The sequence below is a fragment of the Mus musculus genome, chromosome 2, assembly GCF_000001635.26.
Source record: "Mus musculus strain C57BL/6J chromosome 2, GRCm38.p6 C57BL/6J".
Classification (NCBI taxonomy): Eukaryota; Metazoa; Chordata; class Mammalia; order Rodentia; family Muridae; genus Mus; species Mus musculus.
The window spans coordinates 177,877,728-177,949,816 of record NC_000068.7 but is presented as its reverse complement, the minus strand read 5'-3'; the positions used below and the strand labels follow the sequence as shown (position 1 = coordinate 177,949,816).

The following is a 72,089-nucleotide window of genomic DNA, read 5'->3' as shown; positions in this document are numbered from 1 at the left end:
ATGAAACTTAAATGTCACTATGCAGTGTGTATATACAGGAATTGCCTTTGGTGTGTAGTAGGACAACATTGGAAAAGCAATGGTTTGATTTCTAGAATTCCTGACCCTTCTGTATTCAGTTTTGTGTGACTAGTTTTATAAATACTTTAGAAGTTAGTAGTAAAGAGCTGATCAGGATCATCCTTCAGAAATATTTGATTAGATTCCTTTTATCTTTCTGTTAACTATTGTCAAAATGCCATGATTCACAGAACTTCAATTCTTGGTTACAAAAAAAGCTTCTGACATGCAGAAGTTTCTCAGGTGTTGATGGTGCTGGGTGGGTGGATAGGACAGATTGGAACATAATGCATATGGCAGGAAGCAGACATTAAATTATCATTCAGCATTGTTTTGTATACTTCGGTGGGGCTGGTTTAACATGAAATTACTAAGGGTCATGAACAGCTATTGAGCCATAGTCCAACTTTCTCATCATCAACAATTTCGATGAGAGCTCTAGAGCATGGGGCCTCTCTGAAGACAGATCAGTAGTATCTGGAGGGTCAGATTTATAACAGTTTCAGGGTCACTTTGTGTTATTTTTATCGGAGTCAGGAAATATGATTTTATTTTATTTCTATACACATACTAGCACAGGTAACATTGGTCAAGTTCACATTGTTCCTGGTGTAGTTGCCTTAGTTATTGAAGAAAAGTTGAAAATTGGCCCCATGGAAATGGGCAGCGGAAGCTTTCCCTGATATTGTGTTGCAGTTCTGTGGGCTACTGTGAGAATTATGTCTAGGATAACAGATAGTGGTCTTGGTCTTTAGACAGATTGCTTGTTCTTCGGGAGTACTGGCTATGGTTGAGAAGGGTGTGTCTGCCCATACTTGGGGGCTAAGACACAGACATGTGGCAAGAAAGGAAGGGGAGATGGAAAAGGTCTTTTGTATCTGCAGGTAGCATGGACAGGTGAGAGGAAACTGCAGTCCTAAGGGCACTCTTGCATATTGGGTCTCAGGGAACAAAAAATGGGTGAAGGTCTAGCAGCATTCTACATGGTTCCATGTATTAACATCTTAATACTAAGGCATCAGGTTCCCAGAGATCATTTATTTACTTAAGTTTTTGTTGTCCAACTGTGAAAGACTGGATAAAAAGTACTATGTGGGTGGGCAGGGCAGTCAGCGAATACTCATTTTGAAGTACACCTTTACACTGTTGTCTGTATCATATTTTTTTATGTACAAACGTATCGAATCTTTTAGGATTTAGTCACCTATGATGATGTGCAGGTGAACTTCACTCGGGATGAGTGGGCTTTGCTGGATCCTTCTCAGAAGAGTCTCTACAAAGGTGTGATGCTAGAGACCTATAGGAATCTCACAGCTATAGGTAATATTATGATTTTTCAATTTACTTTATAATATGTATACACAACTGTTTCTTTGTTATTGTTATTTGTTTTTATAATTTCAATTGAGAATGAGGAAGAATATGATGAATAAATCACTCATGGTTTTAAAGTTCAATGGAGTTAATAACTTAAATACTGTTTAATTGCCAATAATGTAACATACTTTCTCTGGTACTGGGTTTAGGTTACATTTGGGAAGAACATACAATTGAAGACCATTTTCAAACTTCTAGAAGTCATGGAAGGTAATTTTCCTCTGCAAGCTGATGAGAAAATGCCTATGAAGAAAGTTTAACTCGTGGTACAAGTAGTAAAGAAAACCAATAGGGTACAATAAGCACTGCTTTCAGTTATGGATGTTTATTGAATTTCATAAAATCATATATGTCTATGGCAGATATGTAATTATTGTTTGCAAGACTTTCCATTAGTTCAAAAACAGAGAAATAATGGCTTAACACATATGTTACTGTTTAAATCAAGCCTAGTAGAGCCATGCTGTACAAGGGCGAGTCTCTTCAGTCTCATATCGCTTAGCTATTGCAAAAGGAACACACAGTGATTAGGTGACAAGTATATGTCTAAAACCTAGTAATAAGCAAATAATCCATAGTATATCTGAGCTCAATGATATACTTGTAATAACATTGCTAAATTTAGTGAGATGGACAGTTCATAAGATTCAAGAATGGTTTTGTGGTAAAGCCTTAACTCTGTACCACATCTCTGTGGTGAAAAAAAGTCAGCTGTGTGAATATAAAATGGAACTTATTCACTTGTTATTCTCTATTGATATGAATAGCAAAGGTTAGGATGGATACAAGCCTTGTGAGCATTGGGGTATTGAAAGAAGCCACATACCTTTCACTTTTCCAGAACAATTTGTGGATATGCAGTATAACATATTTTGAGCAACATACTAAATGTGCTATATAAGTTTATAAAAAAATTTGTTTCCGAACATTGCTGGGGACATTTACCAACTCTAAATGCTGAAAATAGTAATGAGAATTAAGGCAGTAGAAATTCTTTCTTCTTTTGCATTTGTTCATATTCCAAATGTAGTATTACTCTCATGATAACAAAATTTGTGAATGCAATCATTGTGCAAACACTGTGAGTTCTTCCTGTTTTTTTTCAAATATGTGAGTAACCTTTTATAGAAAAAGTATGTTATAAATGTGAGCCAGATAATCAGTACTGTTCCCATTTCATATATCCTCAAAGATGTAAAACAATTCATAATTTAGTAGAACTCCTTTGAATATAAACAAAGTAATATTACGTTAACATTAGATTGCTCTGTTCAATGAAACCAAAATTTAAAACAATTCATACAGATAAAAAGACTCATCAGTATAATCAGTGTAAGAAAGATTTCACGTGTGCAAATTTTATTTGCAGGCATGAAAGAAGTTGTTCTGCAGAGCAACCCTCTGAGTTTATTCAATGTGGTAAAGCCTTTGCATATGAGAGTGGTAGACAAAGGCATCAAATTAAACATAATGGAGAGAAACACCATGACTGTAACCAATGTGGTAAGGACTTTAGAACATGGAATGTCCTGCAAATACATAAGCGAACACATACAGGAGAGAAACCCTATGACTGTAAACAATGTGGTAAAGCCTTTGCAAGAAGCTGTCATCTCCGAATACATAATCGAACACATGCAGGAGAGAAACAGTATGAATGTAACCAATGTGGTAAAGCTTTTAAAAGAAGGAGTGACCTCCAAATACATAAGCGAACACATACAGGAGAGAAACCCTATGAATGTAACCAATGTGGAAAAGCCTTTGTAAGCAGTGGTGACCTCCAAAAACATAAACGAACACATACAGGAGAGAAACCCTATGAATGTAAACAATGTGGTAAAGCCTTTTCACAAAGCAGTCATCTCCGAATACATAAGCGAACACATACAGGAGAGAAACCCTATGAATGGAACCAATGTGGAAAAGCCTTTGCAAGAAGTGGTGACCTCCAAAAACATAAGCGAACACATACAGGAGAGAAACCCTATGAATGTAAACAATGTGGTAAAGCCTTTGCACATAGCAGTCATCTCCACATACATGAGCGAAGACATACAGGAGACAAACCCTATGAATGTAAACAATGTGGTAAAGCCTTTGCAGTATTCTATACTCTCCAAATGCATAAGCGAACACATACAGGAGACAAACCCTATGAATGTAAACAATGTGGTAAAGCCTTTACAGTAATCTATACTCTCCAAATGCATAAGCAAACACATACAGGAGAGAAACCCTATGAATGTAAACAATGTGGTAAAGCCTTTTCACAAAGCAGACATCTCCGAATACATAAGCGAACACATACAGGAGAGAAACCCTATGAATGTAACCAATGTGGTAAAGCCTTTGCAAGAAGTGGTGACCAACAAGAACATAAGCGAACACATACAGGAGAGAAACCCTATGAATGTAACCAATGTGGTAAAGCTTTTATAAGAAGGAGAGTCCTCCAAATACATAAGCGAACACATACAGGAGAGAAATCATATGAATGTAAACAATGTGGTAAAGCCTTTGCAGGAAGCAGTCATCTCCGAATACATAAGCGAACACATACAGGAGAGAAACCCTATGAATGTAACCAATGTGGTAAAGCTTTTATAACAAGGAGAGTCCTCCAAATACATAAGCGAACACATACCGGAGAGAAATCATATGAATGTAAACAATGTGGTAAAGCCTTCGCAAGCAGTAGTGACCTCCAAAAACATAAACGGACACATTCCGGAGAGAAACCCTATGAATGTAAACAATGTGGTAAAGCTTTTGCACAAAGCAGTCATCTCCGAATACATAAGCAAACACATACAGGAGAGAGACCCTATGAATGTAACTAGTATGGTAAAGCCTTTGCAGGAAGCAGTGGTCTCCAATGCCATAAAAGATAAATACAGGAGAGACACCATATGAATGTAACCAAGGTGGTAAACCCTTTGAAGGAAGCAGTGGTCTTGAATATTATAATCGAAAACACACAGCTGAAAAACCCAGGAATGTAACCAATGTGGTAAAGCCTTTGCAGGAAGGAGTGACCTTTAAAGAGAAAAGACCATACAGGAGAGAAATCTATGAAGGTATCTAATGTTATAAAGCCTTTGCAGCAAGCATTGATCTCCAAGTACATAAATGAACATATACCAGAGAGGAACCTTTTAAATGTAACCAATGTGGTAAAGCTTTTTCGAAAAACAATAGTCTTTACACACATAAAAGCACATATAGTTGAGAGAAATGCTTTGATTTTAACCAATGTGGTTAAACTTTTTCAAAAAGCAGTAATCAACAAAATCATGAAAGAGCACGTATAGGAGAGAGATTTTTGAATGTTAGCAATGGTGCTTTTATAGCTTTTTCACAAAGCAGTGGCCTCCAAATATATAAAGGAACACATACAGGAGAGAAACCCTATGAATATTGGCAATGTTTTAAAGCACTTCTACATCACAATCATCTTCAAATCTGTAAGGAACATGAGGTTTTGAGAAATCCTCTGAATAACACCAATTAGGGAAAGCAATTGTACAAAAGAGTCATCCCCAACACAAAAGTATACACACTAGATAGAAACCCTATGAATATAGGCAATGTGGTAAACATTTTATAAGTCACAGTAGTCTGTAAGAAAAGGAGACACAGTTGAGAAAAACACTATGAAATGAACAAGTGAACAGAGCCTTGTGCATTAAAATCTTCAAATACATAAAAGAAGACATAGAGGTGAGAAATCCGATGTCTACAAGCCATGTGGTATTGCTTTCACTTGTCAGTCATATTCAAAGACACAAAAGAAAACAAAATGTAACAAAAGGCTGAGTGTGTTTAATATGGTGAAACTTTTTGAATATTTTAGAGTCTTCACAATGAAACCATTCATACTGCAAATAAATTTAGGAATATAATATGGTGAAACCTTTTCAGATTTCCCAAATCTTCATCATTATGAATGAGAAACCCATAAATACATTCAATATGGGGAAGCCTTTAAACATTTCTAATTCTTTATCATCATGAAAATAATCATACAAAGGAGATCAAGGGGATACAAGGCATGATTCTTAATGTCTTGCTTGAGTTACAGTCCTGACATCCTTTGGTGAAAAATATCAATGCGGAAATTGTGAGCTGGATTAAACCCTTTCCTCCCCAACTGCTTCTTGGTCATGATGTTTATGCAGGAATAGAAACCCTGACTAAGACAAATTGGTATCAGGAGTGGGGTATTCCTGTGACAACCTGACCATGGTTTGGGAGGACTGTGGAAGGACTTTGGAACTTTGGGCTAGAAGATTCATTCTGTGTTAAGAATGCTGTGGGATGTTGTGTAGGAGCTTGGAAGATAATGTTGAGAACCGTGCAGAAGATGGAGGCCTGGCTTGTGAAATTTCAGAGGGAAAATTAAAGCCTCTTTTGAGGGCCATTGTTACTTTGTGAAGATTCTGTGGTTCTGGTTAACTGGGGCTGAAGAATCAGCTGTGATTAACAAGATAATAGAATTTCTAGAGTGAAAACTTTGCATTACTGGGACTGTTGATGCTGGTTAGCTGGAGCTAAGAAATTAGCAGTGATTAAGAAGAAACCAGCATCATTGAAGTGACATCATCTGTGAAGTGTTTTCTGAGAGCACAGAGGAAGTGTTCTAGAGATAATCAAGGTGGTACCTTGTGCTGTGGCTGGACTTGGTAGTGTGTAAGTCTTATCCTCGTGGTACTGGTTTTGAAGGCATGAAGGGATAATTCAGAGCAGCTAAGGCCCAGCACTTTGAGAGGCCATGGAAGGCCACTGGTTAAGGTGCAGACTCAGGTGAAATTGATGGCCCAGTACTGAAGAGATCATGCAGTGTTTTGGAGTTGACAGCTCCATGATTGACCACGAAGAACTGCAGCAGCAGCAAAGTACATGCATCTGGAGCCTAGAGGACAAGTTGTGTGCTACAAAGGACAGGGTTGGAAAAGTGACCCAAGCCCTTGGATCTTTTGGAGTTGTCCAAAAGATCGTGAGTTGGATCCCAGACATTGGACAGTTGGAGTTTAATTTTTACTTTTGATTGTGACTGTGCCCTGATATTTTTCCCTCTTGAAGGAAACAAGTATTTTAGTGGATTCCATAGTAAAGAGACTTTTAATTGTAAAAGGCTTTGGATTTTAAAGGATATTGGATATTTTAAAAGCATTGAACTTTTAATATGTAAAGTCTGTGGGGCTTTCAAAGTTGTGTATATCTTGGGCATGAATAAGAAACTAAGAGTTGAGCATTACTAGTGATGTGTTTGCGTGTCAAGTTGACAAGGTGTCAATTATACTGGCTAATTTTGTGTCAACTTGACACAAGCTGAAGTTATCACAGAGAAAGGAGCTTCAGTTGAGAAATGCCTCCATGAGATCCAGATGTAAGACATTTTCTCAATTAGTGATCAAGGGGAAAGGCCCCTTGTGGGTGGGACCATCTCTCTGCACTGGTAGTCTTGGGTTCTCTAAGACAGCAGTCTGAGCAAGCCAGGTGAAGCAAGCTAGTAAAGAAACATCCTTCTGTGGCCTCTGCATCAGCTCCTGCTTCTTGACCTGCTTGAGTTCCAGTCCCGACTTCCTTGGTGATGAACAGTAAGCAGTATGAAAGTGTAAGCCAAATAAACCCTTTCCTCCCCAACTTGCTTCTTGGTCATGATGTTTGTGTAGGAATAGAAACCATGAATAAGACAAGGGGTATAAGGTATGGATTGTAAAAAAAAGATTAGACAATAAAGAAATGAAGAAATAAAATTAATTTTTTTTTAAAAGGAGGATCAGACAGAAACATTCCTTCCAAATTATAGCTTTATTTTCACACCAATCAGGATTTAGGGATAGGGGCTTATGTAGTTTACAGTGTCAACTGTTATATAATATGACTGTTATAGCTTAACTAATCATATGGATTTGTTCTTTGGTGGTAAAGTACAGTCTTATGTTTTGAGGGGCACAGTGAAAAGCAGAAAACATTGTTAGAGACAGTCATTATGTTTTAAAAAGAAAATATGAGTAAAGTGAGGTTGGATCTCCACAATACCTAATCCTTGGAAACGAACTTAGTTTCACCATATGATTAAATTCAGGATAATAACAAAAAGGCAATACTTAGGGCCTGGTGTTTGGATTTGATTTGTTTTTCTGCTAATTCCCAATTGTGTATTGATTCTTATGCTACTCCTGTTAAATTCTTCCCAAATTTCATGATAATCCTGTACTGGGACACTGAGATTCCCTGCCCCAAGCTGATTGTAAATGGGTAACAAAAGTGCCAGCAGCCAATGGCTAGGCAGGCAACAAAGGCAGGACTTTTGGATTCATGGCAAGGGAAACAAAGAGGATCTCCATGCCAGTAAAGGATTTGGATGCCAGCTTCAGAGCTGGGAAAGACACAATACCAGCCACATAAAAGCTAGGAAAGAGTGACCCCAGTGTTCCCTCCTCTGATTGGTTCTGGAGAAGCAAAGATGGGCTCTAGATTTAGGAAATTAGGTGTATCACAGGGGAACCAATAGCAATGTGGATGTTTGGTAGTGTCCCAGCCAATGAGCTGATTTGGCATATTACATAATGCTGTTTGTCTTTCATTTCAGACTCCAAAGTACTTGTATGCTGAGCTAAGAACTTAAACAGGTGGCATCCTATAGTAGAGCAGAGTAACCAACTGAGTCTACAGAAGACATCACACCTACAGGATGGAATGCAATATTAAAAACTATTTGGGGATTCTCAAATGAAAAACAAATGCTAAGATGTGAAATTAAGGGATGAGGAAAATTGGTTTCTTAGTGGATTCGCTTGTTTTGCTGAGCCATTTGAATCCTCACTAGCTGTGCAGGTTCACAACTAAAACAAAAGTTGAGCTAAAATGGTATGCACAATTCTTGGATTTGTGGAATGAGCTGGGACTCAGAAAAATGTCCCAAGCTGATCCAGACATCCTTGTTGGTCTGGATTTTCCATGAGCCCTCTTCCACCATGAGCCCTTCTAAAAGATTTCTGTCTGCCTCAGATAGTTTAAGCTTGGAGGTGCAGTACAAAGAGACAGGCTGCTCAGAAAGCAACAACAGAGGTAGATGGTAGAGGCTGCCCAGAGCTATAATCAGAAAAAAAGAATAGAGAGAAATCGATGAGATTTGTTTTAACTTCTTTTAAGGAAAAATGAGCAGGTGGTGATTGTGTAAGAGTGTTTGAGGCAATCTCTGTGAAGGGCCCTAATGTCTGCAGAGGATTCTCCACATGGCTGGCACCCTAGCACACCCAGGTCCTTGAGATCACTGGTAAGTGGAATGCAATATAAGTTCCAAAAAATACAGAGGGTCTTGTAATAGTAGGAACAGGGACAAAGGACAGCAGCGTGACCAGCGACTGAGGTTAACTTCTGGTTGGAGCCACCCTCTCCCACCCCCATGCAATCTTTGGCCAGATCTCAGCAGAGGGCCCAAAGGTCCCCAGAGGACTCTTCATGCTGAAGGCCCCCTAGCACACCCTGGTCCTTGAGATCACTGGTGAGTGGAATGCAACATCACTTCCAAAAAATCCAGAGGGTCTTGTGCTAGCAGCAACAAGGTCAAAGGACAAAGGCAGGCCCAAGCACATCCAGAATCTTGGGATCACTGAGAACTGGTTATGCAGGAGAGTAAGTGGGCAGCAGAAGCAACAAAGCTTCTTGAACAAGGTCCCTACAGGCCTTCATCCTCAGCCAGAAGACAGACCTAACACCCAGAACCCTAGACACTTTCCCTGGGAGAGGGGAGTCGGCCTCCAGGGAGGGCTCTGACCCCAGGAATCAGGAGGTGGATCTGAACTCCAGACTTCTGTGCACCTTCTCTGTTGGCACTTTCTCTTTATGTTACCTAGGTCACATCATATTTAGTGGATAGGATTATAGACAATTAAGACTGTAGTAAGATTAAGGGAGAGTTTCCCTTAGAATTTAAGACATATTTCAAACAACCAGAATGGAGATTTTTTAAATTATGTTTATTCTTTAATTATACTCCAGTCATTATCACCCCCCCCCATTCCAACCACTAACAGTTTCTCATCCCATATCCCGACCCCTCTGTACATCTCCATGAGGGTGTCCTCACACCCACAACCATTCAACAACATCCTGCCAGGCCTCCCCAATCCCTGGGACTTCAAGTCTCTCAAGGATTAGGTGTGTCTTCCCTCCCTGAGTCCAGGCCAGGCAGTCCTCCTCTGTATATGTTGGGGACCTTGGACCAACAAGTGTATGCTGCCTGGTTGCTGGCTCAGAGTCTGAGAGATCTCCAAGGTCAAGGTTTCTTGAGACTGTTGGTCTTCTTGTTGGGTTGTAAGACTCCCGGGAGCCTTAGCTTACTGGGGACCTGTGAGTGAACCATGTGGGGCTGGAATCAATGGAAAAAGCAAGAGGAATTTATTGTTCCACTAAACTGGGGTCATCCCAGACCCTAAGGAGAGGTGGTGACCCGCGTGCCTGTTCGGCGAGCTTTTATATGGTTGTCAGGGGCAAAATAGAGCATCAACCTGGCAGTGATGGCATACATCTTACATTTAAAAGCTCATAGTGGATTGCCCAGACCCCTTAATGAGGGCAATGCTGCAGCAGGTTTGCATATCAGGCAGAGTATAGGCATTACACAGGAATAGTTCAGCCAAACACTCTCATTCTTTACATCATTAAAAAGCAATAGGTTGAGACAACAATTTGGTATTTCTTGAGAATGTGCATGTCAAATTGTAAAGACTTTCATCAGTGTCCTCAATTTCTTCCTGTATCACACAAAGGTGTTAATCCTCTAGGAGTTAATCCTCTAGGACTGGTACCTACTCAGTTATGGCAAATAGACGTTACTTATATATCTGAATTTTAAAAATGTTAAACAATGTACATATGTGCTACATCCAATCCAGTAGTGAGAAGCGCGACAGGCCCCGAAAACCTGTGTGCTGTCCTGAGGCGAGAAGTTCACGGAAACTTAGTCTCCTGGAATCTTGCAATCATGTATAAAGAATGCTCCAATGTCCTTGCTTTAGTTGGTAAACGGATCTTGGGCTTTCCCTTAATGTTGCTTTATTATAAGTCCTCCTAAGGGGGCTGGAGAGATGGCTCAGTGGTTAAGAGCATTGACTGCTGTTCTGAAGGTCCTGAGTTCAAAGCCCAGCAACCACATTGTGGCTCACAACCACCCATTATGACATCTGATGCCCTCTTCTGGTGTATCTGAAGACAGCTATAGTGGACTTAAACATAATAAATAAACAAATCTTTAAATCACATAATTATAAAAAAAATAAGTGCTCCTAAGTATTGATTTTTTTTTTTTTTTTTTTTTTTTTTTTTTTTTTTTTTTTTTTTTTTTTTACATAGAGCTAAGTTAGATTCTAGGCAGTCATTGATCCGACCCTGGGCATGGATAGCTAAGTCACTGCCCTATGTAGGAATTTACCATTATCTAGGAAGAGGGAAGTTAGTGACCTAAGGAGGAACCAGAGTAGATACTTAGAACTATAGATAGCTGAGTTACACCCATATACAAGTGTTTACAATGGCCTAGGGGGAACAGGAACCCAGACCCCTTAATGAGGGCAATGCCACAGCAGGTTTGCATATCAGGCAGAGTATAGGCATTACACAGGAATAGTTCCGCCACACACTCTCATTCTTTTTGTTTGTTTGTTTGTTTTTCATTTTTAAAATTCTATTTTTTATTTATTTGTTTGTTTATTGTATGTAAGTACACTGTAGCTGTCTTCAGACACTCCAGAAGAGGGCATCAGATCTCAGTACAGATGGTTGTGAGCCACCATGTGGATGCTGGGATTTGAACTCAGGACCTTCGGAAGACCAGTCAGTGCTCTTTTTTTTAAATATTTTTAATTAGGTATTTTCCTCATTTACATTTCCAATGCTATCCCAAAAGTCCCCCATTCCCTCCCCCTACTCCACTACCGACCCACTCCCACTTTTTGGCCATGGCGTTCCCCTGTACTGGGGCATATAAAATTTGCATGACCAATGGCTCTCTTTCCAGTGATGGCCGACTAGGCCATCTTTTGATACATATGCATCTAGAGACAAGAGCTCCGGGGTACTGGTTCATTCATATTGTTGTCCCACCTATAGGGTTGCAGTTCCCTTTAGCTCCTTGGGTGCTTTCTCTAGCTGCTCCATTGGGGGCCCTGTGATCCATCCAATAGCTGACTGTGAGCATCCACTTTTGTGTTTGCTAGGCCCTGGCATAGTCAAATGCACTAAAAGAAACACTCTCATTCTATACATCATTAAAATACTAATAGGTTGAGACAACAATTTGGTATTTCTAGAAAATGTGCATGTCAATTTATAAAAACTTGTCTTCAGTGTCCTCAATTTCTTCCTGTACTACATAATGGTGTTAATCCTTGAGAACACATACCTAATCAAGTATGGCAAATAGATGTTACTTATGTATCTGAATTTTAAAAAATGTTAAACAATGTACATATGACTATTGATATCTTCTCATGCTTTCTATTTGCAACTGCTTTAACAGGATAAGCAACTAAATAAGGAACTAGTCATTGCCTACATTGTTTTTCTATTCTTGATGTTCAAAATGACAGGAAGACATAAAGTTACTGGCCATTACAGTCAGGCATTTGTGATGTTTTGTTAACAATTTAATACTTGTCATATTACTGGGATTCCTTATTATTCTCAAAGACTAGGTATTGTGGAGCACACCCATGGAACTTTAAAACAATTCTCAATTTAGCACAATCTTCAATCATCTGGTAGGAAAGTCTCAAGGAGGCATCATCTGAATCAGGTTAGCCTTTCACAATAGCTGTGGGATACTGTCATAGTTATATTAATTAAGATGAAGAGACTTAGCACGGTTAAGTTGCTCCATTTCCTAAGCAGGGACCCTGGTTGTAAAAGAATGGAGAAAGTGAACTGTGCACTAGCAAAAATGCTCTGAGACTCCTGCTCTTGACTGTCGATAGGTGTGCACTCTTGTTGCAGGCTCTTGACACTGCAACATTTTACCACCATGAACCATACTACGGAACTATGAGCTAAAATGACCCTTTCTTTCCCATTTGCTTTTCCTAGGGTATTTTATTGTAAGAATAGCATTGTACCAATACATTTAAACATTTTGTTTCTCTTTTGAGGATTTTTAAAAATGAAACATAAAGTATATATGGCATGAAAGGCATTGTCCAAAGAATGCCAAGTGCACACATCTCACTAGTCTATCTCTTGATGGACAGCCTCCCTCAGTCTCACTCTCTGTCAGGCATCATTCATTTCTCCAGTCAGGAAACAGTAGATTCCTACTATGCTATCCCTGGCTTGACCTACAGCTGTATATTACCTCCAATCTGAAACTAACTCAGAAGGAGGTTATGGGACTCACAGTGTTCCCAATGGGGTTGTATAAGCAAGAACCAGTTCATGAGGGAGAGATGACTCCCTGGTAGCACTGCCTGCAAGCAGTATAGCAAACTTCAGGGATTCAGCTCCTTCAAGGCATCACCCATGTTGGGTTGCTTTGTTAATGACTCAGCTAGCTGACTATGCCAACCATAATTGGAAAAGCCCAATAATAATTTCTCTCCCATTCACTGGGCTTGAAATCACTTCAGAGACAAAGTTTTGGTTGTTTTGGGGAGTTTGAGAGAAGCAAAAAAAAAAAAAAAAAAAAAAAAAAAAAGGATCAAAGCCACCCAGAATGAAATGACTCCAAATGTTGGCCCAGCTAAGGTAGAAAATCATGGGCCAAGATAAACCTTTCCTTCCCATAATCCTAAAATATTTTTGTTGGGTATTTATTTGCAGCAACAAGAAAACCCACTGATGCTCCAAAACAATACTTGGGTGGAGCCATCTCCTATCTCTCAACATGCTCTATCTGGAAGGAAAGGAAGTTCCTTCACATCTCCCCAGGATACATTTAACAACAAACACCCCATTAAGAACTTGCTGTAATCATTGTCCAGGGTCAGTGCCTTGGGTAGTTGACACATGAGAAGCTCCTGTGACATCTTGTGAACTGTCACTGCCATGGAGCCAGGAACCCACCTCAGTGTTGGGACATCATTGCTGGTGCTAATGTACAGACTTCAAGAATGTGCCTGTCTAAGATGAAAAGTGGATGGAGGAAGGACAAGGGCAAAAGTGACAGAGTTTGTTCAAAGAAAAACAAAGCAGGGGCTTCTCAAAAAGCTAGCTTGCCATTCCCCCATCACCCTCAACTCTCCCATTCCCTGAGAATCCCACAAGTCAGGAAGGTTTCGGTGGCCCTCTTGTGGCGACCTCAAATATTGCTCAATGTTTTTTGGTTGCATCATGCAAGTGGTACCAGCTAGAAACAAGGTGTGAAATAAAACTATTTTAAAGGTTTCTGTGTTTTCAAATAATTCATTTACCTTAATAATAAGAAAATCTACCAGTGATTTTATTTGTTTGAAATACCCCTGTGTTCGGACATATTGCAGGTCATCACCATACTTAATTTCAAATTATGCTACAAAACTGAAGTAATAAAAGTCAGAATGGTACTGACACATAACCAGACACAGATTGAACAACTGGAATAGAAGATCCAGATATAACTGCATAAGGTCACATTATCTCTGACAAAGACACACACACACACACACACAAACACACAAACATACACACACACATCCATACATGAACCCCACTCACATGCTCACACACACAAATAAAAGCACATGCTTATGCACTTGTCACATGCAGAAACATACACACATGCATCTCCCATTCTCGGTCACAAGCTCACACCCACATATGCACACATACTTCCACATAAACATGCTAACACACAAATGCACACCACATACCTGACCCTCACTTGCACACATGCTCCCTTCCACACACATACAAACACATACACACAAGAAACTCTTTCCCCCACATGCTCACACAAACACAAATGCAACCCCAAAACAACTTTACAGACAGACATTCAGACATGCACTGCCCCATATTCTCATACACACATTCACACATGTAACCCAAGCACATTTGCTCACACTCACATGCACAAACCCCCACGAACACTGGATGACACACATACATGCATACATGTACACACACACACACACACGCATATGCATGTGCAAACCCTGTGCTCACACATACATATGCACCTTACATACATGCTCAAACACAAACAGGACCACATACATCTCCACACACATGCAAAAACATCCCCACAGTCATACACATTCCTACATGCATCCCTACATCTGACAATCAATATTCAGGAAAAAGAAGCGAATCTTTTCATCCTGCACAGAACTTAATTCCAATTGGATCAAGGACATCAACACAGGACTTTGTACTCCAAGGCTGCACCAGAAACATCAAGGAGTCTGCATCAACATAGAAGTACAAGAGAGGAATTTCTAAACAGGACCCTGGTGCTGCCGAGGATGAGAGCAATTAGTGACAAAGGGGACCATATGCAGCTGTACACTGAAGTGTCAGGTGAGTGAAGAGCAGAGGCTCACAAGACAGGGGAGGCCTCTCTGCCAGATGCTCATCTGAAAGAGAATCATAGATAGAATGTACAAAGAACTAAAAAGAAAGTCTAACCATTAAGAACCTTTAAAAATAAATGAAAAAACGGGCCCTGAGTGGTTAAAGAGATGACTCAAATAGTACTTTGGGGACAAAATTTTGTTGACTATATATGCCTGCATTGATTTTTGGGCTCTCTTTTTACTAGGCTATCTTCTCCTGGTTTGTAGAAATGCTATTGCTAATTTTCTATCCAGGGTGTCTTTGAGGCGGGTCCACACAGGAGAGCACGTGGGTTACAGAAGGAACAGAGATTCTTGGACAGGATCCCTTCAGTCCTTCTTCCTCAGCCAGGAGGTGGAGCTGATCCTCAGTCCTCTGTGCACCTTTCCTGACAGAGGAGAGTTGGCCTATAGGGAGTGCTCTGACCCAGGAACTCAGGAGAGAGCTGGTCTCCCAGGAGTACTGACAGAGGCTAACAGACACACAGAAGGAACAAGCTCCAGCCAGAGACAGCTAGAACATCTAACACCAGAGATTACCAGATGGCAAAAGGCAAACATAAGAATCTTACCAACAGAAACCAAAAACACTTGGCATCACCAGAAACCTGTAATCCCACCACAGCAAACCCTGGATAACCCAAAAAAACATATCTCGTGATGCTGGTAAAGGATTTTAAGAAGGACATTAATAATTCCCTTAAAGAAAAACAGGACAACACAGTTAAACCGCTAGAAGTACTTAAATAGGAAACACAAAAATCCCTTAAGGAAATATAGGAAAATGCAAATAAACAGGAGAAGGAATTGAACAAAATCATCCAAGACCTAAAAATGGAAGTAGAAACAATAAAGAAAACCCAAAGGGAGACAGCTCTGGAGATAGAAATCATAGGAAAGAAATCATGAGTCATAGATTTGAGCATCACCAACAGAAAACAAGTGATGGAAGCGAGAATCTCAGGTGTAGAAGATTCCTTAGAAAACATGGATACAAAAATAAAAGGATGTGTAAAATGCAAAAAGATCCTAACCCAAAACATCCAGGAAATCCAGGACACAATTAAAAAACCAAACCTAAGGATAATAGGTATAGATGCGAATGAAGATTTTCAACTTAATGGGCCAGTAAACATCTTCAACAAAATTATAGAAGAAAACATCCCTAACCTAAAGAAAGAGATGCCCATGAACATACAAGAAGCCTACAGAACTCATAATACACTGGACCGGAAAAGAAATTCCTCCCTACACGTAATAATCAGAACAAATGCACTAAATAGAGATAGAATATTAAAAGCAGTAAGGGAAAAGTGTCAAGTAACATAAAGACAGACCTATTAGAATTACACCAGAGTTCTCAGCAGAGACTATGAAAGCAACAAGATCCTGGACAGATGTTATACAGACCATAAGAGAAAACATGTGCCAGCCCAGGCCACTATACCCAGCAAAACTCTCAATTACCATAGATGGAGAAATCAAAGTATTCCATGACAAAACCAAATTCACACAATATCTCTCCACAAATTCAGCCCTTCAAAGGATAATAAAGAGAAAACTCCAACACAAGGACAGAAACTACACCCTAGAAAAAGCAAGAAAGTAGTCCTTCAACAAACCTAAAAGAACATAGCCACAAGGACAGAATACCAATTCTAACAACAAAAATAACAGGAAAAAACAATTACTTTTCTTTAATATCTCTTAATACCTAACAGACAGGTTACATAAACTGGACCCAACGTATTGCTGCATACAGGAAACCCACCTCCAGGACAAAGACAGACACTACCTTAGAGTAAAAGGCTACAAAAAAATTTTCCAAGCAAATGGTCCCAAGAAACAAGCTGGGACCATTTGAATAAAATTGACTTTTAACTTATAGTTCTCAAAAATGATAAGGAGGGACACTTCTAACTCATCAAAGGTAAAATTTACCAACATGAACACTCAAGTATGAACATCTATGCTCCAAATGCAGGAGCATCCACATTCATTAAAGAAACTTTGCTAAAACTCAAAGCACACATCACACCTCACACAATAATAGTGGGGGACTTTAATACCCGACTCTCATCAATGAACAGATCCTGGAAATGGAAACTAAACAGAGAAACAGTGAAACTATCAGAAGTTATGAACCAATTTTAACAATTGTCTGTAGAACATTTCATCCTAAAACAAAAGGATTTATCTTCTTCTCAGCACCTCATGGTACCTTCTCCAAAACTGACCATAAACTGATCAAAACTGACTGGCCTGGTCACAAAACAGGCCTCAACAGAACAAAAATATTGAAATAATTCCATGCATCCTATCAGAACACCACAGATGAAGGCTGATCTTCAGTAACAACATAAATAATAGAAAGCCAACATTCATGTGGAACCTAAACAACACTCTACTCAATAACTTGGTCAAGGAAGAATTAAAGAAATTAAAGACGTTTTAGAGTTTAATGAAAATGAAGCCACAACATACCCAAACTTATGAGGCACAATGAAAGCAGTCCTAAGAGGAAATCTCACAGCTCTGAGTGCCAACAAAAAGAAACTAGAGAGAGCACACCCTAGCAGCTTGACTGCACATCTAAAAGCTCTAGAACAAAATGAAACAAATTCACCAAAGAGGAGTAGATGGCAGGAAATAATTAAACTCAGGGCTGAAATCAACCAAGTGGAAATGAAGAGAACTATACAAAGAATCAACCAAACCAGGAGCTGGTTCTTTGAGGAAATCATCAATATAGATAAACCCTTAGTCAGAATCCAAGAACATCAACATGATCATCCCTCATGATCAAGTAGACTTCATACCAGAGATGCAGGGATGGTTTAATATATGGAAATTCATCAACAAAATACACTATATAAACAAACTCAAAGACAAAAACCACATGATCATCTCATTAGATGCTGAGAAAGCAATTGACAAAATCCAACATCCATTCATGATAAAAGTCTTGGAAAGATCAAGAATTCAAGGCCCATACCTAAAGATAATAAAAGCAATATACAGCAAACCAGTAGCCAACATCAAACTAAATGGAGAGAAACTTGAAGCAATCTCACTGAAATCAGGGACTAGACAATGCTGCCCACTCTCTCCCTATCTATTCAAAATAGTACGTGAAATCCTAGCTAGAGCAATTAGGCAACAAAAGGAGATTAAGGGGATTCATACTGGAAAGGAGGAAGTCACTTGATCTTTGACAAAGGAGCAAAAACCATCCAGTGGAAAAAGGAAAGCATTTTCAACAAATGGTGCTACCTCAAGTGGTGGGTAGAATGTAGAAGAATGCAAACTTATCCATTCTCATCTCCTTGTACAAAACTCAGGTGTAAGTGGATCAAGGAACTCCACATAACACCAGAGACACTGACACTTATAGAAAGGAACATGTGCAAGAGCCTCAAAGATATGGGCATAGGGGAAAAATTCCTGAACAGATCAGCAATGGCTTGTGCTGTGAGATCGCAAATCAACAAATGGGACCTCATAAAATTGCAAAGCTTCTGTAAGGCAAAGGACACTGTCAATAAGACAGAAAGGCTAACAACAGATTGAGAAAAGATATTTACCAATATTAAATCAGATAGGGGAATAATATCCAGTATATGTAAAGAACTCATGAAGGTGGACTCCAGAAAACTAAATAACCCTATTAAAAATGGGGCACAAAGCTAAACAAAGAATTCTCAACTGAGGAATACAGAATATCTGATAAGCACCTGAAAAGGTGTTCAACATCCTTAATCATCAGGGAAATGCAAATCAAAACAATCCTGAGATTCCACCTCACACCGGTCAGAATGGCTAAGATCAAAAATTCAGGAGATAGCATATGCTGGTGAGGGTGTTGAGAAAGAGGAACACTCCTCCATTGCTGGTGGGCTATCAAGCATTTACAACCACTCTGGAAATCAGTTTGGTGGTTCCCCATAAAAGTGGACATAGTACTACCAGAAGATCCAATAATACTACTCCTGGGCATATACCCAGAAGATGTTCCAATTTGTAATAAGGACACAAACTCCACTATGTTCATAGCAGTCTTATTTATAGTAACCAGAGCTGGAAAGAACCTAGATGTTCCTCAACAGTGAAATGGATACAGAAAATGTGGTGCATTTACACAACTGAGTACTACTCAGCTATTAAAAACAGTGACTTTATGAAATTCTTAGGCAAATGGATGGATCTGGAGGATATCATCCTGAGTGAGGTAACCCAATCACAAAAGAACACACAGGATATGCACTCAATGATAAGTGGATATTAGCCCAGAATCTCAGAGTACCTAAGATACTATTTGCAAAACACTTAAAACTCAAGAAGAAGGAAGACCAAAGTGTGGATACTTCAATTGTTCTTAGAAGGGAGAACAAAATAACCGTGGAAGGATTTACAGACAAAGTTTGGAGCAGAGACTGAAGGATCCTGTCAGCAAACTCTTGTTGGCATCTACAGCAGTGTCTGATTTTGGTGGTTGTTTATGGGATGGATCCCTAGATTGGGCAGTCTTGGATGGTCATCCTTTCAGCCTCTGCTCCAAACTTTGTCTCTGTAAATACTTCCATTCAGGAGAACACAAGATGTCTTAGTCAGGGTTTTAATGCTATGAACAGACAACATGACCAAGGAAGTCTTATAAAAAAACAAACAAACAAACAAACAAAAAAACAACATTTAATTGGGGCTATCTTATGGGTTAAGAGATTCAGTCCATTATCATCAAGGTGGGAGCATGGTGGCATCCAGGCAGTCATGGTGCAGGCAGAGCTGAGAGTTCTATGTCTTCATCCAACAGCTGCTAGTGGAAGACTGCCTTCCAGGCACATAGCTTGAGAGTATTAAGCCCACACCCAACGTGACACACGTACTCCAAACAGGTCATACCTATTTTAACAAGGCCACACCTCCAAATGGTGCCACTCTGTGGTCCAAGAATATACAGACCCTTACAATATTGCTTTAAAGAATGTCTTCCCTGTTAATATTAATGATTCCATTATGGCTACAAGACCAGGAGGCAAAGGGGTGGCTAATGTCTCAGTAAAATGGTAAATGCTGCAAACTTCAGGACAGCCCTTAGGGCTGTGGAAAAGACCTTTAAAGTCTTAGGTTCCAAATATGTAATTCCTCAAAAAACAATGATGCAAATTGAATTATGAGGGGCTTCACAAATCTAAAGGAAAGAAAGTAGGTGTGCTGTGAGCCAACTTATCAGACAGATACTAAGGAAGGATATAGAAGATAATGAGACTTAGAGAGTGGTGATCACAAGAGATTTAACCAAGATAAGTTTTTGTTGTTATAGCTGTTTTTTATATTTACAAAGCCAAACAGATTCCTGAGTTCAATATCAGCCTGGAACAGATCAAGGTTAAGTCCAGGTGTTTTGGAAATGGAATTTCAGAACTGGGTTGCACTCAACTAGTTTAGTATCTGTGCTTAACAGAGAGGCATGAAGACCTCTAAATTCTTCTGCAATATTAAAAGAAAATGTGTACTTGCTTTCTGCTAAGAATCAGGTGTGTGCTCAGGGATGCACATTCTTAAGATAATCAAACGGAAACTTGGAGTAAATGACTGGATTGGTATGTAAAATAAAAGACTGGACTCTGATCTCCAAGAGATGACCTACTAAGAGAATTTTTTTTAGAATAGCAAAAGAGAATTTCTTGTAGAAGATTCTCATGGAGAGCTGCCTGAAGATCTCCAGAGAGGCAGATCAGACAAAATGAGCACAGAACAGAATGAACGCAGGGTAGAAGACTGTTTCCAGCAGAGCATAGGTTGTTACCCTGTAGTGATGATTCAACTGCCTTCCCTTTATTTTTGATGCTCCCAGATACCCCTTCTCTCAGAACACTCCTTCTAGCCCAGGATTGGAACTTGGCAACAGAGGAATATTTTTATGCCACTAAGTTTTTAATCTATATCAGGACTTATAGGAAAGGTCTCATTTATGTTAACATAAATGTTCCTTAGTATCTGTCTGATAAGTTGGCTCACAGCACACCTACTTTCTTTCCTTTAGATTTGTGAAGCCCCTCATAGTTCAATTTGCATCATTGTTTTTTGAGGAATTACATATTTGGAACCTAAGATTTTAAAGGTCTTTTCCAATGCCAATAGTAGCTTATACCCAACTATTTTGATTTATGGTTCTTATGGAAGTGTAATTAAAGACCATGTTGATCAGCTGTGTGAGACCTAGGAAAAGTAATGGGTTTGAACAGTGCTCTTAACCACTGAATGATCCCTGCGTGCCAAGTAACCCACTTTCAATAAAATAAAATAAAATAAAATAAAATACTGAACACGAGATATTAGATCTTCAAGGACCAGCTTTGAGGAAAGCTACAAATGGTTAATGGAGCTTGCTGAAAAGAAGCTATGTTTGCTGCAAGTGACAGAGCTGGAGAAGTGGGAGTACCTAAAACCTTGTGGTTAAGGCAATTTCACCATAATCCCAAGATGCTGAACTGGAAGTTATAAGTTTTGTTGTTTTCACTGTTAAATTTTGGTCTCATTTGGTCAGTTCATTTTTTCCTATGTTCTGATTATTTCTGCTAAGGATTGTTTCTTTTGTGACATTGGATTTATGAAAGATAACAATCTCTCTTAAGCATATGGTACAGTGTGGACAGAAAAAAGTAGTTTTGGCTTTTGAAAAAACATGTGACAGTTAAATGAGAATGGCTCCCATAGACTTATATGTTTCAATACTTATTTTTTAGTTGGTGGGACTGTTTTCAAAGAAGCATAGGTGTGGCCTTTTGGAAAGATGTGTCATATGGGTGCATATTCAGGTTTTAATATCTTCTGACCATGCTCACTTTGCTAGCTACCTCTTGTCTCAGGTTCAAAATATGAGCTCTCAGCTCTACTGGATGTCATGTGTTTACGCTGCCACTAGTGACTCTAATGCTTTGGAACTCTAAGCCCAAAATGATCCCTTCAATTATAATTTCTTTTTTCTGTGGTGTGTTTTATGATATCAATAGAAATAAATATACAAAAGAGTGCATGGAAAATCAGAACAGAGAAAACAATCACTTCTAACTTCAGAAAACAGGGAGGAACACTATTCCAACTATCTCTAGGGCACTATGATCTGTTCCATGCCGTTGAAATTATCAGTGATTCCAAGATTGGCAATTATATATTTCTCTTAAAAAGCAACCATTTTAAGGACATTCTCCTTTACTTATAACCCAACCAATACCAAATAACGTCTCAACTCCATCTTGTGTTGAAGATTCATGTAAAGAATTGAGGTCCAAAAGCATAGGATTACATACATACTACTCCTTCTTTTTCTAACAGTTTCTTATTTTTTATTGAATATTTTCTTTATTTACATTTCAAATGTTATCCCCTCTCTCAGTTCTCTCCTCCCAATTCACTATTCCCTACCTCTACCCCTGATTCTTTGAGGGTGTTCCGCCAACCACTCACTCCTGCCTCCCTGCCCTGGCACTCACTTACACTGGGGCATTATACTACTCTTTATTACACATACAATAAATGTTGTAAATTATGGTATATTTAGTGAATCAAGTTGGGATGACATTCTAAATAAGGCACTCTCTCAAGAACAACAACAACGATAAACATCACAATTATATTTTTAAGGGCCTGTAAAGAACTATTTTTTATTTTCTGTTCCAAATTAATCCTAAAGATAAAGTTTGATTAATTCTATATTGTTAATAATGGTGTTTTCTCTAATCATGTCCCAAGTTAAAGGCCAACTTGTCATTTTGACTTGTTTTTCCTCTATAATCTTGAGATTTACACAGTATAAATTGCTTCGACTGTTCATGGTATGTTTTTAAAACTTCAGATTTTAATTGTATTACTAACTGCAAAGCAATTCCATTTTGTGATAATTAGTATGCATCTTACCCTTGAATTTGACTTCAAAAAGTTTCTCTCTTTGTACTCTGGTCTGAATATCTCTCCTAATTCAGAGGAGAATGCAAGATTGACCTGGAAATAAAATACATTTTTACTTCACATCATTTTGGTCATTTCTTCCTGGTTCTTGACAGTGTAAACATATCTACCCTTTTAAAAACTAGGCTTTTTTGAAATGGGTTATATTATGGAAGTGACTATGGAGACCAGTGTGGCTGGAAATTCAGGAATATGAATTTGCCTCCAAACTTCTGGGATTGATAGCACATACTACCATGCTTGGCAATATTCATTTTGAACATGATTGTAAGGTACTGATTCTAAACACCTGAAATGATTGTAAGAATTATTGTATTGTCCCAATTCTTCAGTGCTTTCATTATCTAATTATTCATTTTGTTTTTCTTTTCCTCTCTATCTTCTCTCTTACCTCTACTCTCTTTATTCTCCTTCTTCCTTTCCTCCCCCCTCTCCCTCCCTCTCCCTCCCTCCCGCTCTCTCTCTCTCTTTCTCTCCCTCTCTCTCTCTCAAAGAATTTTATTTGTATGGTTATTCTGCCTCTGTATTTTGGTTCTCGATCCATGCCTTATACACACGAAGACAAGGAAAGCGAGCAAAGCCACCGTGTCTGTTATGTGCTTCCTGCTCTGTTCTGAAGCTTGCTCATAACCTTCACGTGGAACATACATGCAGTGGACCTGAACCCAGTCGGAAGCCACAGAACAAAATCTTGTTTCCTAAAATCGCTCTTTAATTTCTTTAATTGCTAATATCCTGGCCAACTGTCCACTTGTGGGACAAATTGTTAACTCCAATGTAAGTTGATTGATGGGCTATGCAAGCTATTCAGCTTGATTCTAGGAGGAAGAAGAAGTGCCTCCTGAGTGCAGTGCTTTGACATCAGGCAAGTTCTAAATTTGCACAGCAGTGAACAAAGGGCACTGCCCACAAAGGGGAGAAGCAGGCAGGTAAACAGCATTGATCTGGAATCTTAGCTCCTCCCAAGGAATTGGCGGGAGGAAAGACAGGTCGGCTATTGGAGGAGACAGACTAGCTACTGTAGAACAAAGCTGCAGATCTACAAAAGGATTGGACCAGGCTGGAACCACTAAGCTGTGTCCCTTCAATACACTCTAACCCTAAGGGTGGTGCTCATGTCATTCAAGACTCAGTAGCCAATCAGAAACTCCACACGGAGCTGCCAGTCAGAAGAGGAGGAGGCTCTTCCGGGTACTAAGCCCTTGAGTTCCTCTCTTTAACTCAGGTGACCTGAGTGTTTCTATGTGTTGCTTTCTTAGGAGTCTTTAGTGAGTGCTGCGAGGGTAACTCAGGCAAGATCAGAACTTCAGACATGGTAAGTACAAAATCATCTCCCATAAAGCCTGGGGAGCAAGCTTCTTAGCAAAGAATGACTGTGTGGTAGGTCTTTTCCAGCGCATGGATGGTAAGCGTCAGCCAGGCATAGGGGGCCATCTGTGTGCTGCTTTGTGGACCTAGTCTCTCCTTGGACCCGGCTGTAGCCTATGAATAAATTTATTAACTGGCAGCATCTGGACAAAACCTTTGTGGCAGGGGTTTGTGTGTGGAAATATACTTGGCAGGATGAGAACCAGAGGAACAGCTTACTGTGTACACTGTCAGGTAAACCAGTGCAGACAAGAGCTAGGTCACAGACCAAAGGAAAAGGGAGTGTGCTGCAGGGGTCACTGTTATGGAGAAGGACCTGATTCAGGCAGTGAGAATGATTTTGTAATTTCATAGACTGTATCCATTTATGGATATAATTTAGTAAACCTAGATTGAAGAGTGTTTTATTTGGGCAGGTTAGCTTGAGCCAGTGGGTAATGAATTCCCATTTTAGGATCTGTATTATGTAGATTTGTGCAATCCTTGTTGACATATTTAATTGAGCTCCCAAATGTAAAACACATGCCATTAGCTGTCTCTGTGTGTGTCAGATTATAGATCTCAGTAGTTAACAAAGCACTTAGGGGCAAGGTCAAACACTATCTCATTAATGCCATTCTTTCTACCAGGAAGGGCCTGATTGTTTTCAAATAATCAGTAATATATTTTTTCAATTATATTTATCTTATTAAAAAGTTAATTTTTGGTAATCCTTTATAAATTTCATTTTTCTTATGCATATTGATCTCTTACTTGTTTCTGTTACCCAATATTTCCCCAAATTTAAGAATTTCATTCCTAATTTTTTTTTTTTGAGACAGGGTTTCTCTGTGTAGCACTGGCTGTCCTGGAATTCACTCTGTATACAGGCAGGCCTCGAACTCAGAAATCCTCCTACCTCTGCCTCCCTAGTGCTGGGATTAAAGGTGTGTACCACCACTGCCCGGCTCATTCTTATTTTTAAAGAGATTTTATATATGTCTGTTTAGAGAAACATCTCCTGTAGATCTTACTTTCTTTATGCCATGTAATCAGACTTGCTTTGAACTCCTAATCCTCCCTCTGCTGCCCAGGGCTTGGAAAACAGTCCTACAACTGCTTTCAGACTGGGTTCTGACTGATCAGTGAGACAAAAGACACCAGGGAATGAGTGTTGTCTAACCTCCCTGGGTTACAGGGTTACAAGTTAGGGAATTACAAATAAAGAGGGACAGGTATAAGGTTGAGTTCACTGACCAACTTTGAAGCTGGTATACTTGCAGCACAGAAAAGGAGGAGGAATAAGGTAGGTGAGGCCTTTCTGCTTTGGCAGTAGTTGACATTCACCATGAGGAGTCAAGTAATCAATTTTGCACAATCAGTAAAATTCCATACTGGACATTTTGTGGCATTTCACAGATTAGGGCAATGACAAATGAGATCATGGTCCCTCTCTGTTACAGAATATTGCTGACATACCTCACCATCAACCCCAGGAGTAGGGCTGCCAATCTCCCAGCTGCCATTCCTTATGGAATCCAATCATTTGGGAACTGGCCTTTTTATCTATCATTAATCATCCTGATCTCCTGGTCTAACTCTTGCTTCTCCCCTCCTTCCTCTCTCCACAAAGTTCAAGGTTATGTCTACTCTATACCATCCCAAATATAACTAGGTCTGGCTATGTTCTCACTTTTGTGTATAATATACTTTCTCCTCCACCATACCTAGGAGCAATGCTATCCTTTACTTTTAATTTCATCTTTGTCTTCCCTTTTCTCTCCCATTAACTGCTTCTAGCTTTAAAATTCATAGCCACTTTTACTTTTAAATTATTGTTAATGTATGAATTTTATTTCAGTTCAGCTGCAAGACTTTCATATTAAGAAATAGAGATGGCTGCACAGGACATTGCATGCATAATTGAATATACAAAGAAAGGACCATGGGCCTTTTAAATATGAAATACTTGGTCTGCAGGACTAGAACATTCTTTTAAATGTACATTTTTGAGATTAGGGCTATGTCTGCATGTAGGATGGAACATCAGAGCTTGGAAGGTTTCAGCTTTTTGAGTCATTTGCTCTGTGATCCAACCGTGAAGGAGCTGCTGTTGCCCTGAGGCCCAGCTGGGTTTTCCAAGCTAATGAGGGACTATGGGCAGGCCTAACAATCAGGAACACTAGGGGAAGATAGCTTGCAAGTTCTTTACAGGATTTTCCTCAGATGCATGTGTTACAAGCTGCCTGGAAGACCACAAGCCATTCCCTGGTTATTATAGTAATCTCCTTTGAAAGTACAGGAGGAGCAAGTCTGCAGAGCTATTTGAGTCTGATCTGCTGCTCCTAAATGGACTGTGGGTCAGAGTGTGGTTCTGTTGGTCCATGTGGTGATCATAGCAGAGGCTCTTGTCCTTTGACCCTTCTTGCGTGTGGATTTACAGGGGTCCAGAAGGCTCGGTAGCCCTGGGAGTGGGAAGGTATGGAACTTAAATGTCTCTATGCAGTGTGAATATACAGGCATTGCCTTTGTTGTGCAGTAGGGCAGCATTAGAAACACAATGGTTTGATTTCTAGAATTTGTGACTGTTCTGTATTCAGTTTTGTGTGATTAATTTTATGAATAGTTTAGAAGTTAGTAGTAAAGAGCTGATCACGATCATCCTTCAGAAATATTTGATTAGATTCTTTTTACCTTTCTGTTACCTATTGTCAAAATGGCATGATTCACAGAAATTCAATTCTTGGTTACAAAAGGAGCTTCTGACGTGCAGAAGTTTCTCAGGTGTTGATGGTGCTGGGTGGGTGGATAGGACAGATTGGAACATAATGCATATGGAAGGAAGCATTGTTTTGTATATGGGCTGGAGTGGGGCTGGTTTTGCCTGAAATTACTAGGTCATGATCACCTATAGAGCCATAGCCCAACTTTCTGACCATCTACAATTACAGAGAGAGCTCTGGAGTATGGGGCCTCTCTGTTTGGAAGACAGATCATTAGTATCTGTAGGGTCAGAATTATAAAAGTTTAGGAGTCACTTTGAGTTATTTTTATTAGAGTCATGAAATATTATTTTATTTTATTTCTATACACACACTAGCACAGGTAACATTGGTCAAGATCACATTGTTCCTGGAGTATTTGCTTTAGTTATTTAAGAAAAGTTGAAAATTGGTCACATGGAAATGGACAGAGGAAGCTTTCCCTGATATTGTTTTGCTGCTCTGTGGGCTACTATGAGCAATGTGTCTAGGGTAAGAGATAGTGGGCTTGGTTTTAATATAGACTGCTTAAGGAGGACTGACTATGGTTGAGGAGGGTGTGTCTGCCCTTATTTGAGGGCTAAGACACAGACATGTGGTTAGAAGGGAAGGGAAGATGAAAAGGGTCTTTTGTATCTGCAGGTAGCGTGGACAGATGAGAGGAAACTTCAGTCCTAAGGGCAGTCTTGTATATTGGGTCTCAGGGAGCAAAAATGAGAGAAGGTCTTGCAGCATTCTGCATGATTCCATGTAATAACATCTTAATACAATGGCATCAGGTTCCCAGGGGTCATTTATTTACTTAAATTTTTGTTTTCCAACTGTGAAAGACTGGATAAAAATACTCTGTGGGTGGGCAGGGCAGTCAGCAAATATTCATTTAGAAGTACACATTTACATTCTTGTCTGTGTCATATTTTTTTATGTACACATGCATTGAATCTTTTAGAATTTAGTCACCTATGATGACGTGCATATGAACTTCACTCAGGAAGAGGGGGCTTTGCTTGAGACTTCTCAGAAGAATCTCTACAAAGATGTGATGCTAGAGACCTATCGGAATCTCTCAGCTATAGGTAATATTATGATTTTTTTATTTGCTTTGTAAAATGTCTATGTTATTGTTATTTGTTTTTGTAATTTCAATTGAGAATGAGGAAGAATATGATGAATAAATCACTCATGGTTCTAAAGTTCAAGGGAGTTAGTAACTTAAATATTGCCTAATTTCCAATAATGTAACATACTTTCTCTGGTGCTGTGTTTTAGGGTACATTTGGGAAGAACATACAATTGAAAACCATTTTCAAACTTCTAGAAGTCATGGAAGGTAATTTTCCTCTGCAAGCTGGTGAGAAAATGCCTATAAAGAAAGTTTAACGTGTGCTACAGGTTGTAAAGAAAATCATTAGGCTACAATAAGCACTCCTTTCACTTATGGATGTTTACTGAATTTCATAAAATCATATATGTCTATAGCAGGTATGTAATTATACTTTGCCAGGCATTCCATTAGTTCAAAGACAGAGAAATAATGGCTTAACATATATATATATATATATATATATATATATATATATATATATATATATATATACATATATATATATATATGTGTGTGTGTGTGTGTGTGTGTGTGTGTATCTATCTATCTATCTATATATATATATATATATATATACATATATATATATGTATGTATGTATATTAGTGTTTAAATCAAGCCTAGTAGAACCATGCTGTAAAAGTGTCTCTACAGTCTCATATCACTTAGCTATTGCAAAGGAACAAAAAGTGATTAGGTGACACGTATATGTCTAAAATCTAGTAATAAGCAAATAATCCATAGTATATCTGAGCTTAATGAAATACTTGTAATAACATTGCTAAATTTAGTGAGATGGACAGTTTATAAGATTCAAGAATGGTTTTGTGGTAAAGCCTTAGCTCTGTACCACATCTCTGTGGCGAAAAAAGTCCGCTGTGTGAATATAAAATGGAACTTATTCACTTGTTATTCTCTTTTGATATGGATGTCATAGGTTAGGATGGATACAAGCCTTGTGAGCATTGGGGCATTGAAAGAAGCCACACACCTTTCACTTTTCCAGAACGATTAGAGGATATGCAGTATACCACACTTTGAGTAGACATTCTAAATGTGCTATAAGTTTATAAATAATTAGTTTTCCAACATTATTGGGGACAAATACCAACTCAAACTGCTGAAAATCACAATAAGAATTAGGGTAGTAGAAATTTTCTTCTGTTTGCAGTTGTTCATGTTCCAAATGTAGTATTACTCTCATTATAAAAAAAATTTGTGAATGCAGAGTTCTTCCTGTTTTTTTCAAATATGTGAATAACCTTTTAAAAGTATGCTATAAATGTGAGCCAGATAATCAGTACTGTTCCCATTTCATGTATCCTCAAAGATGTAAAACAATCCATAATGAAGGAGAACACCTTTGAATGTAAAAGTCATATTATGTTAACATTAGATAGCTCTTTTCAATGAAACCAAATTACAAAAGAATTCATACAGATAAAAAGACTCATCAGTACACTCAATGTGAGAAAGATTTCACGTGTGCCAATTGTATTTGCAGGCATGAAAGAAGTTGTATTGCAGTACAACCCTCTGAATTTATTCAATGTGGTAAAGCCTTTGCATATCATAGTCTTAGACAAAGGCATGAAAGAACACATAATGGGGAGAAAGACTATTACTGTAACCAATGTGGTAAAGCCTTTGTAATAAGCAGTCATCTCCGAATACATAAACGAAGAAATACAGGAGAGAAACCCTATGAATGTAACCAAAGTCTACATTCTTGAGTTCTTTATATATATTGGATATTAGTCCCCTATCTGATTTAGGATTGGTAAAGATTCTTTTCCAATCTGTTGTTGGCCTTTTTGTCTTATTGACAGTGTCTTTTGCCTTACAGAAGCTTTGCAATTTTATGAGGTCCCATTTGCCAATTCTCAACCTTACAGCACAAGCCATGGCTGTTCTATTCAGGAACTTTTCTCCATATCTTCAAGGCTTTTCCCCACTTTCTCCTAGATAAGTTTCAGTGTCTCTCGTTTTATGTGGAGTTCCTTGGTCCACTTAGGTTTGACCTTAGAACAAGGAGATGAGAATGAATCAATTCGCGCTCTTCTACATGATAACTGCCAATTGTGCCAACACCATTTGATGAAAATGCTGTCTCTTTTCCACTGAATGGTTTTAGCTCCCTTGTCAAAGATCAAGTTACTATAGGTGTGTGGGTTCATTTCTGAATCTTCAATTCTATTCCATTGGTCTACTTGACTGTCGCTATTCCAGTGCCATGCAGTTTTCATCACAATTGCTCTGTAGTACAGCTTTAGGTCAGGCATGGTGATTCCACCAGAGATTCTTTTATCATTGAGAAGAATTTTTCCTATCCTAGGTCTTTTGTTAATACAGATGAATTTGCAAATTGCCCTTTCTAATTCGATGAAGAATTGAGTTGGAATTTTGATGGGGATTGCATTGGATCTGTAGATTGCTTTTGGCAAGATAGCTAATTTCACTATATTGATCCTGCCAACCCATGTGCATCAGAGATGTTCCATCTTCGGAAATTTTCTTTGATTTCTTTCTTCAGAGACTTGAGGTTCTTATCATACAGATCTTTCACTTCCTTAGTGTCACACCAAGGTATTTTATATTTTTTGTGACTATTGTGAAGGGTACTCTTTCCCTAATTTCTTTCTCAGCCTGTTTATCCTTTGTGTAGAGAAAGGCCAATGATTTGTTTGAGTTAATTTTATATGCAGCTAGTTCACTGAAGCTGTTTATCAGGTTTAGGAGTTCTCTGGTGGAATTTTTAGGATCACTTATATATACTATCATATCATCTGCAAATAGTGATATTTTGACTTCTTCCTTTCCAATTTGTATCACATTGACCTCCTTTTGTTGTCTAATTGTTCTGGCTAGGACTTTGAGTACTATATTGAATAGAAAGGGAGAAAGTGGGCAGCCTTGTGTAGTCCCTGATTTTAGTGGGATTGCTTCCAGCTTCTCTCCATTTACTTGGTTGTTGGCTACTGGTTTGATGTAGATTGATTTTATTATGTTTAGATATGGGCCTTGAATTCCTGCTCTTTCCAAGACTTTTATCGTGAATGAGTGTTAGATTTTGTCAACTGCTTTCTGAGCATCTAACAAGATGATCATGTGAGTTTTGTCTTTGAGTTTGTTTATATAGTGGATTATGTTGATGGATTTCCGTATATTAAACCATCCCTGCTTCCCTGGGATGAAGCCCTCTTGGTCATGATGGATTATCCTTTTGATGTGTTCTTGTATTCAGTTAGCAAGAATTTTATTGAGTATTTTTGCATTGATATTCATGAGGTAAATTGGTTTGAAGTTTCTATTTTTTTTTCCTTTTTTTTATTACGTATTTTCTTCAATTACATTTCCAATGCTATCCCAAAAGTGCCCCCCCCCCCACTCCCCTACCCACCCATTCCCATTTTTTGGCCCTGGCATTCCCCTGTACTGGGGTATATAATGTTTGCCTGACCAATGGGCCTCTCTTTCCAGTGATGGCTGACTAGGTCATCTTTTGATACATATGCAGCTAGATTCAAGATCTCTGGGGTACTGGTTAGTTCATAATGTTGTTCCACCGATAGGGTTGCAGATCTCTTTAGCTCCTTGGATACTTTCTCTAGCTCCTCCATTGGGGGCCCTGTGATCCATCCAATAGTTGACTGTGAGCATCCACTTCTGTGTTTGCTAGGCCCCGGCCTAGTCTCACAAGGGACAGCTATATCACTGTCCTTGCAACAAAGGCTTGCTAGTGTATGCAATGGTGTCATCGCTTGGAGGCTAATTATGGGATGGATCCCTGGATATGGCAGTCTCTAGATGGACCATCCTTTTGTCTCACCTCCAAACTTTGTCTCTGTAACTCCTTCCATGGGTGATTGTTTCCAATTCTAAGAATGAGCAAAGTGTCCACACTTTTGTCTTCGTTCTTCTTCAGTTTCATATGTTTTACATATTGTACCTTATATATCGCTATACTAAGTTTCTGGGTTAATATCCACTTATCAGTGAGTACATTTCATTTGAGTTCTTTTGTGATTGGGTTGCCTCACTCAGGATGATGCCTTCCAGGTCCAACCATTTGCCTAGGAATTTCGTGAATTCATTCTTTTTAATAGCTGAGTAGTACTCCATTGTGTAAATGTACCACATTTTTTATATCCATTCCTCTGTTGAGGGACATCTGGGTTCTTTCCAGGTTTTGGCTATTATAAATAAGGCTGCTATGAACATAGTGGAGCATGTGTCCTTCTTACCGGTTGGGACATCTTCTGGATATATGCCCAGGAGAGGCATTGCGGGATCCTCCAGTAGTACTATGTCCAATTTTCGGAGGAACCGCCAGACTGATTTCCAGAGTGGTTGTACAAGTTTGCAATCCCACCAACAATGGAGGAGTGTTCCTCTTTCTCCACATCCTCGCCAGCATCTGCTGTCACCTGAATTTTTGATCTTAGCCATTCTGACTGGTGTGAGATGGAATCTCAGGGTTGCTTTGATTTGCATTTCTCTGATGATTAAGGATGTTGAACATTTTTTCAGGTGTTTCTCAGCCTTTCGGTATTCCTCGGGTGAGAATTCTTTGTTCAGCTCTGAGCCCCATCTTTTAAGGGGGCTATTTGATTTTCTGGAGTCCACCCTCTTGAGTTCTTTATATATATTGGATATTAGTCCCCTATCTGATTTAAGATAGGTAAAGATCCTTTCCCAATCTGTTGGTGGTCTTTTTGTCTTATTGACGGTGTCTTTTGCCTTGCATAAGCTTTGCAGTTTCATGAGGTCCCATTAGTCAATCCTCGATCTTAAAGCACAAGCCATTGCTGTTCTATTCAGGAATTTTTTCCCTGTGCCCATATCTTTGAGACTTTTCCCCACCTTCTCCTCTATAAGTTTCAGTGTCTCTGGTTTTATGTGGAGTTCCTTGATCCACTTAGATTTGACCTTAGTACAAGGAGAGAGGAATGGGTCAATTCGCATTCTTCTACATGATAACAACCAGTTGTGCCAGCACCATTTGTTGAAAATGCTGTCTTTTTTCTACTGGATGGTTTTAGCTCCCTTGTCGAAGATCAAGTGACCATGGGTGTGTGGGTTCATTTCTGGGTCTTCAATTCTATTCCATTGGTCTACTTGTCTGTCACTATACCAGTACCATGCAGTTTTTATCACAATTGCTCTGTAGTAAAGCTTTAGGTCAGGCATGGTGATTCCACCAGAGGTACTTTTATCCTTTAGAAGAGCTTTTGCTATCCTAGGTGTTTTGTTATTCCAGATGAATTTGCAGATTGCTCTTCCTAATTCGTTGAAGAATTGAGTTGGAATTTTGATGGGGATTGCATTGAATCTGTAGATTGCTTTTGGAAAGATAGCCATTTTTACAATGTTGATCCTGCCAATCCATGAGCATGGGAGATCTTTCCATCTTCTGAGATCTTCTTTAATTTCTTTCTTCAGGGACTTGAAGTTTTTATCATACAGATCTTTCACTTCCTTAGTTAGAGTCACGCCAAGATATTTTATATTATTTGTGACTATTGAGAAGGGTGTTGTTTCCCTAATTTCTTTCTCAGCCTGTTTATTCTTTGTGTAGAGAAAGGCCATTGACTTGTTTGAGTTAATTTTATATCCAGCTACTTCACCGAAGCTGTTTATCAGGTTTAGGAGTTCTCTGGTGGAATTTTTAGGGTCACTTATATATACTATCATATCATCTGCAAAAAGTGATATTTTGACTTCCTCTTTTCCAATTTGTATCCCCTTGATCTCCTTTTGTTGTCTAATTGTTCTGGCTAGGACTTCAAGTACTATGTTGAAGAGGTAGGGAGAAAGTGGGCAGCCTTGTCTAGTCCCTGATTTTAGTGGGATTGCTTGAATCTTCTCACCATTTACTTTGATGTTGGCTACTGGTTTGCTGTAGATTGCTTTTATCTGTTTAGGTATGGGCCTTGAATTCCTGATCTTTCCAAGACTTTTATCATGAATGGGTGTTGGATCTTGTCGAATGCTTTTTCCGCATCTAACAAGATGATCATTTGATTTTTGTCTTTGAGTTTGTTTATATAATGGATTACATTGATGGATTTTCGTATACTAAACCATCCCTGCATCCCTGGAATAAAACCTACTTGGTTAGGATGGATGATTGCTTTAATGTGTTCTTGGATTCGGGTAGCAAGAATTTTATTGAGAATTTTTGCATCGATATTCATAAGGGAAATTGGTCTGAAGTTCTCTATCTTTGTTGGATTTTTCTGTGGTTTAGGTATCAGAGTAATTGTGGCTTCATAGAATGAGTTGGGTAGAGTTCCCTCTACTTCTATTTTGTGGAATAGTTTGTGCAGAACTGGGATTAGATCTTCTTTGAAGGTCTGGTAGAACTCTGCACTAAACCCATCTGGTTCTGGGCTTTTTTTGGTTGGGAGACTATTAATGACTGCTTCTATTTCCTTAGGGGATATGGGACTATTTAGATCGTTAACTTGATCCTGATTTAACTTTGGTACCTGGTATCTGTCAAGAAATTTGTCCATTTCATCCAGGTTTTCCAGTTTAGTTGAGTATAGCCTTTTGTAGAAGGATCTGATGGTGTTTTGGATTTCTCCAGGATCTATTGTTATGTCTCCCTTTTCATTTCTGATGTTGTTAATTAGGATGTTGTCCCTGTGCCCTCTAGTGAGTCTAGCTAAGGGTTTATCTATCTTGTTGATTTTCTCAAAGAACCAACTCCTCGTTTGGTTAATTCTTTGAATAGTTCTTCTTGTTTCCACTTGCTTGATTTCACCCCTGAGTTTGATTATTTCCTGCCATCTACTCCTCTTGGGTGAATTTGCTTCCTTTTTTTCTAGAGCTTTTAGATGTGTTGTCAAGCTGCTAGTATGTGCTCTCTCCCGTTTCTTCTTGGAGGCACTCAGAGCTATGAGTTTCCCTCTTAGAAATGCTTTCATTGTGTCCCATAGGTTTGGGTATGTTGTGGCTTCATTTTCATTAAACTCTAAAAAGTCTTTAATTTCTTTCTTTATTACTTCCTTGACCAAGGTATCATTGAGAAGAGTGTTGTTCAGTTTCCACGTGAATGTTGGCTTTCCACTATTTATGTTGTTATTGAAGATCATCCTTAGGCCATGGTGGTCTGAGAGGACGCATGGGACAATTTCAATACTTTTGTATCTGTTGAGGACTGTTTTGTGGCCAATTATATGGTCAGTTTTGGAGAAGGTCCCGTGAGGTGCTGAGAAGAAGGTATATCCTTTTGTTTTCGGATAAAATGTTCTGTAGATGTCTATCAGATCCATTTGTTTCATCACTTCTGTTAGTTTCAGTGTGTCACTGTTTAGTTTCTGTTTCCACGATCTGTCCATTGATGAAAGTGGTGTGTTGAAGTCTCCCACTATTATTGTGTGAGGTGCAATGTATGCTTTGAGCTTTACTAAAGTGTCTTTAATGAATGTGGCTGCCCTTGCATTTGGAGCGTATATATTCAGAATTGAGAGTTCCTCTTGGAGGATTTTATCTTTGATGAGTATGAAGTGTCCCTCCTTGTCTTTTTTGATAACTTTGGGTTGGAAGTCGATTTTATCCGATATTAGAATGGCTACTCCAGCTTGTTTCTTCAGACCATTCGCTTGGAAAATTGTTTTCCAGCCTTTCACTCTGAGGTAGTGTCTGTCTTTTTCCCTGATGAAGTTCTCTATCTTTGTTGGGTCTTTTTGTGGTTTAGGTATCAGAGCAATTGTGACTTCATATAATGAATTGGATAAGGTACCTTCTGTTTCTATTTTGTGGAATAGTTTGAAAAGAACTGTAGTTAGGTCTTCTTTGAAGATCTGATAGAACTCTGCACTAAACCCATCTGGTACTGGTCTTTTCTTTTTTTTCTTTTTTTGGTTGGGAGACTATTAATGACTGCTTCCTTTTCTTTAGGAGATATCGGACTGTTTAGGTTATTATTCTGATCCTGATTAAACTTTGGTACCTTGTATCTGTCTAGAATTTGTTCATTCCATCCAGGTTTCCAGTTTTGTAGTACGATCTGATGGTGTTTTTTATTTCCTCAGGATTGTTGTTATGTCTCCCTTTTCATTTCTGATTTTGTTAATTAGGATACTGTCCTTGTTCCCTCTAGTGAGTTTGACTAAGGGTTCATCTATCTTGATGATTTCCTCAAAGAACCAGCTCTTCGATGGGTTGATTCTTTGTATAGTTCTCTTCATTTCCACTTGGTTGATTTCAGCAGTGAGTTTGATTATTTCCTGCCATCTACTCCTCATGGGTGATTTTACTTCCTTTTGTTCTGGAGGTTTTAGTTGTGCTTCAAGCTGCTAGTGTGTGCTCTCTCTTCTTTCTTTTTGGAGGCACTCATAGCTTTGAGTTTTCCTCTTAGGACTGCTTTCTTTGTGTCTCCTAAGTTTGGGTATGTTGTGGTTTCATTTTCATTAAACTCTAAAAAGTCTTTAATTTCTTTCTTTATTTCTTCCTTGACCAAGGTATCATTGGGGAGAGCGTTGTTCAGTTCCCAGGTGAATGTTGGCTTTCTATTATTTATGTTGTTATTGAAGATCAGCCTTATAGTCCATAGTGATCTGATAGGATGCATGGGACAATTTCAATATTTTTGTATCTGTTGAGGCCTGTTTTGTGGCCAATTACATGGTCGATTTTGGAGAAGGTACCATGAGGTGCTGAGATGTATTATCCTTTTGTTTTAGGTTAAAATGTTCTGTAGATATCTGTTAAATCCATTTGTTTCATAACTTCTGTTAGTTTCACTGGGTCCCTGTTTAGTTTCTGTTTCCACGATCTGCTCATAGATGAAAGTGGGGTGTTGAAGTCTCCCACTATTATTGTGTGAGGTGCAATATGTGCTTTGAGCTTTACTAAAGTTTCTTTAATGAATGTGGCTTCCCTTGCATTTGGAGCATAGATATTCAAAATTGAGAGTTCCTTTTGAAAGATTTTACCTTTGATGACTATAAAGTACCCCTCGTCTTTTTTGATAACTTTGGGTTGGAAGTCGATTTTATTCGATATTCGAATGGCTAATCCAGCTTGTTTCTTCGGACAGTTTGCTTGGAAAATTGTTTTCCTGCCTTTCACTCTGGGGTAGTATCTTTTTCCCTGAGGTGGGTTTCCTGTAAGCAGCAAAATATTGGGTCCTGTTTGTGTAGCCAGTCTGTTAGTCTATGTCTTTTTATTGGGGAATTGAGTCCATTGATATTAAGAGATATTAAGGAAAAGTAATTGTTGCTTCCTATTATTTTTGTTGTTAGAGTTGGCATTCTCTTCTTGTGGCTGTCTTCTTTTAGGATTGTTGTAAGGTTACTTTCTTGCTTTTTCTAGGGCATAGATTCCGTCCTTGTATTGGTTTTCTTCTGTTATTATCCTTTGAAGTGCTGGATTAGTGCAAAGATATTTTGTGAATCTGGTTTTGTTATGGAATACGTTGGTTTCTCCATCTATGGTAAGTGAGAGTTTGGCTGGTTATAGTAACCCGGGGTGGCAGTTGTCTTCTCTTAGTGTCTATATAACATATGTCCAGGATCTTCTAGCTTTCATAGTCTCTGGTGAAAAGTGTGCAGTAATTCTAATGGGCCTGCCTTTATATGGTACTTGATCTTTTTCCATTGCTGCTTTTAATATTTTGTCTTTATTTAGTGCATTTGTTATTTTGATTATTATGTGTCAGGAGGAATTTCTTTTCTGGTCCAGTCTATTTGGAGTTCTGTAGGCTTCTTGTATGTTCATGGGCATCTCTTTTTTAGGTATGGAAAGTTTTCTTCTATAATTTTGTTGAAGATATTTGCTCGCCTTTAAGTTCAAAATCTTCATTCTCATCTACTCCTATTATCCATAGGTTTGGTCTTCTCATTGTATCCTGGATATCCTAGATGTTTTGAGTTAGGATCTTTTTGCATTTTGCATTTCCTTTGTTGTTGTGACCATGTTCCCTAAGGAATCTTCTGCAACTGAGATTCTCTCTTCCATATCCTGTATTCTGTTGTTCTACGGTTCCTGCTTTCTTTCCTAGGGTTTCTATCTCCAGAGTTGTCTCCCTTTAGGTTTTCTTTTTGTTTCTATTACCTTTTTAGATCCTGGATGGTTTTGTTCAATTCCATCTCCTGTTTGGTATTGTTTTCCTGTAACTCTCTAAGGCATTTTTGTGTTTCCTCCTTAAGGGTTTCTAGCTGTTTACCTGTGTTTTCCTGTATTTCCTAATTAAAGTCCTCCATCATCATCATAAGAAGTGACTTTAGATCCATGTCTTGCTTTTCTGGTGTGATGGTGTATCCAGGACTTGCTATGGTGGGAGAGTTTGGTTCTGATGATGCCAAGTAACCTTGGTTTCTGTTGCTTCTGTTCTTAAGCTTGCGGCCTGCCATCTGATTATCTCAAGTATTTGCTGCCCTCAATATATCTGATTGGAGCCTGTCGTTCATATAATCCTGGTTGATTCAGGACTCCTAAGAGTCCAGCTTTCTCTGTGATCCTTTGCTTGTGGGCTCCTATGAATCTGAGATTCTGGGTGTGTCAGAGTTTTTGGTAGTCAAGCTTCCTCTGAGACCCTGAAATACTGGTGTGACCAAGCTCCTTTTATCCTAGGATCCTGTTGTCAAAGATCCTGGGCATGTTACAGTGCCTGGAGGTAGTGTTTCCTTTGAGGATCATGGAGCTGTCTGGTCAGTGGTCCTAAGTTAGTGTGTACAGTCCTCTAGGAATCGTGGGGGTGTCTGCCAACTCTGCACACAAAGTGACCAGGCATTGGCGCCAACTGGAAGGGACTTGTAACTCTGGTCAGGTGGGTTTTCTGGGTCCCTAATGCTGTCTCAGGTCCCGTGCGCGATGGATTGGAACAGAAGTTGTGTTCCACACACCAATGGTCCTAAGATCATGTGGAGAGTCCTCTAGGGACCTTAGGGGTGTCCGCCAACTCTGAGCCCAAGGTGAGCCTGTGCTGGCACCGACTGAAAGGGACCATCTGGTGTAATTCTAATAGCCCTGCCTCTATATGTTACTTGACCTTTTTCCCTTACTGCTTTCAATATTGTATCTTTATTTAGTGTGTTTGTTGTTCTGATTATTATGTGTCAGGAGATACTTTTCTGGTCCTGTCTATTTGGAGTTCTATAGGTCCCTTGTATGTTCATGGGCATCTCTTTTTGGTTGGGGAAATTTTCTTCTATAATTTTGTTGAAGATATTTACTGGTGATTTGATTTGAAATTCTCCATTCTCATCTATATCTATTATCTGTAGGTTTGGTCTTCTCTTTGCATCTCGGATTTCCTGCATGTTTTGGGTTAGGATTATTTTGCATTTTGCATTTTCTTTGATTGTTGTATCCATGTTCTCTATGGAATCTTCTGCACCTGGGTCTCTCCCTTCCATCTCTTGTATTGTTGTGATGCTTGCATCTAAGGTTCCTTATTTCTTTCCTAGGGTTTCTATCTACAAAGTTGTCTCCCTTTGGGTTTTCTTTATTATTTCTACTTCCATTTTTAGGTCTTAGATGGATTTGTTCAATTCTATCACCTCTTTGGTTGTGTTTTCTTGTAATTCTTTATGGGATTTTTGTCTTTCCTCTTTAAGGTCTTCTCCCTGTGTAGCAGTGATTTCCTATAATTCCTTGAGGGATTTTTTGTGCTTCCTATTTAAGCACTTCTACTTGTTAACCGGTGTTCTCCTGAATTTCTTTAAGTGAGTTATTAATGCACTTCTGAACATCCTATACCAGCATCATAAGATTTTAGATTCGAATCTTGATTTTCAGGTGTGTTGGCATATTCAAGACTCGCTGTGGTGGGCGGACTGGGCCTGGACTACAAAGTGAGTTCCAGGATAGCCAGGGCTACACAGAGAAACCCTGTCTCAAAAAAACCAAAGGGGGACGGGGGAGAGAGAGAGAGAAAATGCCTTACAGCTGGATCACATGGAGGCATTTCCCCAACTGAAGCTCCTTTCTTTGTGATAACTCCAGCTTGTGTCAAGTTGACACCAAACTTGTCAGTACAATTGACCCCTTGTCAACTTGACATACAAATACATCACTAGTAAGCCTCAACCCTTAGTTTCTTATTCATCCCCAAGATCTAAACAACTTTAAATGTTCCTGTCTTAGTTAGGGTTTTACTCCTGTTAACAGATACCATGACCAAGGCAAGTCTTATAAAAAACAACATTTAATTGGGGCTGGCTTACAGGTTCAGAGGTTCAGTCCATTTTCAAGGTGGGAGCATGGCAGTATCCAGGCAGGCATGGCACAGGAGGAGCTGAGAGTTCTATGCCTTCATCCAAAGACTGCTAGTGGAAGACTGACATCCAGGCAACTAGGGTGAGGATCTTATACCCACACCCACAGTGACACACCCATTCCAACCAGGTCACACCTATTGCAACAAGGCCACACCTTCAGATGGTGCCACTCCCTGGTCCAAGGATATACAAACCATCACAGTCCCATAGTTTTTACATATTAAAAGTTCAATCCTTTTAAAATATTCAATATCCTTTAAATTCCAAACTGTTTTACAAACTCTTAACTGTGGAATCCACTAAAATATTTTTTTCCTTCAAAAGGAAAAAATATGAGGGCACAGTCACAATCAAAAGAAAAATTAAATTCCAACTGTCCAACGTCTGGGATCCAACTCATTATCTTCTGGGCTCCTCCAAGGGCTTGGGTCACTTCTCCAGCCCTGTCCTTTGTAGCACACAGCTTGTCCACTAGGATCCAGATGGCTGTACTTTACTGCTGCTGCTGTTCTTGGTCATTCATGGTCCTGGCTTCTCCAAACACTACATGACCCCTGGGTCATTAATTGCATCTGAGGCTGCACCTTCACCAATGGCCTTCCATGGCCTCTCATAGTGCTGAGCCTCAGCTGCTCTGTCCGATCCCTTCATGCCAGCAAAACCAGTACCACCTGGGTAACTCTTACACGTTACCAAGTCCAGCCATAGCACAAGGCAAACCTTGGCTATCTCTGGAACACAGCCTCTGTGCTCTCAGAAAACACTTCCGAGAATATGTCACCCCAATGATGCTGGTCTCTTCTTAATTACTGCTAAGTTTTTGGCTACAGCTAACCAGCATCAATAGTCCCAGTAATGCCAAGTTTTCACTCTAGTAGTTCTGGTATCTTGTTAATCACAGCTGATTCTTCAGCCCTAGCTAGTCAGAACCACAGAATCTTCACAATCCAAAATAGCAATGGTCCTGAAAAGAGTCTTTAATTTTCCCTGTGAAATTTCACAAGCCAGGCCTCCATCTTCTGCACTGATCTCAACATTATCTTCCAAGCTCCTACACAACATCCCACAGAGTTCTTAAAACTGAATGTGTCCTTTGGCCCAAAGTTCCAAAGTCCTTCCACAGTCCTCCCAAAACATGGTCAGGCTGTCACAGGAATACCCCAGTTCTCATACCAATTTGTCTTAGTCAGGGTTTCTATTCCTTCACAAACATGATGAGCAAGAAGCAGAGGGGAGGAAAGGGTTTCTTCAGCTTACACTTTCCAAATTGCTGTTGATCACCAAAGGATGTCAGGACTGTAACTCAAGCAATACAGTAAGAAACACCCCTGTATCCTCTTGAATCCTTTGTATGATTATTTTCATGATGATGAAGAATTAGAAATGTTTAAAGGCTTCCCCATATTTAATGCATTTATAGGGTTTCTCTTTCATAATGATGAAGATTTGAGAATCTGAAAAGGTTTCACCATATTATATTCCTAAATTTCTTGGCAGTATGGATTGTTTCACTGTGAAGACTCTAGAAATATTCAAAAAGCTTCACCATATTAACTACTCTCACAGGATTTTGTCTACATTATGATTTCTTTTGTGTCTTTGAATATGATTGACAAGTGAAGGCAATACCACATGGCTTGCAGACATAGGGTTTCTCACCTCTATGTCTTCTTTTATGTATTTGAAGATTTTAATGTACAAGGCTTTGTACCTTTAATAACTTTCATAGGGTTTCTCTCAAGTGTGTCTTCCTTTATTTACTTAGAGAATACTGTGACTTATAAAACATTTACCACATTGCTTATATTCATGGGTTTCTATCCAGTGTGTATACTTTTGTGTTAGGAGATGACTCTTTATAACTGCTTTACCTAATTAGTGATATTCAGAGGATTTTTCTCCACTACATGTTCTTTATGGATTTGAAGATGATTGTGATGTAGAAGGGTTTCAGGACATTGCCGATATTCATAGGGTTTCTCTCCAGTACAAACACGTACTTATATATTTTGAGGCCACTGTTTTGTGAAAAAAGGTGTAAAAGCACATTGCTAACATTCAAAAATCTCTCTCCTATACGTGTTGTTTTATGATTTTGTTGATGACTGCTTTTTGAAAAAGTTTAACCACATTGGTTAAAGTCAAAACATTTCTCTCAAGTATATATTCTTTTATGTATGTAAAGACTATTGGTTTTTGAAAAAGCTTTACCATGTTGGTTACATTTAAAAGGTTCCTCTCTGGTATGTGTTCATTTATATACGTGGAGATCAATGCTTGCTGCAAAGACTTTATAACATCAGATGCCTTCATAGACTTTCTCTTCTGTATGATCTTTTGTCTTTGGAGGTCACTCCTTCCTGCAAAGGCTTTACCACATTGGTTAAATACATAGGGTTTTTCAGCTGTATGTATTCGATGATATTCAAGACCACTGCTTCCTGCAAAGGGTTTACTACCTTGGTTCCATTCATGGGGTGTTTCTCCTTTATGTGTTCTTTTATGACATTGGAGACCACTGCTTCCTGCAAAGGCTTAACCACACTAGTTACATTCATAGGGTCTCTCTCCTGTACGTGTTCGCTTATATATCTGGAGAGTACTGATTTCTGCAAAGCTTTACCACATTGTTTACATTCATAGGGTTTATCTCCTGTATGTCTTCGCTTATGTATTTGAAGGTCAACACTTCTTATAAAAACTTTACCACATTGCTTACATTCACAGGGTTTTCTCATGTATGTGTTCGCTTATGTATTAGAAGGTCACCACTTCTTTTAAAAGCTTTACCACATTGTTTACATTCTTAGGGTTTCTCTCCTGTATGTGTTCGCTTATGTATTTGGAGAGTACTTCTATGTGCAAAGGCTTTACCACATTGTTTACATTCATAGGGTTTCTCTCCTGTATGTGTTCGCTTATGTATTTGGAGAGTACTTCTATGTGCAAAGGCTTTACCACATTGTTTACATTCATAGGGTTTCTCTCCTGTATGTGTTCGTTCATGTATTCGGAGAGCAATGCATTGTACAAAGGCTTTACCACATTGGTTACATTCAAAGGGTTTCTCTCCTGTATGTGTTCGCTCATGTACTTGGAGAGTACTGCTTCGTGCAAAGGCTTTACCACATTGTTTACATTCATAGGGTTTCTCTCCTGTATGTGTTCGCTTATGGATTCCGAGATGACTGCTTCGTGTAAAGGCTTTACCACATTGGTTACATTCATAGGGTTTCTCTCCTGTATGTATTCGTTTATGTATTTGGAGGTCACTCCTTTTTGCAAAGGCTTTAACACATTGGTTACATTCATATGGTTCGTCTCCTGTATGTTTTCGCTTATGGATTTGGAGAGTACTGCTTTCTGCAAAGGCTTTACCACAGTGGTTACATTCATAGGGTTTCTCTCCTGTATGTGTTCGTTTAAGTCTTTGGAGGACACTCCTTGTTCCAAAGTCTTTACCACATTGGTTACACTCATAGTGTTTCTCTCCATTGTGTATTCTTACATGCCTTTGACTATGACTGATATGCAAAGGCTTTACCACATTGAATAAACTCAGAGTGTTGCTCTGCAGAAGAACTTCTTTCATGCCTGCAAATACAATTGGCACACGTGAAATTGTTCTCGCATTGATTATACTGATGAGTCTTTTTATCTGTATGAATTCTTTTAAAAATTGGCTTCATTCAAAAGAGCAATCTAATGTTAATGTAATATGCCTTTGTTTGCATTCAAAGGTGTTCTCCTCGTTATGGATTGTTTTACATCTTTGAGGATACATGAAATGAGAACAGTATTGATTATCTGGCTCACATTTATAGCATACTTTTTGTATAAAAGGTTATTCACATATTTGAAAAAAACAGGAAGAACTCAAAGTCTTTGCACACTGATTGCATTCACAAATTTTGTTATCATGAGAGTAATACTACATTTGGAACATGAACAAATGCAAACAGAATATAATTTCTACTACCCTAATTATAATTATGATTTTCAGCAGTTTGAGTTGGAAAATGTCCCCAATAATGTTGGGAAACTAAGTACTTATAAACTTACAGCACATTTAGAATGTCACTCAAAGTATGTTATACTGCATATCCTCTTGTTGTTCTGAAAAAGTGAAAGGTATGTGGCATCTTTCAATACCCCTATGCTCACAAGAACTGTATCCATAGTAACGTATGACAACCATATTAAAAGAGAATAACAAGTGTAAAGGTTCCATATTACATTCACACACGTGACTTTTTTCCTCATAGAGATGTAGTATAGCGATTAAGGTTTTTCCACCAAACCATTTTTGAATCTTATGAACTGTCCATCTCACTAAATTTAGCAATGATATTACAAGTATATCATTGAGCTCAGATATACTATGGATTATTTGCTTATTACTAGGTTTTAGACATATACTTGTCACCTAATCACTGTGTGTTCCTTTTGCAATAGCTAAGCGATATGAGACTGAAGACACTCGCACTTGTACAGCATGGCTCTACTAGGCTTGATTTAAACAGCAACATAGCTGTTAAGCCATTATTTCTCTGTCTTTGAACTAATGGAAAGTCTTGCAAACAATAATTACATATCTGCCATAGACATATATGATTTTATGAAATTCAATAAACATCCATAACTGAAAGCAGTGCTTATTGTACCCTATTGGTTTTCTTTACTACTTGTAGCACACGTTAAACTTTCTTCATAGGCATTTTCTCATCAGCTTGCAGAGGAAAATTACCTTCCATGACTTCTAGAAGTTTGGAAATGGTCTTCAATTGTATGTTCTTCCCAACTGTAACCTAAACACAGTACCAGAGAAAGTATGTTACATTATTGGCAATTAGGCAACATTTAAGTTACTAACTCCATTGAACTTTAAAACCATGAGTGATTTATTCACCATATTCTTCCTCATTCTCAATTAAAATTACAAAAACAAAAAACAATAACAAAGAAACAGTTGTGCATACATGTTATAAAGTAAAAAAAAAAAATTCCAATATTACCTATAGCTGTGAGATTCCTATAGGTCTCTACCATCACACCTTTGTAGAGACTCTTCTGAGAAGCATCCAGCAAAGCCCACTCTTCCTGAGTGAAGTTCACATGCACGTCATCATAGGTGACTAAATCCTGTAGGATTTGATAAGTGTGTACAAAACAAAATATACAGACAACAGTGTAAAGGTTTATTTCATAATGAATATTCGCTGACTGCCCTGCCTAACCACATAGTACTTTTTATCCAGTCTTTCACAGTTGGACAACAAAAACTTAAGCAAATAAATGATCTCTGGGAACCTGATGCCTTAGTTTTAAGATGTTCTGTATGGAACCATGTAGAATGCTGGTAGACATTATTGTTATTGAGATCAAATATGCAAGAGTTCCCTTAAAACTGCAGTTTACTCTCACCTATCCATGTCACAAGGGACCATTTCCATCTCCCCTTCCCTTCTTGTCACATGTTTCCTTCCCTTCTTAGCCCCCAAGTATGGACAGACACCCCCTTCTCAACCATAGCCAATTCTCCCAAAGACCAAGCAGTCTGTCTAAAGAACAAGTCCACTATCTGTTTTCCTAGACAGGACAGTCTCATAGTAGGCCACAGAACTGCCACACAATATCAGGGAAAGCTTCCTCTGCCCATTTCCATGTGACCAATTTTCAACTTTTCTTCAATAACTAAGGCAACTACACCAGGAACAATGTGAACCTGACTAATATTACCTGTGCTAATGAAAGACCCCCGAAGGGAGACCCTCACTCAAGCCTCGGGACAGCCGCGGACCCAAGAAGACACTGAGACCGAACTCAAAATGTTGAAGGCAAGATTTAATAAAGCAACAGCAAGAAAGCACATAGACCAGAGCTCTGGGGTCGAAACTCATACACCTAGTGGTGTAGAGGAGAATCGACGACGAGCCAAATTTTTCACAGGCTTATACAGGAAAAACTCAAGGGGGGAGAGCGGGGCAGGGAAAGTACAAGTTTACATAACTAAGGGGTTCTGCCAAGGGACAAGGGGTTCTGCCAAGGGATTCTACGTAACTAAGGGGTCATGTCCTATTATTTGGCAATGTACCCGGTTCATTCTGAGGTTGTTCCAGGAGGCCCTTATCTCAAAAATGTTCTTGGAACAGTCTTTAGTTGGGAGGGTTCGAACTCTAGGGTGAGGAGTTCAGGAATGCATTCTGGGGTGAAGAGTTCAGGAGTGTTCTGGGAACACTCTCTAGATGGGAGGGGTCGGGCTCTGGGGTGAGGAAGAGTTCAGTGATTTTGTATTCTTCACTAGTATGTGTATAGAAATAAAATAAAATCATATTTCCTGACTCCAATAAAAGTAACTCAAAGTCACCCCTAAACTGTTATAAATCTGACCCTACAGTTACTACTGATCTGTCTTCTAAACAGAGAGGCCCCATGCTCCAGAGTTCTCTCTGTCATTGTAGATGATCAGAAAGTTGAGCTATTGCTCTATAGCTGTTCGTGACCCTTTGTACTTTCAGGCTAAACCAGGCCCTGGGAGCCCATATACAAAACAATGCTGAATGATAACTTAATGTCTGCTTCCTGCCATATGCATTATGCTCCAATCTGTCCTATCCACCCACCCAGCACCATCAACACCTGAGAAACTTCTGCATGTCAGAAGCTCCTTTTGTAACAAGAATTGAAGTTCTGTGAATCATGCCATTTTGACAACAGGGAATAGAAAGATAAAAGGAATCTAATCAAATATTTCTGAAGGATGATCGCTGACAGCTCTTTACTACTACCTTCTAAACTATTTATAAAACTAGTCACACAAAACTGAATACAGAAGGGTCATGAATTCTAGAAATCAAACCATTACTTTTCCAATGTTGTCCTATGGCACACCAAAGGCAATGCCTGTATATGCACACTGCAGAGTGACATTTAAGTTCCATACCTTGCCACTCCCAGGGCTACCGAGCCACCCCCACCCCTGTAAATCCACACTCAGGAAGAGTCAAAGAACAAGGGCCTCTGTTATGATTACCACATGGACCAACAGAACCACACTCTGACCCACAGTCCATTTAGAACCAGCAGATCGTACTCAAATAGCTCTGCAGACTTGCTTCTCCTGTACCGTCAATGGAGATTACTATAATAACCAGGGGATGGCTTGTGGTCTTCCAGGCAGCTTTTAACACATGCATCTGAGGAGAATCCTGTAGAGAATCTGCAAGCTACCTTCCCCTAGTGTTCCTGATTGTTAGTCCTGCCCATAGTCCCTCATTAGCATGGAAAAGTCAGCTGGGCCTCAGGGCAACAGCAGCTCCTTCCACTGTGGGATCACAGAGCAAAAGATTTAGACAGCTAAAACCTTCCAAGCTAGGCTGTTACACCCTACATGCAGACATAGCCCTAGTCTGGAAAATTTACATTTATAAGAATGTTCTAGTCCTGGAGACCAAGTAATTTCCATTTAAAGGCCCAAGGTCCTTTCTTTGTATATTCAATTATGCATGCAATACCCACTACAGCCACCTCTACTTCTTACTGGGGAAGTCCTGCAGCCAACCTGCAATCAAATTCATACATTGACAATAATTTAAAAGTGAATGTGACTATGACTTTTAAAACTAGAAGCAGTTATTGGGCGAGAAAGAGGAAGAAAAAGAAGAAATAAAATGTAAGGACATCACTGCTCCTAGGTATGGTGGAGGAGAAAGTATATTATACACAAAAGAGTGAACATAGCCAGACCCAATTATACCTGGGATAGTATAGAGTAGACATGACCTGGGACCTTGTGGAGAGAGGAAGGAGGGCAGAAGCAAGAGCCAGATCAAGATGATTAATGATAGATGAAAAGCTCAGTTCCTAAATGATTGGATTGCATAAGGAATGGCAGCTGGGAGATTGGCAGTCCTACTGCTGGGGTAGATGGCGAGGTATGCCAGCAATATGGTGTCACAACGAGGGCCTGTGATCTCATTTGACATTGCCCTAATCTGAAAAATGCCCGAAGATGACCAGTATGGAATTTAACTGATTGTGCAAAATTGATTACTTGACTCCTCATGGTGAATGTCAACTACTGCCAAAGCAGAAAGGCCTCACCTACCTTATTCCTCCTCCTTTTCTGTGCTGCAAGTATACCAGCTTCAAAGTTGGTCAGTGAACTCAACCTTATACCTGTCCCTCTTTATTTGTAATCCCCGAATTTGTAACCCTGTAACCCAGGGAGGTTAGACAACACTCATTCCCTGGTGTCTTTTGTCTCACTGATCAGTCAGTACCCAGCCTGAAAGCAGTTGTAGGACTGTTTTCCAAGCCCTGGGCAGCAGAGGCTGGATTTAGGAGTTCAAAGCAAGTCTTAACTACATGGCATAAAGAAAGTAGGAGCTACAGGAGATGTTGCTCTAAACAGACAGATATGAAATCTCTTTAAAAACAGGAATGAAATTCTTAATTTTGGGGCAATATTGGAGAACAGAAACACTTAAGAGATCACCCATGGATAGTGAAAATGAAATTTAAAATCTAATACCAAAAATGAACTTTTTAAAAAGAAAAAAATAAATGAAAAAATATATTACTGTACTGATTTGAAAAAGATCATGCCCTTCCTGGTAGAAGGAATGGCAATAATAAGATAGTGTTTGACCTTGCCCCTATGATCTTTGTTAACTACTGAGATCTATAATGAGAGAGTAGGTCCACAAAGTACCTCACAGATGTCCCCATCTGTCTGGCTGATGCTGACAATCCAGCCTCTGGGAAGAGATATTACACAAGCATCCTTTGCTAAGATGCTTGCTCCTCCTCTTTGTGGGAGATGACATTGCACTTACCATGTCTGAAGTTCTAAGTTTGCCTGAGCTAACCTCACAGCAACCAGCAAAAATAATAAGAACCGATTCCACAGAAACACTGAGATCAGCTGAGTTACACAGAGGAACATGCAGGCTTAGTAACTGGAAGAGTCACCTCCTCTTCTGACTGGCAGCTCCATGTGGAGGCTCTAATTCGCTATTGAGTCTTGAGTGAAGTGAACACCAGGCTTAGGGTTAGAGTGTACTGTAGAGATGCAGCCGAGTGGTTCCAGTCTGGGCCAATCCTTTTCCAGATCTGCAGATTTGCAGTTCAGTAGCACCAGTGTGTCTCCTCCAATAGTCTGTTCTCTTGCAAGCCCTTGGGAGAGGCTAAGATTCCTGATCCTTGCTGCCTAAGTGCCTGCCTCTCCCCTTTCTGGGCAGTGCCCCTGGGTTCACTGCTTTGAAAGTTTGGAGCTTGCCTGAGCTCCAATTCCAGCGCTCAGGAGGCAATTCCCCTTCTTCCTCCTGGAATCAAGGTGGATAGCTTACATTCCCCATCAATCAGCTGAAATTGGAGTTACCAAACTGTCCACAGGTGGTCAGTGCCCGAATATTAGTAACTGAAGAGAGATTTTAGGACATAAGATTTTGTGTTGTGGCTTCAGGCTGGGTCCAGGTAAACTGCAAGTACTTTCACCCAATGGCTATGAGCGAAGGCTCAGAGCAATTAGGACACATGTCAGACACTGTGGAGCACTCTTCTTAATCAGCACATTGTCCTCAGTGGGTTGTCAAAACAAACATAATAACAACAAACCCACACCTATATTGGGAAAATATATCACTGTACTGATATGAAAAAGATCAGGCCTTTCTTAGTAGAAGGAATGATATTAATAAGATAGTGTTTGACCTTGCCCCATGTGCTTTGTTAACTACTGAGATCTATAATGTGACACACACAGCTACAGCTAATAGCATGTGTTTTACATTTCTGATACATTATATCTATATAGTACAGATCCTAAAAGAGAAATTCATTATCACTGGCTCAAGCTAACCTGCACAAATTAAGCACCCACCAATCTAGTTTTATTTAATCACATGCATTATTTAATACATTTAGTGAAATTACAAAAGTATTCATCCTGCCTGACTCTCATCCTTCACTAGAATGGTGACACCTGGAGCAGATTCCCTTAAGCTTTCGTCTATAATCTAGCCATCTCCTGCCCTACTTCACCTGACAGAGATAACAGTAAACCATTGCTCCTGTTCTCTACTGAAGGTAGAAGAAATTAACAGTTCATTATATGACTCAAATGAGCTATTATAAAACACTATTTTGCTACATTCTTTAACTCAAGAATTTAGGAATTTCTATCAAGAGGAAAGCAAGGTCATTGCTCTGGGGAGTAGCAGACCAGGATCAAGGCTACCTAAGTCAACATAGCTTGTCTTAGAAACATCTCTATGAGGGGAAGACGAGACAGCTCTCCCAGAATTAACATGTCATCCCAGAAAGAAATCGCTCCATATACAACTAAAATATTAATTGGGAAAAATTTCTTAATGACAGCAATGGATTCAGCTCTGGCTAATACTCAAACACCAGTGAGCCAAAAACAGGTTTTGGATTCCACACATGCTCTCATCCATAAGTTTCTTTCCTGTTCAGTCCCCAGGTTATTTTGAACAATTTAAATATGGACTAGAGATTACAAATCCTACTTGAGACAGCTAGGAGATTTTCACAACAAAGATACCCAGAATCATTTATTAAGTGCCTCAGAGCCCTGAAATAGCAAGCCATTTTCCAGTGATGGGTTTCTGAGTTGGAGTTCCCAGGAGATGAGAAAAATAGCAAAAGTAGAGGTAGAATTTACAACAGCTGCAGTGGGAAGAGCATACACAAGCTATGTCTTATGCCAAGTAAACTTTTTAAGAGTAGCATCTTGTATCCTACTTACAGGGATAAGTGGAAAGAAATGGAGACCTCTATGAAGTCTGCAGAAACTAGCATACACTGGGAAAAACTCAGGAGAAGTCTAATAAAACAACCCTGCACAAGGGAACTGCCAAGTATCTGAAGAAAAACATTACTGACCAAGCCCCCAGTGGACTTGGGGACCCTACTCAGTGCAGGGAGGGACAGAATTATGGCATAGCACAGCAGAGAGGGAGGTGGAGTTGACTGGCACAGCAGAAGCAGGTTTGCAACTTCCCCTCCTTGCCTGCATTTTTTTGTATTTGCTGGAACCCTCGCACCAAGGCTGGCCAGAAATTTCCGTGGAAAACCTTTGGTACCCAGGCCCATATGATACTAGGGCTACTGAGCTTCCCACACCCCCATTAATCCACACTCAGGAAGGGTCAAAGGACAAGGGCCTCTGCTATGATCACCACATGGACCAAAAGAACCACGGTCCTTGGTACCAGCAGATCTGACTCTAATAGCTCTGCAAACTTGCTCCTTCTGGCCTGGCAAAGGAGACACTTTACAATCACCATGACATGGCTTTTGGCCTTCTTCACAGTTTGCAAGAGATGGCTCTGAAGAGACTCCCATAAAGAGCCGCAAGCTACCTTCCACTAGGGTTCCTGATAGAGAGGCATGGACAGAGTCCCTCATTAGCCTTGAAAACAAAGCTGGGACTCAGAAAACAGCAGCTCCTCCACTGTAAGATCACAGAGCAAATGATTCAGACAGCTGAAGCTTTCCTGGCTCAGCAATTCTGCCACAGTTGCAGACAGAGCCCTAGTCTGGGAAATTTAAATTCGATAGACTATTCCAGACTCCCAGAGCACTTATTTTCCTTTTTAAAGTCACAGAGCCTTTCTTTGCAATTAAAGAACATTATTAAATTATACAGGCAATGTCCAGTGCAGCCATCTCTGCTTCATACTTGGGAAGCCCTGCAGCCAAACTGCAATCAAATTCACACAGTAACAAAAATTAAAAAGAAAACCTCCCGCCAGAAGGCCATCCTGTGCTCCAGCCCCGGACCTGACCAAGGACTCTTGCTCACGTGGGAAGCATTCAGCGACCCCTCTCCCCGACTTCTCCTCCTTTTGGCCCCGAAGCCAGTGCCACCCCGGGGACCCCATTCTGTCCTAAGCTCTTCCGGGGTATCCAGCGTGGGATGCTGGAGGCTGGGAACCTGGTGCCTAGAGCTGCCCTTTTCCACCACCCACCGAGTTGGGTCCGTGCCTTCCCATGGCCAGACAGCCACCCCGGGCCATGTGGAAAGCGTCCTGCAGTCCTCCTGCTCCTGCCTGCCAGGAGCACTGGAACTCTGGCTGGAAGTGAGCTCTCCCACTCTCCTCTTTTCCCCACATCGATGGCACCGCAGGAGATGACCTGGCACTTACCATGTTTGGAGTTCTGAGCTTGACTAACCTCCTCTCACAACACCCAGTAGAGTCACGCAGAACACATCACACAGAAACTCTCATGACTGCTGAGTTACAGAAAGGAGCTTGCAAGCTTGACCTGGAAGAGCCGCCTCCTCTTCTGACTGGCAGGTCCATGTGGAGGTTCTGATTGGCTATTGAGTCTTGAGTGACATGAGCACCACCCTTAGGGTTAGAGTGTGTTAAAGAGACACAGCATAGAGGTTCCAGCTTTGGCCAAAAGTTTTCCAGATCTGTAGATTTGAAGTTCATTAGCACAAGAACCTCTCGTCCAATTGCTTACCGGTCTGTCCTCCCATCAAGCCCCTGGGAGAACGTAAGACTTCACATCCCTGCTATTCAACTGCCTGCTTCTACCCCCTTGTGGGCAGTAACTCTATGCTTCCCTGCTTTGCAAATTTGGAGCTTGCTTGAGCTCCAATCACAGCACTCAGAAGGTATTTCCACTTCTTCCTCCTGGATTCAAGTTGGATGGCTCTCACAGTCAATAAATCAGATTAGCTTCAAAAGATTTTGCAATGCCTTTCTTCAAGTGTGGGAGCATTGAGATTTTACTCAGGGAATCTAGACACATTTACACATAGGTTTGCCTACTCCTATGAATGTCAAGTTAAATCCTTTTCTGAAGATGGTCAAATGTAAAAACTGAGATATTGAAGGGCATTCTTACCTCATAGTCATCCAGAATCATCCATAAATTATAAAAATGTAGGATATAAATGCATCTGGAAAGTACATCTTGTAGTACAGGTCTTAGCTGTAAATCAAGGGACAGCTGAGAACTCATATTTCGAACTCCACGAAAGTGGGAGCTTGCAATATGGGCGTGGTCAGAAGATGTTAAAGCCTGAAAATGCACCCAACTGTCGCACCTCTTCCAAAAAGGCAGACCTGTGTTCCTTCCCAAACTGTTCCACAAACTAGGAAACATGTATTCAAACTTATGAGTCTACGGGAGCCATATTAATTTAACAACCATCTGTCTCCTCAAACGTGAAAACACCTGTTTATCTAACATGACTCTACCATATCCTAAAGAGAGACTATTATGCTTTCAACATACAATGTCACAAAAGAAGCCTTACCAGAAAGAATCAGAGCATATAAACAGTAAACAGAACAAACAAGACCAAAATTCAACAGGGAATCCATCAAAACTAATAGTTTCTTGTTCAGCAACTTGAGATTATGATGAAATTGCATAAGTCACAAGGTCTTAGGTATTCCCACTCTTTTAGTTCTGTCACCTGAAGCACACACAGCTTTGTTTCCTCAAAGTCACTATCTTCTTTCAGCTTTCCTCAAATCTGGTGTTTGTATCTCAAATCTATAATGTATAGCACTCTCTCTTATTTTATTGAAAGTAGGTTAGTGGGCTACAGGGATCATTCAGTTGTTGTTAAGAGCACTGCTCAAACCCATTTCACTTCCTAGCACTCAAATGGGAGTTCACTCATCTGTAGCTACACTTCTATCAAAATACTTGAGTATAAGCTGGTACGTGGCAATGACTTGGATGGTTACATAAGTGGTACATTTGCTCTAAATCCTGACATCTACATTTAAGATTAATGATATCAAAGTGTACCTCTGTTGCCAAGGACCAAGCCTGGACTTGGAGACTGGTAGAGAGAGAAGGGGTATCTGGGAGCATGAAAACAAAGGACTGGTAGTCAAGTCCTGTGATCAAGCTGTCAGTCTATGCTCTGCAGGAGACAGCTTCCCATCCTCCTTTCGCTGTATTCTGTTTTCTTTCTGATCTGCTTGCTCTGCAGGTCTCCAGACAGCTCTCTGTCTATGTTCTGCTGGAGACTCTTCACCAAGCTGCTATCTCCTGCTATTCTAAAAAATTCACTCAATAGTTCATCTCCTGCATACCATAACCAGAATCTATTATTATAACTCTCAACCCAGCCATTTACTCCAGGTTTCCTTTTGATGGTCTTAAAATAGCATCCTGTGTCCACAGGAACTTAATTCTTATGAGACAGCAAGCACACATTTTCTTTTAAACTTACAAAAGCAGATATCTGCCTGCCTCTGTGAAGCATAAAGGCTAAGCTCAAACTGGCTGGGTGCGACCCAGGCCTGAAATTACCATTTCTACCACACATGAGACTAAATTTGCTCTTTCCCAGGCTGATCCTGAAATCAGTAATCTGTCAGCCTTTCTGACCCATCTAGCCGGTCCAGGTATTCGAGGGTTTCGAGGGGACCTCCTCCTAAGAACCAAATGGAGGGTAGAGAGGGACGAGGGCCTTGTGCGAATAACTACACGGAAACCATTCTGGAATGCATCAAAGCCCCCAAATGTATTAGCCAGGCCCGAGGTTTAAATGCACAAGCAAAAGGGGAAGTACAGATACTTATCAGTGGGAGGGGTAGGGCAATACAAGCAAAAGGAGAAGTACTTATGTGAGGGGGGCAATAGAAATTCTTTTGGCAGCTACACGGGGAAGCAGGAACTTGGTGGTATCAGGGTGTGGTCAGGACATCGGTGATGACCTAGGGCTGGAACACCCCCTGGTTCTCGGAATCCATGTGTCGGTGGCCTGCTTTTGACCCCTTTTCTTCTCGGGGGAAGAGGCCCAATTCAGAGATCAAGAGTTGTCTTAATAGCTCCCAACATCTCCCCCGTTTTAATATTTTTATAAAGGCATATTGTATAATAAATTTGTAGCTACGTTTTTAACGACCACCTAAACGTCTGTTTGCTCACTGGGTGATTCTCTAAAACCACGAAGGACCCAAGGACAAGTCATCTATGAGGCTTGAATTAATGGTCCCAGTCTGTTGGGTATAACCTGGGCCAGCAAAGGGATTTAGGAACGAAGCAAGCTCCGTGGGTAGAGGTAGAGGTCTGATCCCCAGTGTGCAATGTTAGGGGCCATGTACAGGATTGACTCTCATGCCCAGAGATTTTTACCCAGAGTAACCCTGACCTGCTCCTGTGCCATTTTTCTTGGGGGGAGGACCCTAGGGCACTCAACCTTCATGCAATCAGACATGCCTCTCAGAGACTAACAGCTTCCAGACTAATCTCTGTGCAGTACTTAGTCTTACAACTCTCACGGGCGACTGCTTCAAGTTCCAACTTTCCTATGTGTCTAGCCTGGGAGGACTGTTTAGTTTCCAATGTGGCGAGAACGTATATTACCATGTCGGAAGCACAGACTACAGCAATCTATAAATGATTTGTGGCATGAGACTGATGGCCGAATTTAGGGGGAGGGGAATGATCTTACTTAAGCATTTTATGGAAATTGAGTCTCTCTCCCCGAAATGAGGGTGATGAAGCGGTATCTACGTCTGACTCTTTTCTAGTAACCTGCTTGTTATCGCCAACATCCAGCCGATGGTAATGAACTGAAACAAATGTACTTGAAAGAGATGAATCAATTTGAGATTTAACAAATCGGGTCAATTTTTGAAATGCCCAAGGACCGAAGGAGATCAATAATAGGAGTCCCAATAGGGGCCCTAAAAGGGAGGGCAACAAGGTCAGGGGGAGGTTGAAAACCAGTTTTAGTAGTCCACCTTTCTCCTAGGCCATTGTAAATACGTGTGTATGGGTGTAACTCAGCTATCTATAGTTCTAAGTATCTACTCTGGTTCCTCTTAGGTCTTAAACTTCCTTCTTTTTAGGTGATAGTAGATTCCTTTGTAAGGCAGTGACCTAGCTTTTATTCAAAGTGATAGTGTAATGCCAGAGGTAATTCTGAATGTCACTGAATAGGCAACTTTCTTTCTGAATTCCAAGCCCATGGTCAGCTCAAGGACTTTCTAGGATGCTATCTTTTGCCTCCAAATTTTTATCTATATAGCTATGGAAATATTTCTATGCTTATCATTAACAAAATGTGCAGTATGTAGCTGCTAATCTAAAGCTGTGGTACCTTTTTTTTTTTTTAGAACAGCAGACACCTTTATTACACTACGAGTGAGGCTCATTTGCCTTTCCGGGCTTTGATCTTCCGCAGATAGAACTCCAGCTCCTTGCCTTCGAGCACATAGCCGTCTGCTCTGCCACACTGGCCTGGTCATGAGGCAATACAGGCTAGAAGCTTGCACTGCTGGAACTGCTCCTCCAGGAGGCTGCTGATTTTGGCATTCTTTTTCCTTTCGTCGTATTTCTTTTGAATTTTCTTTGATCGTTTTTTGTTTAAAATCTCTTCCTCCTCAGGAGTCAGCTTGGCCCCCTTCTTGCGGCCCAGGGGCAGTGCACAGTGGGACTCGTACCACTGTCGGTACGGTGTGCTGTCAATAAGCACGATGCAGTTCTTCACCAGGGTCTTGGTGCGGACAAGCTCGTTGTTGGATGCATTGTAGACAACATCAATGATCCTTGTTTTGCGAGTACAACACTCAGAGCCCCAGGAAAAGTTCCCCACATCCAATCTCAGGGCACGGTACTTCTTATTGCCTCCTCGAACTCGGACTGTGTGTATGCGGCGAGGGCCAATCTTCGTGTTGGCAGCTGGCCGTCCCAGCTCATACTTTCGCTTCTTGTGGTAGGGTTTTCGCTTACCCCAGGTCTTTCGGCGCTTGTGCCAGTTGTCCTGAAAGATGCCCAACGCTCGGCGCTGGCTGGAAAGAGCGGTAGATACCTTTTTAAAGTTTGCATTTTCAGATTATTAAACCAAGGATCATTTTCTAACTCTAATAGGTCGCAAAACATAAGCAGGTCTCTTACAAAAACATAACAGTAGATTTCTTATCTAAATTAGGATCTACACAATAAATTGATTGACAAGAATTATAATGAATATAAAAAGACTTGCCAAGATTGGCGATCTTAACTCTTAAAGTTATCTAACAATAAGCATATAGGTAAGGTACACAAACTTTCATAGCTATAAGGAGCTGGCCTGAATGGCCAAAAACAGTGTCTCTGACGAAAGCATCTTGTACATTCTCTGTACCAGTCATTTTGCCTCATTAGTCAGCTTTTTTAGTTGTTTTTATTTTAAGTTGGCACCAGGTTGGTACTCCTTGCTGCAGCCCATGGTGGAGATACGAAGTTTCTTTATCTGTTTGTAAGTGGCTGCTCTCAGATTTCTCCTCTTTTGTGCACTCAACACAGCTTTCTGGTCACCACTGTCAGGGCACTCACAGGTCACAGGTCAGCCTGTCACATTGGAATGCTCTTGTAAGCATTCTGTGGAAAAAACAGAAACAGTCCCCGTTTTCCCCATATTAAGTATCTGAACAGGATCATGGCATGTGCCAATAAGTAGATCCTTATTATCTGCCCTAGACACTATTATATCCAGTTTTTCCAAAAACAAATATGTGATCCAAATAATGTGCACGGGGATATAATTTCTCCCCTTCTTTGTTTTTAAAGAAGATATAGTTTTTAAAGTTTTATAATACCTTGTCTTTGAGAATCATAAAATATCTCAGTAACATGTGTAACATTAAACTGTTGACAAAACATCTCAAATCTTTGGTTGTAATAGCCAGTTTTAATTTGATTTAGAACACCAAGAAAAAAAAATCAACACAGGCAATGATTAACTATACTTTTAGTTGTTTTTCTTGTTAAAGTAGTTGTAATTAGAAAGACTAAAAAGGTATCAATAGTCATTTGTATATTTTTTTATTAAAAATGAGTATCCTTTTGCAATAATTGATTAAGTATAAGTCCTCGAGAATTAACACCAATGTGTGGAACAGGTAGAAACTGAGGACACTGAGAGCAAATCTTTACAATATGACATGCATATTTATTTATTTATTTATTTATTTATTTATTTATTTATTTATTTTAAGTACCAAATTATTATTTTAAGCCATTACTATTTTGATGATGGAAAGAATGAGATTATATGGCCAATTATTTTTGTATAAGATCTATAATCTACCTGGGATATAAATCTAGCGTGGCATTGTCTTAAGAGCTCTTTTCCAGGCAATCTTTAACATTTTAAAACACCATCTACAGCACATAATTTAATTATCTGTGCTGAAGCAGGCAGAAACTCGAAAGAATAAACATGTGATCAATTCACATATACTTTTTTCCCATAGAAGGGTTGTTTTTAAATACAGTAAATTGGATGCATGCATGCATGAATTTATAGAAGATACAAAAGCATGTATATAAGCAATTTTAACCTATTTTTAGGATGAGTATCAATTTTATTTAAAATGATGGTATGCAATAGGTCAAATATCAATATTTTGCAATAACCAATTGGTGTTTGGAACAAGGAATTCTTAATTAGCACCACAGCAGCTTTATAATAGGATGTTAAAACTTTAAGGTGAAGAAGAATGATTTTACTTTAATGATTTTTCCTGCCAAAGAATAGCTGTGGACACATTTAATAACAATAACTAGAATATGTAGCTAATATTTGATTACCACCAATTATAATCGATACCAATAGATTGTAGAGCTTTTCCTCTACTTTCTCTTAAAGCCTTTTTGGTTCTCACCAGTTAATTTGAATCTCACTTGATAGCACCTAACAAAGGCTTAGGTTCTCCTGTGGTCAGTTTAAGGTAAGGTCTTTAGCCAATTAACATCTCCTGGAAGCTTTTGAAAATAAAATTTTAAAGCAAATTTTACCACAATTTTCCAGTATAACTAAAACCCTAAATATTAAAAATATTGCCTCTGAATCTTATGGAGCAACAATTATTCCCCAGAACTTTAAACTTTCCTTTAGAGGCTTTGGCTAATAGAATACTTTTCATTTAGGAAACAATATATACTGAAAGAGTTAAACTTTGTTTCTTGTATTGAAGCAGACAATAAAAATTTCTTACATATTGTAAAGCTATGTTAGCCATACCTACAGGCAAAATTATCTAGTGATCACCAGTTCATTAAAAGCAAAACTCTTCGAATTTAAGCATTATTTTAAACATCTGAATAGATCTGCAACAAAGCTAAAAAGAAATTCCCTTGAACACAGGGCAAACTTTCTCAGGCACTGTTTGCAAGATAAAAGAAGGTTACAAGCTTTTTTTGGGCTGCCTTGAGCCTTGCATTAACTCAAACATAAAATATTTTTTAATCTGAGCATTTTGGCCTTCCTGTAATAAGGACCGATTTTAGAGGAACAATTTAACTGTCTATGACTCTAATTTTTGATACTCTTTTTTAAAGATGATTACTCTTATAATTAGCTTAATTACAATATACAGGTGAATTAAAGATCTTAAATTTGAAATCAAACTGCAAGCTGCAGTCAATGGAACACTGGCAATTTTAACCATAATTTTTAAGTTTCTGTTGCAATATTAGAATATAACTTTTGGAAAGCAAGACCCAATTTTAAACAATTTATTCTCCTTAAAATCAATACTAGAAACATCACTATCACGTTACGAAGTTTGGCTGCCAATTCATGAATGCATGACAGTGTAAATTTTAATGTTCTGTTAAAGAGACATTGTTTTAAAAACTTATCTCTATAAGTCTATTTTTTAGGATAAGAATTACATAAACTAGTATGTCAATTTAGGAGTATCTTTAGAGGAGTAATTTTCTGGGCGGGTTTATGCCAGGTGCTTTTGTTTGAAAATGACTCTAGCCCTGAGTTACTACTTAAGCTAACTTTGTAACCAGTGTTATACCTTTTTAATCATACCCAAATAACTTATTAGCCAATTCTCTATGACCAAGATATGCAGATTATATTTATACCTTTAAGACCAGTCAAAACCCAAATGAAGTGGCTACACGAATCTTATAAATTTAGATCAACCAAAGAATTTTACTTTTTATAGCTATACTTATAAGATAAAAACACACTTTGTCATTTGCTAAACACAATACTCACAAAATTGTAGAGAATTTTTTAGGGAAAAAAACCAACTATCAACTTATTTGCCTTAGAACTAAGAGTTTGCAGATTCCTTTTCTTTAAAAACAAATTTTTCAGCAGGACCTCTCCTGCTGTGCTTGATGTTTGGCTAAAGGGAGGGGCCTCTGATCCTCAGTTGTGCAAACTGAGAGTGATTTAGCAGGTAAAGTTTTAACCATTTTATTTTCTTTAACATGAAACATAAAACAGCCAGTCATTCAGACAACGAAACAATCATTCGGACAATGTAACAGAAAACATACATGAATTGACATGTGATTGGTGCACCAAATATAGACAATATAAAGAGGGTAGAGAACTTCTCCTGTAGGGGCCAGAGAGAATAAAACAGGGCATCCCCCGATTTCTCTCTGTCCCTGGGAGAGTTCTAAAATCCATTTTCCTCTATCCCTTCCTTTCCTTTCCTGCTTGTAAGAGGCAGCTTGTCAAACCAAGATTAAAATCCAAAATTTTCTAACAGCTCTGGCAAGCATCTAAAACTTCTAATTTATTTAATCTGAGGGCAAATTTTTGAGAAAACACACAATCTCTATACACTAAATGTCTCAAATAGCCTAAAAGTTTACAATGCTGAATCTTTTTTGAAGCCATTATCAGTGCACACTTAGTCAAATATTTTATAGCCATCTGCAAAAACGCTCTCTATTTTTTGCAACCAACAAAAACACCATCGGCAAAATGAATTATATATGTTTTAGGAAATGATTTCTTAACTTCCAATAAAACCTAATCTATGAATTTTTTGACACAATACAGGATTGGGGAGTTGTAAATAAGGTAACAGTAATAATTGAGCTATATTTTGACCATTATGAAGTCTCTTTAAAACCCATTTTTATTTACTCTAAACGTGTTATTGCAAATCTCTAGCAAGGGCCTCGCGGAAGCATGCCTGGGCCCAACACACAACTTCCTACGCCAGAGAGTTCTCTCAAGGTAAGCTGAACTGACTCAAAGGGAAACTGCCTAGCATCTGAAAGCAGGGTAAAATTTCCAAATAAGGCTATGCCCTCATAAAAGGGCACGGGGAAGCAGAAAAGCACATCCAGCAATCTTTAAATTCTGACGCATTATCTCTTTGTGTCTTATCCAACAAGGCTAAAGCAGAAGCATTCAATATAGACCACAGTAAATCAGTGGAAGAGCCCCCCCACCTTTGTCCAGGCCCATCGAGGCCTCGGTTTATCCAGGTCTGCGTGCTTGGCCATGGGCAGGCCTGCAATGGCAGAGTGTTCTTGCTCAGACCTGCCACCTTAGGCCGCAGAAGCCCCGAAGGCCCAGCCTTGGCCTTCAGGCCTACCTGGTGGCTGCCTCGAGGGCAAGGGCACCTGGCGTCTGCCAAAGTAGGGACCTAGGCTGCTCCCGGGCCCCTCGGGCTCACCTGGCACGGCCGAGGCCATGAGGGGCTTGGGGCGAAGAAGGCCGAACTCTCGAGCTTGATGTGCTTTCTGCTGAAACCCTGCACAATCTCCCGTGGGGGGTAGGGGGTTGTCTGCAGTTGTTATTGGGGAGACAGGCCTCGCAGGGGGGCCCTCTGGCCGTTTCCCTGGACTGCAGTTACTAGGGTGTTCTGTCTTTGTGTAGGGCATTCTCTAGCAAAATGTCCAGGTTGGTTGCATCTATAGCAAGTTTTTTCTCCTTTATTTAGTTGTAGAGCAGCCCCAATGGCCAGGTTAATAGACTTAGAATCTTGTTGAGAAAACACATCTACCTCATTACAAAGTTTGATCATACCATTTATATCTAAACTTTTAGTTTTACTTCTCAGGGCAGCCCTAAACTCTGACTTCCAAGTTAAATATTTGTCTCTAGTGAGGACAGACTGAACAACTTTATTTCATTCATTGGGTATCAAGTAGCCTTCCCCTGCTAAACCTTCTAATATAGATACTGTGCGCCAGCAGCTTAGTTTCGCTTTTGCGAGATGGCTATCGGGAGTTTTCTAAAAAATCTTCAGTAAGGACTAGGAGGCGAGCACCTTCTCCACCCTCTTCTGCCTGTTTAAGGAGATCTCTGTTGATTCCCCAATTGCTAAAAAAAGGACTCAGGGACATCTTCTTGTTTTATCAAAGCATTAATATCTTTGCCTACTTTATTCTAAGTTAAAGGGTGTATTTCTGAACCATTCAATACCAGCCATGGACATCTCTTGTCCACAAAACAAAAAAAAAACTTTATTAAATCCTTTTTTTTTTAAACTCTTATCCCTCTCTCCTTAAGAGAACCCTTCATCTCTTGAATAAAGACTGCCTCTTTGGACAGAACCTTCCCCATGGTTAATGGGACAACAACTGAATGCCTAGGCTTACCTCTCCGATGTCCGTCCGTGACACTCTAGTGAAGTGGTGGGGGACTCTCCCACTGTCTCACTGTCTGCGTGGTACCTCTTTAATCCATTGTTCGGAGGGTGGTTGTACCTCGTGCCCCATGTCTGGTGCCACTTGACCGATCCAGCAGGTCCACTTATTCGAGGGTCTCGAGGGGACCTTCTCCTAAAAATCAAATTGGGGTGGTGGTGGTAGAGAGAGAGACGAGGTTCTTGTGAAAATAACGACACGGAAACGTTCTGGATTGCATCAAGACCCCAATGTATTGAGAAAGGCCCAAGGCTTAAATGCACAAGCTAAAGGGGAAGTACAGATACTTATCAGCGGGAGGAGTGGGGCAATACAAGCAAAAGGAGAAGTACTTATCAGTGCGGGGGGAGGGGGCAATAGAATTGCACATTCTTTAGGCAGTTACTCGGGGAAGTAGGAACTTGGTGGTATCAGGGTGTGGTCAGGACATCAGCAATGGTGTGTCGGTGGCCAGCTTTTGACCCCCTTTTCTTCTCAGGGGGAGAGGCCCAATTTAGAGATCAGGACAATAGTGTTGTCTAAATAGCTCCCAACAGATGTGAAGTAAAAATTTATTTATTTCCAGGCCAATCCTGCAGTCTCCTCAGAATTAGGAGAGAATAGCAGCCCTGAGTGAAAAAGGAGGAAATTTTATATTTAAACTCAAGGCCAAGGTTCATAGTAGGCGATTACAAAGCTAGAATTGCTTTGCAGTTAGTAATTTAGTTAAAAACCTGGCAGCTCTAAAACCATACCATGAACACTGGAAACAATTTACACCATGTAAATCTCAAGATTATTGGGGAAAAACAAGTCAAAACGAAAAGTTGTCCTTTAACATAGAACATGATTAGAGAAAATACCATAGTAAACATAGGAATTACTGAATGTTTTTCTTTAGGATTAATTTGGAACAGGAAAAAGAATAGTCTTTAACTGGCCCTTAAAAAATATAGTTTAGAGCTGGGCGGTGGTGGCACATGCCTTTAATCCCAGCACTTGGGAGACACAGGCAGGCAGATTTCTGAGTTTGAGGACAGCCTGGTCTACAAAGTGAGTTCGAGGACAGCCAAGGATATACAGAGAAACCCTGTCTCGAAAAACCATATATATATATTTGGATTGTTCAGAATCCTTTTTATTTTGAGACAGGCTCTCATTTAGAATGCAGCTGACCTTGACTCAGTAAATAAACTACAATTTAAAACACCTATTGGATCTGTAATAAAGAGTAGTATATATTTAATCCTGTGTTTTGGGCCACCATTACTTAAATGAGAGTCTTCAATACAAGATGGACCTGATTCATGATTTGGTATTGGGTGGTTTAGAAGTAAAGGAGAATGTTCATAAAGGGGTTGCTTCTTCAGGGAAGTCTATAATTGTCAATCTTGGGATTATTCCTAACTTCAAAGACACAGGACAGATTATAACTGCTCTAGAGATAAAGTTTGAAAAATATTCCATCCTGGTTCCTATAGTTGGAAGGGGTGACTTTCTGGGTTCTGACCTTCCATACAACACGTGTGTATATTGACTTTTCTATTGTTATCAAAAAACACAGCATGGACAAACAAATTATAACTTAAAATATAAAATCAGGCTTACAGTGCCAAAGTGTTAGAGTCAATCATGGCAGCATAAACACATGACATCAGGCAGAGATGAGAATTCATATTTTGAACCACAGGCAAGAGGTAGCTAGCAATATGGGCATGGTCAGAAGATGTTAAAACCTGAAAATGTACCCATGTGCCAGACCTCTTGCAAAATGGTCACATGTATTCTCTCTGTCCCAAAGAACTCCACAAACTAAACGTAAGTTTTCAAACATATGAGTCTATGGGAACCACTCTCATTTAACTACTACAAGTTTTTTCAGAAGTAAAAACTATTTTTATCTGACCACACTGTACCATATCCTTAAGAGAGCCATTATGTTTCCAACATACAGTGTTATAATAAAACACACCTTACCAGAAAAAAAATCAGAGGATAGGAAAGAATGAACAGACCAAACAAGACCAAAATTCAGCAGGGAAAACACCAAAACTTATAGCTTCTTGTTCAGCAATTTGAGATTATGATGAAATTGCCCTGACTCTATGGTCTTAGGTAGTCCCACTCCTCTAGCTGTGTCACCTCCTGCATACATAGCTTCTTTTTTTAAAAAAATAAAAAAAGATTTATTTATTATTTTTATGTAAGTACACTGTACCTGTCTTCAGACACACCAGTAGAGGATGTCAGATGTCATTATAGAAGGCTGTAAGCCACCATGTGGTTTTTGGGATTTGAACTCAAGGCCTTCAAAAGAACAGTCAGTGTTCTTAACTGCTGAGCCATCTCTCCAGTCCCAACATAGCTTCTTTCCTACAAACGCCACTACCTTCCTGCAGTTGTCCTCAAAGCTGGTCCTTGTATCTTGAATCTTTTGTGTATAGTATTCTCTTTTATTCTATTGAAAGGGGGTTAGTGGACTGCTCAGATCATTCAGTTCTTTTTTTTTTTTTTGGCAATTTTTTAAAGAGTTAATTACTTATTTTTTGTAAATGAGTACACCATAGTGGTCTTCAAACACACCAAAAGAGAGCATTGGATTCCATTACAGATGGTTGGGAGGCACCATGTGGTTGCTGGGAACTGAATTCAGGATGTCTGTAAGAACAGCTAGTGCTCTTAACCACTGGGCCATCTCTCCAGCCCACAAATGCCACTTTAGCATTTGAAAATCTATTAAAAACAAATTAATTAAGTCATTATCTAGGCTCATATACCTCAAATTCCTGTTTATTAATTTTCTGTATTTTTCTTGAGCATTGGTCATAGTACACAATAAATAGTATTTCAATCTGATGAATGCTTATACTGGAAATACCAGCTTTCTGACAGTATGAAGTCACCGGAAAACTGAGTAATAACTAAGCAAAAGTGTTAAATAAAATAATACTCACACCTACATTAAGAACCTATTTGTTGTCAGATATTATCAAATGGATATACAGAAAATACTCATAGTGAAGAAAACGAAGTCTTCTGTGTAACATAATATATAAAACTGAGAGACAGTCCCTAAAAACAGAAAAGCTAAACATATCCATGTAATATTAGAACTCATTTAGGCACAATTGTTTCAACAAAGAGAAAAAACTAGAAACATTGTCATATGGCAACAAAGAGAACAAAAAATTTGGATGGCACCTCCATAAGAGACAAAGAACAGCACTTGCCATTGACACCAAAAATTGAAGGTAAAATAGCCAAGCTCTCCAATACATTCAACTGTCAATCCCTGGTGAAAGACTTTTTTTTTCCTTCCAATTTTTCATTAGGTATTTACTTTATTTACATTTCAAATGCTATCCCGGAAGTCCCCTAAACGTTGCTTCCCCCCTCCCCCCATGCTCCCCTACCCACCAACTCCCATGTCTTGGCTCTGGTGTTTCCCCTGTACTGGGGCATATAAAGCTTGGAAGACCAAGGGGCCTCTCTTCCCAATGGTGGCCGACTAGGCCATCTTCTGCTACATATGCAGCTAAAGATACGAACTCTGGGGGTAGTAGTTAGTTCATTTTGTTGTTCCACCTATAGGGTTGCAGACCCCTTCAGCTACTTGGGTATTTTCTCTAGCTCTTCCATTGGGGGCCCTGTTTTCCATCTAATGGCTGACTGTGAGCATCTACTTCTGTGTTTGCCTGGCACTGGCATAGCCTCACAAGAAACAGCTATATCAGGGTCCTTTCATCAAATTCTTGCTGACATATGCAATAGTGTCTGCGTTTGGTGGATGATTATGGGATGGACCCCCGGGTGGGGCAGTCTCTGGATGGTCCATCCTTTCATCTCATCTCCAATCTTTGTCTCTGTAACTCCTTCCATGGGTGTTTTGTTCCCAATTCTAAGGATGGGCGAAGTGTCCACACTTTGGTCTTCCTTCTTCTTGTGTTTCATGTATTTTGCAAATTCTATCTTGGGTATTCTAAGTTTCTGGGATAATATCCACTTATCAGTGAGTGCATATCATGTGAGTTCTTTTGTGATTGGGTTACCTCACTCAGGATGATTTTGTTGACAGGACCCTGACTTAGCTCTCTATTGTGAGTCTATGCCAATGCCTGGAAATACAGAAGTGTATGCTCACAGACATCTATTGGATGGAATATGGGGCCCCTACTGAAGGAGCTAGAGAAAGTACTAAAGGAGCTAAAGGCGTTTGCAACCCTATAGGAGGAACAACGATATGAACTAAACTGTAATCCCAAGAACTCTATGCCTCTAGTTGCATATGTATTAGAGGATGGCCTAGTCGGCCATCAATGGGAGGAGACACCCTTGGTATTGTGAAGATCATATGCCCCAGTACAGGGGAATTCCAGGACCAAGAAGTGGGAGTGGGTGGGTTGGGGACCAGGACGTGGGGAATGTATAGGGTACTTTGGGGATAGCATTTGAAATGTAAATGAAGAAAATATCTATAAAAAATTGTTTTTGGAAAAAAAAAAGAAATGTTCAAAGCCCTTACTCATCAGAGAAATGCAAGTCAAAACAACTCTGGGGTTCCATTTTATACCCACCATAATGGTTAAGATCAAAAAACTCAAAAGATTACACATACTGGCATGGATGGGAAGCAAGGAGAACACTCCTTCATTGATGTTAGGATTATAAACTTATATAACCACTCTGAAAATCAATTTGGTGGTTTCTGAGAAAACTTGACATAGTTCTACCTCATGACCCAGCTCATGACATTGTATTTTAAATGCTTTATGTTCATCAAATACCACCAATTGTGTGCAGAATTTCATTCAAATATTTGTACTGGAAAGGAATTCCCAAAAATATTTCTAAAGAAATTACAATGATCAAGTTTTTCTGCTCAAAATGAATCATAGAGTCAGATGAATATGTTTGATTGTCAAAGGTATTTTTGTTGCTTCCTTCTCACATCAAAATTTGGGAAGATGCTGTAACCACATGTATAACCTTCCACATGCAAAAGTTTCTTTGTGTATTAAAAAAGGCTGTTATACTAAGTGCTTTAGAAAACATCAAAATGATTAGTCATCATCATCAAGGAAGCTTGATCTCTAGACTGTACTAAAGTCCTGGTAGAGGTGAGAGAATCCCAAGACACAAAGGGAGGGACCATAGATGAAATGACCAACAGTGGAGAGAGGGAACATGTAGAATCCACCTACAGTATAATGACTGGACATTACATGGACGGATGGGATTGCCATCCAAAAGTCAAAAATTCTGACCCAGAATTGTTCCTTTCTTATAGAACTTCAGAGACAAAAAAGGAAAAGAGACTGAGGGGAAGGCGGTTCAGTGACCAGAACAAATTGGGATCCTTCTCATGGGGGGTCTCCAAGGCCTGACACTGCTACTGATTCTACAGTGTGCTTATAGGGCGGAGCCTAGCAAGGCTGCCTCCTGAGAGGACCAACAAGCAGCTGACTAAGCAGATACTTACACCCATCCAATGGTTTGAAGTCAGGGACTCCTGTGGTTGAAGTAGGGAAAAGCTGAAAAAGGCTGATGACCCTGAAAAGGTCAGCTCAGGAACTTTGGGAAGGTCATGAAACACTTGCCCTTACAGAAGGGAGAGGCCATTAACATTCCTCAGACCACAGGGCAGGGACCAACCTAGGGGTGGGGACACATTCCACAGGATAGACCTTTGTACACCTTCAGATGTGGGACATTCTAGTTACCTCATTCCCTAAAGACCAATCAGTTTAAATGGTGCACTATTTTACCAATAATATTGTGCCTAGATGTTGGTGCTCAATTTTTTTAATTTTTTTTTTTTTTGAGACAGGGTTTCTATATATAGCCCTGACTGTCCTGGAACTCAGTCTGTAGACCAGGCTGGCCTTGAACTCAGAAATTTGCCTATCTCTGGAAGGAGGGAAGAAGGAAGAAAGAAAGAACAAAAGAGAGAGAGAGAGAGAGAGAGAGAGAGAGAAAGAAAACAAGTCAAATCAAATCAAATCAAAACAATAATATGTACATATTCTTTTAAGGAATGTCCAATGTCCTCCCAGTTAAAGCTAATGACTGCATGGTGATCACAAGTCCAGGAGGCAAAGGTGTGGCTAATGTTTCAGCAAAATGGTAAATGCTGGGGCCTTTGGGACTTCCCTTTAAAGCTTGGAAAAGACATATAAAAACATGGGTTCAAAACATGTTAATTCCTCAAAAAATAATGATGCAATTTGAATCATGAGGGGCTTAACAAATCTAAAGTAAGAAAAGCACTTGTCTTGTAGCTAACTTGTCAGAAAGATACTAAGGAAGGAGATAAAGAGATTTAGGGAGTGGTGATCACAGGAGATCCCATTCTCCCATTCAGCTTTTTTTTTTTTTTTTAATCTTTTTAAAGGCAGACAGATTCCTGAGTTCAGGATCAGACTGGGACAGAGCAAGCAGAACAAGGTTAAACCCAAATGTTATAGAAAAGGTAACTTCAGAACTGTTTCAGCTAGTTTAACATCTCTGCTTAACAAATGTGGGTTCATTTCTGGGTCTTCAATTTTATTCCATTGGTCTACCTGTCTGTCACTCTACCAATACCGTGCAGTTTTTATCACAATTGCTCTGTAGTACAGCTTTAGGTCAGGCATGGTGATTCCACCAGAGGTTCTTTTATCATTGAGAAGAGTTTGCTATCCTAGGTTTTGTGTTATTTCAGATGAACTTTCAAATTACCCTTTCTAATTCATTGAAGAATTGAGTTGGAATTTTGATGGGGATTGCATTGAATCTGTAGATTGCTTTTGCAAGATAGCCATTTTTACTATATTGATCCTGCCAATCCATGAGCATGGGAGATCTTTCCATCTTCTGAGATCTTCTCTGGTTTCTTTCTTCAGAGACTTGAAGTTCTTATCATACATATCTTCAGTTCCTTAGTTAGAGTTACACCAAGGTATTATTTGTGACTATTGTGAAGGGTGTTGTGTCCCTAATTTCTTTCTCAGCCTATTTATCTTAGTGTAGAGAAAGGTCATTGATTTGTTTGAGTTAATTTTATATCCAGCTACTGCACTGAAGCTGTTTATCAGGTTTAGGAGTTCCCTGGTGGAATTTTTAGGGTCATTTATATATACTATCATATCATCTGCAAATAGTGGTATTTTGACTTCGTCCTTTCCAATTTATGTCCCGTTGATCTCCTTTTGTTGTCGAATTGCTCTGGCTAGGACTTCAAGTACATATTGAATAGGTAGGGAGAAAGTGGGCAGCCTTGTCTAGTCCCTGATTTTAGTGGGATTGGTTCAAGTTTCTCTCCATTTACTTTGATGTTGGCTACTGGTTTGCTATGTATTACTTTTATTATTTTTAAGTATGGGACTTGAATTCCTGCTCTCTCCAAGACTTTTATCATGAATGGGTGTTGGATTTTGTCAATTGATTTCTCAGCATATAATGAGATGATCATGTGGTTTTTGTCTTTGAGTTTGTTTATATAGTGGATTATGTTGATGGATTTCCATATATTAAACCATCCCTGCATCCGTGGGATGAAGCCTAATTGATCATGATGTATGATCCTCTTAGGAATGCTTTCATTGTGTCCCATAAGTTTGGTTATGTTGCGGCTTCATTTTCATTAAACTCTAAAAAGTCTTTAATGTCTTTCCTTATTTCCTCCTTGACCAAGTTATCCTTAAGTAGTGTGTTGTTTTCAGCTTCCACCTGAATGTTGGCTTCCTATTACTTATGTTGTTATTGAAGATCAACCTTAGTCCGTGGTGATCTGATAGGATGCTTGGGATAATTTCAATAATCTTATATCTTTTGAGGCTGTTTTTGTGATTGATTATATATGGTCAATTTTGGAGAAGGTACCGTGAGGTGTCAAGAAGAAGGTATATCCTTTTGTTTTGGGATAAAATGTTCTGTAGATATCTGTTAAATCCATTTCTTTCATAACTTTTGTTAGTTTCTCTGTGTCTGTTTAGTTTGTTTCCAGGATCTGTCCATTGATGAGAGTGGGGTGTTGAACTCTCCCACTATTATTGTGTGAGGTGCAATGTGTGCTTAGATCTTAAGTTTCTTAATAAATATGGATGCCTTTGCATTTGGAGCATAGATATTCAGAATTGAGAGTTCCTCTTGGAAGATTAACCTTTGATGTGTATGAAGTGCCCCTCTTTGTCTTTTTTGATAACTTTGGGTTGGAAGTTGATTTTATTCGATATTAGAATGGCTACTCCAGCTTGTTTCTTCAGACCATTTGCTTGGAAAATTGTTTTCCAGCCTTTCATTCTGAGGTAGTGTCTGTATTTTTCCCTGAGATGTGTTTCCTGTAAGCAGCAAAATGTTGGGTCCTGTTTATGTAGCCAGTCTGTTAGTCTATGTCTTTTTATTGGGGTATTGAGTCCATTGATATTAAGAGATATTAAGGAACAGTAGTTATGCTTCCTTGTATTTTTGTTGCTAGAGTTGGCATTCTGTTCTTGTTGCTGTCTTCCTTTAGGTTTGTTGAAGGATTACTTTCTTGCTTTTTATTGGGCATAATTTCCCCCTTGTGTTTGGGTTTTCCCTTTATTATCCTTTGACGGGCTGGATTCGTGGAAAGATAATGTGTGACTTTGGTTTTGTAATGGAATACTTTGGTTTCTTCTTCTATGGTGTGATGCTTTGTATATTCTTGGACCAGGGAGTGGCACCATTTGGAGGTGTGGCCTTGTTGGAATAGGTGTGACCTGGTTGGAGTAGGTGTATCACTGTGGGTGTGGGCTTAAAACTCTCACCCCAGTTGCCTGGAAGTCATGCTTCCACTAGCAGCTTTTGGATGAAGACATAGAACTCTCAGCTCTGCCTGCGCCATGACAGCATGGATGCTGCCATGTTCCCACCTTGATGATAATGGACTGAACCTCTGAACCTATAAGCTAGCCCCAATTAAATGTTGTTTTTTATAAGACTTGCCTTGGTCATGGTGTCTGTTCAGAGCAGTAAAACCCTAACTAAGACATATGGTAATTGAGAGTTTGGCTGGGTATAGTACCCTGGGGTGTCATTTGTGTTCTCTTAGTGTTTGTATAACATCTGTCCAGGATCTTCTGGTTTTCATAGTCTCTGGTGAGAAGTCTGGTGTAATTCTACTAGGTCTGCCTTTATATGTTACTTGACATTTCCCCTTACTGCTTTTAATAGTCTATCTTCATTTAGTGCATTTGCTGTTCTGATTATTATGTATCGGGAGGAATTTCTTTTCTGCTACAGTCTATTTGGAGTTCTATAGACTTCTTGTATGTTCATGGGCATCTCTTTCTTTTGGTTAGAGACG

General features: G+C 39.5%; 2 protein-coding genes and 2 pseudogenes across 6 annotated transcripts in view; 2 read left to right on the top strand and 2 right to left on the bottom strand.

The window, feature by feature from the left end:
* Gm14326 (predicted gene 14326) overlaps nt 1–13,824 on the top strand; it is a 21,394-nt gene extending 7,570 nt beyond the window's left edge. Inside the window, exons 3-6 of one of the 4 annotated variants that reach the window (XR_003953684.1) lie at nt 1,254–1,380; nt 1,587–1,647; nt 2,807–10,041; nt 11,037–13,824. Coding sequence is in view for 3 of the 4 variants with exons in the window: in XM_030251946.1 (XP_030107806.1) it covers nt 1,254–1,380; nt 1,587–1,647; nt 2,807–4,280 (1,662 nt within the window). In the remaining variant the exon portion in view is untranslated. Of the gene's footprint in view, nt 1–1,253; nt 1,381–1,586; nt 1,648–2,806 lie in introns of all 4 variants that reach the window. The other 3 variants (XM_030251946.1, NM_001282028.1, NM_001190302.2) reach the window with 3 other exon arrangements.
* Nucleotides 13,825–21,966: 8,142 nt separating this feature from the next.
* Gm14327 (predicted gene 14327) lies at nt 21,967–52,654 on the bottom strand (annotated as a pseudogene). The gene is made up of 2 exons (NR_038101.2): nt 52,564–52,654; nt 21,967–22,976 (listed from the first exon to the last, which is right to left on the bottom strand). The product of NR_038101.2 is annotated as a predicted gene 14327 (transcript).
* On the top strand, nt 24,167–46,753 carry Zfp972 (zinc finger protein 972). Its single transcript, NM_183135.1, has 3 exons — nt 24,167–24,258; nt 28,002–28,128; nt 46,090–46,753. Exons 1-3 carry the CDS (start codon nt 24,256–24,258, stop codon nt 46,203–46,205), a joined length of 246 nt encoding a protein of 81 aa, NP_898958.1. The 5' UTR covers nt 24,167–24,255; the 3' UTR covers nt 46,206–46,753.
* Rps8-ps5 (ribosomal protein S8, pseudogene 5) lies at nt 56,515–57,202 on the bottom strand (annotated as a pseudogene).

Coding starts and splice junctions, on each gene's coding strand:
- Zfp972 (NM_183135.1), top strand. Junction 28,129..46,089: donor TCGGAATCTCTCAGCTATAG/GTAATATTATGA, acceptor TCAATAACTAAG/GCAACTACACCAGGAACAAT.